Source organism: Thermobia domestica, chromosome 2, assembly GCF_964235325.1.
Source record: "Thermobia domestica chromosome 2, izTheDome1.hap1.1, whole genome shotgun sequence".
In the NCBI taxonomy this organism is placed as follows: domain Eukaryota; kingdom Metazoa; phylum Arthropoda; class Insecta; order Zygentoma; family Lepismatidae; genus Thermobia; species Thermobia domestica.
This window is the reverse complement of record NC_137455.1, coordinates 73635062-73694728: the sequence shown is the minus strand read 5'-3', so window position 1 is coordinate 73694728 and position 59667 is coordinate 73635062. Positions and strand designations below refer to the sequence as shown.

Here is a 59667-nt window from a genome sequence, read left to right as displayed (position 1 = left end):
ATTTAGCCTGCGTGTACACTGAATCAAATTTCATCATACGAATTTTTACAAATTAAACCAATTTAATTGATATTCATGGATGCAGTTATAAATTACCTTCGTCCTTTCCATATGAAAAAAACGTCTACGAATATCAATTACTTTGTTTAACCATACAAATCAGTACAAGTCCGCACGCCCAAATTTCGGAATACAGCTGTTACGATGTGCGGGTGTCTCGGTGTAAGGACGTTTAGGCGTGAGGCTGGTGCGGTGTAAAAGTTCCAATGTTTACACCGAAACGTCCACTCTTCAAAATGAAAATTATTCGTTAGGGAGAAATAAATTCATGAAATACAAAATATAATTTAATAAAATTAAATGCTGCTATAATTGGAAGGGGTTACTGCGAGAAGGTTGCAGACCGATTTGAAACCCCTTTCTGTACTTATTTTAATGGGATGCTTGATTAAAGTCTCTACCTCCCATTATTCAAGATGCTTATTTATAGTGAGTCCCCTCGTCTCACTATGTCAGAACTTCATATATCCCCAAATGTTATAATTATGAATTGATTGAGAAAACGTTTTACGCTAATGATATTCCGTAAAAAAGTGTGTGATGCATAAACAATGTTTACACCACACACACACCTTATTACGGCAATAACTGTGCACGAATCGCAAAATGCTGCACAATCATTGAAATGAAAATTTTCAAACACAGGTGGATTTTCTTCCAAATAACCGCTTTTATATCATGCATACCCAATAAGATTACAAATCTAGAAGAAGAAAACTGATTATGAATCAGTGATAGGATCTTCACATTCGCGACAAATGCATTGGGTCTGGCTTCTAAATAATTTGGCCATAGATTTACTTTAATCAAGCGTCCTATTAAAATAAGTACAGAAAGGGGTCTCAAATCAGTCTGCACCTTCTTGCAGTAGCCCCTGCCAATTATAATTGTTCTTGGCTAACTGCAGAGCATTTCAAACCAGAGGACTATTTGTAATTGTAATCATCATATTGGATCCGCCAATTTGAATTATGTAATTTTAACGTCTGGTTCTGAATCATCTGTCCTAAAACCCCCTTGGCAATAAGCTGGCCGTATCATTTAATCTTCTAATTTAATGATTATTTTCTGTTTATGCTTGGAAGTCACCCCTAACATTCAAAGGGTGGTTCCTATCCTTCAACCCGCACCATTGCCGAAATAAAAAAAAATACGTGTCGATTATTTTTTTGATATTCTACAAGTATGCAAAGTTCATTCAAATCATTAAATTGCACTTCTGTAAGTCTCCTTGTTAGTGCTGTTCAAAAGGAACAAATAATTGACGGACATAAAGTCAGAATAAAGAAAAAAATACGCCGATGTTACGAAGAGACTGAGTAACGTTTGTGAATATTACAAATCTGATGTAATTTCATTTTTAAAAGGAATTGCGTACAATTTTAGATTCTGAGTTGAGTGATTCTATGTATCTATTTTTTTCAACAAAATTCCTTTGGGGTATTATTCAGTTTGTATATATTATTACCGTATCTCAGGAACTTTGTGCAATATATTTATTTCTATTCAGAAATTACGTTGAATATTTTGCAGTAAATTTGATTTTTGAATTAGATTTGATTATTATTCTGTAAAACTCTCCTATGGATACCTCTGTATCGAAATTATTGTTACGAATGGATTGGTGTTGTATTATCATCCTGTCTCAATAACAATGAGACTTAATAACAACATTAATCAGTTTAAACTATTGCAGAGCAGCTACACTGTGACACTTCATGACTGTTCATTACAACCATATGATTAATAGAATCAAATATTAGGCTATACACCGAAACGTCCTTTACAGCTAAGCGTCCTTACACCGAAACGCCCGAACACCGTAACGTCCTACACCGAAACATCCTAGACCCCCAAATTTCATACCAATTCTGATACAGTATAAACGCTACCGTACATATAATTTTCACCAAGAAATTTAAATCCTTTCATTCTTATACTTATTTTATCTTGTTTATTATTCATTTTACAGTTTTTAACTTCTATTTTTACTAGTAACAGCAGCTCTTTTATATTAGTGACATCTGTATTACTTATTAGATTCTCTGTATTTGTTATGTGATTATCATTTTTTTTTTTATTAGTATTAGAAGTCGTTAATGATGATGATAACCCTCTAACCTTTTACAACCGATCGTAAATGCGGGTGGTAGTAAGTCGACAAACTGTAGTTTTTCTGAAGAATCAGACTATTTTATTTATTTACTTTGTATTTTACTTAATTGATTCTTTTTGAAACATTGGAAATGAAACCAGAAGAAAAAGAGGATGTCACAAATATCATTATCACAACAAAAATCTCTATATATATTTATTTCAACATGATTCCACTGAAATATTTAGACATCCATCCTCTTACAACACTTTCCAAATCACAAAATAGAAAAGCAAACTTTTAATAAAACAAAAACAATAATAAAAATGTACATATTCGTTAATATACAGGTACTTCGAACAAATTAAATTAGAAAATCGTATGTTAAAAAATTAACAATATATATACATAGATAGCAATGTATTCATTTATTGTATTAATATGTAACATCAATAGTTAAAAAAAAAACTCATTTACTCAATATCACCTGCTATAACGCAAATTATTTTATATTTTTTTCATTAATAATTACCACCAGTCTGTTTCTGTGTTATTTCTTAAGGCAAAGAATATTAATCTAGGAAGACTGAACATATATACTTATCTGACGATTTCTGATATGAATCCCGTTCAATTTTAAAAAAGAAATAAGCATTCTTTCTATGATTTTTCTTTCTTCCATTAACACGATATGTTTCCTAAATAAAATAAAACGTTAGAATTAAGTCTTATAAAGCGACTCGAAAATACGATGTAACAGAAAAGAGGAAAAATTTCCAAGGCACAAATTGTGGCGCTTAGAGATTTATAAGAAGGGGTTCCTCGGCTGCGTAAAATCAATTACTATTATTCAAACAAATAAAACATTCTAGTGTTTGATTATATATACTTAATGAAAATCTAGTGTTGTGACTTACATCTGAATTAAAACGGAATGTAGTACACTTCGTATATCAACAATACTATTTGCTTGGGAACATTTGTTCAATGAGATTACTACTATACAATTAACATTTCTTCCCTAGTGCGTATTCACCATAATGAAGAACAAATATATCATTTACGGCCTTCTTTGCGATACAACAATAAATTTGTACGTTGAACAATGTGTACATTATTACTGTAAGATAAAACACAATACTGTAAAAGTATAAGGTGTTGACGATTAAAATTATAATTTACAGCAATTAAAATGAAGGTATTTCATACTCTACACAGAGAATTATACAATTTTACAATCAGATACTACACACCTTAATATTTTTAAGTAAATTTCGATGTAAAATTCATACATATTAAAAGTTTTAATACTTCTCACTTACATAATTAATTCAAAAATACTGAATTCGTATCTAGTGCATACAATGTTCATTATATACCTGAATTAAAAGAGTTAAAATATTAGAATACTCAACAAAATAGTGGTTCACTGCAACATTCTTGAGCTTTAACTATACAGATGCGATATTGTCAAAACTCACTACATAGTATTAAGAATGAGCACGGAAAACACTGGAAATGTTACTAGCTTGGAAATTTACATGATAGAGAAAACTGTATGTTGAAAACTGACTTTTCCGTTCCAACACAGCTTAAAAATATATATTTTTCCAAATAGCTGGAATGAATCAGGCTGCGCTTTAACAGATACAGAAATGCATTAAAGCATACAACACCCTTTTCACACATATATTTCATAAAAATATAAATATATAAAAATATTACCACTATATATATTCACATATTAGGAAGTGACTAGACATAGGATTAAATATTTTCATATTTTGTTTTGTTTTGTACTACAACAATGCACGAATAACGACTATTAAAAATACATGACTTCAAAAAACTAAAGATTATAGTCTTTTATCATGCAACGAACACAAACAACAAATGCACCTTTGAATCATCATTAGGAATAGATTTCACCACTGCAAAATATCAGTATTTAGTGAAGCTAAAGAAATACGCTAGTTTCACATTCATTTTCAGTTGTTGCACTTGAAGAACGTCTTATTTTCTGTTCATTTTTCTTTTTGTTGTACTGTCCAAAATCGCCACGATTTGCATCAAGAAGTCGAACAACCTGATGGCTATTCCTCCAATGTATGAAATTCTTCCAATGATACCTGGTTTGGAACATAAAACATGGTTTAAACACAACATAATAAATAATCAACGTTATCAGATGCTCAGTTATTACAGCAGCATAAGTACTAAATAATTGTACTAAGTAATGTGGTGAACAGTGAAATTTCATATATTATTTGAAAAAAATATGCAGATTTTGTTTCTGCCTCTGTGGTCATAAAAACTATTTATCTTTTTGGTCAGGTTACTTAATAATCGACCATAGATATTCAAACTGGAAAGTGGAAGAGAAGTTAATGATTGAAAGGTAACTCATAGTACAAGGTACCTAACGTTAAGATGAGCCCAGTTCGAAAAGCATACGTATAGAGGAAAAAGAACTAGCTTACAGCAGGTCGTTTCAGGTTAATGGTAATGAATTCAATCGATGGATAGCAGCACGCGTGAACACGCTCGAGAAGTTGTCGCGGGTAATTTTAAAGTACCGTGTGTTGACTTGCAGATAGGACGGCTGTTATGCAGCTTAGTGGTCATGCCATCCAAAAAATTACGACCCCCTGAGAAGACTACAAGGACCACAATCTATCTTCTCCATGATTCCAGATGTTGTTCTGACAAGATACGTGAATGTGAGGACTTTTTTACGTCGTTTTACAGTTGTTGATGGTTTCTGCTATAACTGCAAACTTAAGCTATAAAGAGTGACAAACAGGCTAAAATCATTGGTGCTTATTATCAGATCAATATTTTAAAGCCATTTTACTTTCACTATATTTACAAACACTAATATACGATACTGTCGACAGCGGTCAGTCCACATGGTCATTGTTGTTGTACACTCTTGTCGATCAATTGCTGCCTGAAGTCCTGGTATTAGCGAACTCCTTAGCTTCTCGGCTTCGATTTTAGTATTTCGTGACACAGGGTACCGTATGGCAGAAAATCTTTAACAGGCAAGTTTTCGTAAGACGTTCTCAGTCGCACTGTAATGTGACAGAAATAAGTAAAGCCTTCATCAGCAACATGCTGAAAAGGGAAAAGGTTAGTGCAACACACATTTACAGCAGCTTGGGTAACTTTTATTTTTACCCTAGTTGGCACTTTTTTTGTGTTGTGTAATCTTGGATTGTTGTGGAAATGGATTATAGATTGCAGTGTAACGAATTAAATGGAAAGTCCTTGTTTTTAGTGGGAAAAACCTCCTGTCTCGTTAGATGTGTCTTTTTCAATTGTTATACTGAATTTTTTCCACACGTCACGCTTCCCGGGTTCTTCTATATATATATATATATATACAGGGTGGGCCATTTTAATTAATCCACGGAAATATCTGAAAAATGATAAAACATAGACGAAATGTTTCAAGTACACGTTATATATTGCTAAGGGGGAAAACCAATTCCGCCAAAAGTACCCCTCCCCGCCCCTCCTAAATGGGGGTAACGGGAGGTAACTTTGAAATGTCAAATGGGAACATGGGTCGAGTAATACCTCGTTCGAAAGGTCTTGGAAAACTAAGTAACGCTGTACCAAAAGATGTTTCATATTGTGCACCGGTTTCAAAATGGCCGCCATAATATGGTTCGGAAACTCCAGTACCCGTAGTGTGAAAACCATGGAAGGTAAATGAATGGAACAAAATTGAAATACGTAAATATCATAGGGCATATCGAACGGTGTGGTCCCTGTGATCCCAGTGGCCTCCCTAAAGGGATCTTGGGGGCTAACTTCAAAATTTCAAATAGTAATATGAGTTGAGTGGTACCTCGTTCGATAAATCTTGCAAAATCTAACATATTGCAGGAGAAAACGATTGATGGGAAATGGCAGTGTTCTCAAAAGGCCGCCGAAACATAGTATCCGTGTCAGAGAAAAGGTTTAGTACCCGTAGTATGAAAGCGATTGGAGATAAATCAACAAAAGAAAAACTGGAGTAGCTAACTGACGTAAGGCACATCGAGAGGTGTTGTCGGGGTGACTCCAAGGGCCAACTGAAAGGTATCCGGGGCCAACTTGAAAATTCCAAGTAGCAGCTTGAAGCGAGTAACATCACGTTACATAGACAAATTAATATCAAACAGCTTCTGTAAGAAAATTTTCGACATGAGACACCGTTTTCAAAATGATCGCAAAGACATGGTGACTGTGTCTAAGAAAACGTCTAGTGCCCATAGTATGAATACGGTTAGACATAAATGAAAATAACGAAAATTAAATAGGAAAACCACGGAGGCGTTCCAAGGCTCGAGAATAATACAACAGAGATAAAAATATTAGAGTAAAATTGCCATAATGTATGGAGAGAAATCCAAGTCCTGCAAAATAATCTCTCCCTGCGCTCTGTATGTGAGTGGGGTGGAAAGTACAGCGAAAGTTCAAACGAGAACTCTACTTTAATTCGTAAATTAAGGCTAACCTTACAAATAGGTATGGTGTGGTTGAAACATTTGTTTGTAAGGATGACGCTGTAGTGACTAAAGTTTTATGCAATGCGTGCTGGTTATTCAGAAAGCATTTCGGGGATATACGTACACACCGTTTCGTCCCTCAAGCTCACAATATGTCATGAATGCTAATAGTTAATCAAAATGTAACTGTGGCCATCCGCGTTAACTTAGTGCACCAATTCTCTATGCATGAAGTCTGCCTTCCAAACAGCATTGGGTAGGTCAAGCGTACGCCCGAACCGTTGTCCGGTCGGACATTGAAATTTTGAAGTTAGCCCACAAGACCCCTTCAGGGAGGCCACTGGGATCACAGGGATTACATCATTCGATATGCCCTATGATATTTACGTATTTCAATTTTGTTCCATTCATTTACCTTCCATGGTTTTCATACTACGGGTACTGGAGTTTCCGAACCATATCATGGCGGCCATTTTGAAACTGGTGCACAATATGAAACATCTTTTGGTACAGCGTTACTTAGTTTTCCAAGACCTTTCGAACGAGGTATTACTCGACCCATGTTCCCATTTGACATTTCAAAGTTACCCTCCGTTACCCCCATTTACGGGGGGCGGAGAGGGGTACTTTTGGCGGAATTGGTTTTCCCCCTTAGCAATATATAACGTGTACTTCAAAAATTTCTTCTATGTTTTATCATTTTTCAGATATTTCCGTGGATTAATTAAAATGGCCCACCCTGTATATATATATATATATATATATATATATATTGTGTACCTGGTCTGATAATAATAATAATAATAATAATAATAATAATAATAATAATAATAATGCATACAAACCAAGGTGAGTATCTGAACGAAGTGATGCACTTAGATTTGCTACTCATTTTAACTGTATTCCACTGGATTGCCTTTACAAATTATTTCTAACCCAAAAGATCAAAATAATTCTTTTCGGTGGTTTAAACAGTAGGCTTACTCGCAGATTTCTAAAATCCAGCAAGGAAGCAGTCAAAGTGTAACATTTATTTACAAAACAAATGATCGGTAATTTTACCTCATCCACAAGATCTACATCTGCACGGTATTTAATACCGTATTAGACTGCAACCCTGACTTTACCCACGATTTCTTCTTGTAGGTTGGTTGTGAAGAAGAAAAAAGAAAGAAAGAATCCAGTTTTTCATTTTTACATCAAAACGACAACTCTGACTGTTCACCCTCTGGGATGCAGTGGTGACCATATTCTGTCTGCTACTGACGCGGCTCATCAGAGGGATCTTCAATACGCACATTATCTTCTATTATGCATAAAGTCATGCAGTCAATTGTGACCGCTGACAGGGGTGAACAACTAATCCTCTATATAACGAAAGTGTAGCCGCCGCTAAGCAACACTAACTGTAAAAATTGCATCGTCTGTAATATTACCTTTCACTCCATCTGTTTGCGCACAGACTTCAACGTTTGTCTTTATTCCAATTATTGTTTAACGGAAGTCAATAATTATTAAAGAACTGCAATTAATCGGCCCAAACCCGGCCTGATCTGAAAAGAAAGCAGTGCCAACCCGCCTAAGTCCGGCCCGGGTGCGGCTGCGGGCCAAGCGGTCACTAGTAAGGAGTCTGTGGTATAAAATTAATTCCACCTGCATATATCTTTCCTGGAGTTTCAATTCTAACACAAACAGCTGTATATAATGTGTGTATGTTTCTAAGCTAACTTACACTCATGTAGTAGAATGCCCTATCAACATCGTTAGAGAAGGATTATTTGATTAGTCACCTTGCTTCATGAATCACAGGGCGTTTTCATCTGAACGGGAACGTAATATCTTAGAACACCTAATGGTTCAACAACATTTCCTGTATGAAGAACTACCGCATGATTTCAAACTTGGTATTCAATGAGCTACATCAAGTTCACTAATCGAAAGTCAAATATTCTTCAATATAACCGTCTATATGGATTTACGAAGAGTTCTGTGCATAATTAAATGCTGAAAAGTGGAAGTATCTCTTTCACAACGAACTAATATGTCGTAACTAGGCGGGTTTCTTGAGACAATTCGAGATAAAATTATTAGAGAACAATGTGCGAAGTTCTTTCCTTATCGACTGAGAATTGAGGCTTTTTTTCCCCCCTAACTCCAGGGTGTGTACCGAAAATGATATTTTGTAATTATAGACAGGGTTGATATGTTTAAAACATGTTTTAAACGAGGAGTTGTTTTATTCCGTTTGTTTTAAACGTTTTAAACAAATTGTTTTAAACGTTTTTTTTTTTTATCGATGGTGGTTGGACATGTTTAAAACAACTAAAATATCAAATTGAAGAAGCTAATTTAATTTTCTAACAAACAACCCATCCTCCGCAGGATTTGTGCATGAAGTAAATTACAAACAGAGCTATATTCTTATTATAACAGCAATTACTGAACGGAATTCTGTACATCAATGTGCTTATAACTAAACCAACAGAAATTGAAGTGAAGTATTTGAACATTTCTTAATTTCCAAGAATAACTGAGGTTAAACACACTATACACTATTCTAAGATCCAAATTCACAAATTCAAAACTTGAGTATTTTTTTATCATTATCATTTCCATAATAATGAACAGTTCTCATCTCATAAGCTAGAAGAAATACTCTGACAAATACAATACAACTCATAGAAAAGAGCAGTGACTAGCCTACAAGGAGCAAATGACATTTTTTAACTAAACAGTTTTCAAGATACATCTCTATCTGCAACATGGATAGCTAACAATGATTAGTGTCTACGGCATAACAACACAATTAACCTTTAGACGCCCGCCAGGGATTTTAACAAAATGGAAGATTCTCACGTTCGGGGCTCTAGTGACCATCCCAATTATCACAGTCATGATTTATACACAGTTGAAAAGCTTATAGACCACAGATTCCAACGAGGTAACATTCATGAAATTCCCGCCGTATTTGTAGAAACGAACAGGCATAAAAATCATTTAAAAATATGAAAATATTGACTTTGCGGGGCCCTGGCAACTTGCAGTCACCTGCGCTAACAAAATGATGCTAATGTGTAGGCCACATACTTGTGACAATAATATAAGAAATGGTAGCCATTGCTGCCATTGCATAATGAATTCGTTTTATGTAGGAAGTATTAAAAAATGCGCAGAAAAACATTCATTGAATTAGACATTCTCTCCCCTCCCCCACGACAATATCACGTCCATATGCAAATCATCTTTGCTGCACACATCATGTATACGAACAAGAATTATGCTTCTAGACCACTTCAGTAAAATATATCTTGCCTTATATGGAACCGTTCTGAAACTAAATGTAAATCAGCCAAATTTGACCCCCTCTTCCTCTATAAACACAAGTACATATACAGGTTACTATCATGTAGGGGACTACTTCATTGCTTCACATACCACAAAGAGGGAGGAATGGCCTTCAAAATCTGACGAAAAAATTGATGAAATATTTAAAAAAAGAACTTCATACCCCCTCTCTCGGCCGTACATAAATACCCCCTACATACATAAAATGTAGGGATGGGCACGAGCGAGTTTGAGTGAGTTTTCATTGAAACTCGACTCGAAACCGACATCATTGAACTCGACTAGAAAAATTTCCTCCAACTCGACTCGAGTTTCGAGTCGAGTCGAGTCGAGCCAAATCGAACCAAATGCTCTGTGTAGTTTCAAGTACTTTCTTCAAGTATCCTACATAGACAATATAATTATTATCAATGATACTTATTATTACTACAACTTATTATTATTATTATTATTATAACAACACCAGCGTGTATAAACCTGAATGATAGGCGATTTGTATCTGAATACTAAAAACTAGTTGACTGCTGACCTCGGAAAAGGTGAAGTTAAGGAGGCAAGGACATCGTTCACGAGGTTCTGGGTTCGAGTTCCGGAGGAGCAAGTAATAGGCTCGAACCAAAAATCGTTAAAAGTTAGACTGCGTCAGCCAAACATGTTCAAACCTGCTCGGCTCGGGTTCTCAACGGCTCGGCTTACAGTTCATTCGCTATCGAACCGAGCCAACAGCTCACCCAACCGAGCCGGCTCGAGCCGATGGCTTACCTGAGCCGAGTCGGTGCTTCATCTCAACCGAGCCGGCTCGAGCTGCTCCTCAGTTGAACCGAACTGAGTCAGTTAACATCACTACCTGGGTTGGGCTTCTGCTTCGGCTCAAAAGTCAGATCGTGCAGGTCTCAGCCTTGATGGTAAGGACTACAGTATATACCGGTGTTTACATTGGTGCTCACATTTGAGGCTGTCTCGTTATAAAAATCCATAGTCGTCTTGTTAATCGAGACAAGACGAGATGCGACCAGTGTCCCATCTTCTGAGCAACACAAAAAATGTTTCATATTACTGCTTACATTTCTTGAGACTTTCGCTTTCCAGTCTAATCAGGCCATGATTTCAAAACGAGTTAAAACGAGCTAAACGAGCGAGCCGTTTATCAAACTCGACTCGAAACTCGACCTCAAAACAGTGACTGGTTCGAAACTCGACTCGAGAAAATTACCTTTGACTCGACTCGAATTTGCTTCGAGTTTCGAGTCGAGTCGAGTTTTAGCTCAACTCGTGCCCATCCCTAATAAAATGCATACTAGCGGAAGGCTTCATTCCTCAGGAATACTTTGGTACCAAATCATCTTTCTAGCTTAATTAGGGGCTGAGCTATTGATGTTTGTTGTAAAAATAAATGTAATTTATGTCAAAAAAACTAAAACTCCAAAAATTGGCTAACTTTGCCCCTCCCTGCTCCCCCATATAAGCAAGAAGTACAAATACACAATATTACCATGTAGTGGCCTACTTCATTACTTCACGTACCAATTTTTATGAATTTTTTCCTCAAGAGGGGGAATGGCTCCCAAAAAACCGTTTAAAAAGAAACAAAAGATATTTACCCTGCTCCTACCGCCACGTGGTACCCCCACATAGATAAAATGCACACCAGCGGAAAGCTGCGTCCTTCAGAAATAAATTGGTTCCAAAACCATCTTCCAGCCTTAATTAGGGACTGAGCCACTGAGGTTTAAAGCCCTGATACAGCAGTTGCGTCAATGAGATTAAGAATGCAGACGACCAGTAGAACGTAACACAAAGAAACTACATATTCAGTGCACAGAAATCGGGAAAATCCCAATTTATTTCTCCGGAATTGAACATTTGGACGGATCGAGATTAGGGAAGTTCCCGAAATGTGATCTAACGGTTGAATATAGATGGCAAGCAATACCTGTGAGCGTGTAAAAATGGAATATATATGCCTATTTAGATTGCTTTCAACAAAATTAAACTTTTTTTTGTTTAAAACAAATTGTTTTAAACGTTAACGATTTAAACAAAAAAAAACGTTGTTTTTTTTTTAAACAAAGTGTTTTTTCAACCCTGATTATAGACTAAACCAGCAATTACTATAGATTGTTTTATTCTTCTACCTTCTCGGCTTCCAAAGTCTATTATTATTATTATTATTATTATTATTTACTACTTTACCGCTTTCTCAGTTGTTTACATGTCCCTTGCGCACATTCTATATGATTCACGTATCCCAACCACCTTAAACGCCTCGATCTAATTATTTTGGTTATGCTAATGTCCCGTGTTATGTAGTGTTCTCTATTTGTAAGTTTATTAATCTAATCTTGACCTGAATATCTTCCTTACGATTTTATAATCTTCTCAAGTCCCATATTTTACAATTCTCTATTTAAGAGAACAGTTCGCTGCAAAGCTGACACTTTTCCTGAAGCAGAAATGTGTTTCATACAGATATTTTTTAAGTAACTGATTAATCTACACATACTAATATAATAAAAACTAAATATACATTGCCATCTAACTTTTTCTTAAAGAGTGTTATTTCTTCTTTTGACTCGCACTATCAAAACTTCGTAACACCAGGGTTGGCAAAAAGCATGGTTTTTATTTTTAAAAAAAAGTTTTTTTTTGTTTAAACTTTTTTTTTTTTTTTGTTTAAACCAGGTTCTTTTGGTTTAAATAATTTGCTCTACGTATTTATATTACACATCGATAGAAATAAGTTTGTTTCGCCTTGGTGTTAATATGCAACAACAGGGTTATGCTGGAAGGGGTCACATAAGCTTAAAGCGGAATCAAAAACCGCTTCTCGGCTTACATCCGAGAGAAACTGTCCTCCATTTGGACTCGAAACGGGACTAATTAGCCACAAATGCGATGAGTCTGCCGACTCACTCACGAAGGACTCTTGATAAAAATACGTTGTACTGATCTTTACATACTTAATATAATTGTCAAGAGTCCTTTCAGAAGGACAAAAAAATAAAGTTACACAAGTGAAAACACTATACAGAATTATACGTAAATCGGGAAACTCCCGTCTTAGCCATTGAGAAAATACTGTTATTACTTTAAATGCAAAGCATCCCGTTATTGCTTTGCATGTAAAATTTTAAGGTTAACGTATCATAATCAATACGCTAAAACTGAGGTATTACATTACAAATTTAGTATGTAGATATCATTCAATAAAATTAAAACAAAGTCCAATCCAAGCTAATGTTGGAAGCTACATAGGCAGCAGATAAACTTTGCCAATTTCTATCAATATATTTAAGTAACCTTGGCTTCTTTATAACACAGGCATTCAGGCAAACAGAAATATACAATTGGATTGCATTTCGTATGTTTATGCTTAACATCCTTATGTAATACCGAGGTTATCTAGGAGAAGACTTTTACGTAAAGTGACATCTGAGCCGCTATTGATTTACACTTGACAGAAGAGTTGTGGTTCGACCCAGAATTGAACATGGGACCTTGATTAAAAGGTGAAAAGGAGATAAAACTAATGCAGACTGTCTGATATGTGGAGACGTCAACATGAAGTTCACACGGTTTAAGACATTTTTCGTTTGTTTTTTTTTTAACCAGTTGGTTTTCTTGAAAAAACAGCACCAAAGTTTAAACCAGCCAACCCTGCGTAACTCTATAATAGTTGTTTCTGACCTATAAATATTAATCCCGTGATTATCCTTATAGTGCACTATTTGTGACACTTGCTAATGCTGGGTAGTAATGAACAAATCATCCGCGTTGATGAAGATTAATTAAACACGGAGCAGTGTAGTGATAAAGTGAACTGTTATGAGAAATAACATTACAAATTCCTCATTACAAAATACGAGTATTTAAGGGAAATGTAGAATATCTACCATGAACATTACAAAGAATTGTCTATTTTGAGTTGTATAAAATTTTGACATATTTTGCAATATCTGAAACACGCATCTCTTATCACAGGAAGTGATATTTTTCAAATACAAAAGCTTTATGGATCCTGGCTGCTTATACCTAAACGTGAAGTCGAAGAATTTTTCTTCAAACTACGCTTCTCACAGAATACTCTTTCATGAATGCAAATATTTCTTTTTTAAACAGAAGGAATCAGCTACCTTGTGACTAATCATATGCATCTTAGGCACGGGAAACCCACTTTTGACTCTCGGTGGAAGTTTATATGGTTCAAAGAACATGTTCTCTTGTAGGCCTTCGTCTTATATTCCTGATGCTGCAGAAGAACCTTAACTTCAAATAAACCAACTCACCATCAACGTAAAGAAATTAAAAATTATACAGGGTGACAGGGTGAAAATTATAGAGTCCCGTACTGTTCAACTCATTGCTTTTTATATCATTTTTTATTGTTATCCACCAGATACACTTAGTTTCTTTATTATTTGTTCTTAATGTCTTTTACTTATACCTTAAGCTCGGAACAGCAGAAGCAAATAAACCTATAAGCTACAATGTTATATTTGATCAATGCAGGGGCGCATACCTACTTTTGGGCCACCCTGTACAGTATTTTCGGGCATTCGGCACCTATGGCCATTTAAGCCTGTCACGTATGAAAGACGATAGCAATCCCACCATCTGGGGAAGTGGGAAGAAAGCGGCGTGGGACCATACCATCCCCCATTACCTGACGTAATGAGGAAAACCTAGGAAAAACCTCACTCAGTACGGCGTATTTAAAGAAGTTTTTTCACCTTTGTAAGCAGCGTTCCCATTGAAAATCGATTCCAGGACCACTTGTATCAAAGACGAGAGCGTTCGTGACTACGCTACGTGCAGAACTACCCATGAAACTAAAGCAGAATGATACTAAATTCAATGAAATAATGAAATCATGGAAAGAATATACTGCTCATTTAATTGTAGTGTTGACACGAAAAAAAAGTCTCACATTTCAAAGTATGATATAGAAATTATAATATTTAATAGAATGACTAACATTACCATAGACTTCTTTTTGTAACTGACTTCAAAACAGGAGATTCTAAATTCAACCCATTTATACATATTTTTGGGTATGTTCAAGCGTAAGACATAGGTGCGCCGATTTTAATGATTCTTTCTTTGTTTGAAAGAGCATAACTTCCCAGTGGCCCCATGTAAATTTCTTCAGGATTTGATGATAATCCTTGGAGCAAGATCACAAAACACCTCACGGATGTTGTGTTGAAGCCTGTTAAGATTTTTGTTTAAAAAAAAAAAAAAAGTTTTATACTTATTAGCCTTCATTCCATTTCTTGTAACTGTTTTTAACACATAATTTTGAATATTTTGAATTTTAATTTTATCACCTCTTATGTACTGTACTAATCAATCACTTCAAAGGATGACACTGAAAACACGAAGATACGAGATTATTAATCGGGGCTAACCAACTGAACATAGAATCAATTACTTACCTGGTAGTAATAAAGCACCATGCTAAATATTTGATAAGAAGGAAGACACACAGCACTGCTAATCCAGTTCCTTCCCACATTCCTTGTCGCAGATAAACGACTGAGCCTACTCCACACAAGTAAACAGAAATTAGGCACAATGGAGTAAGAACAAGAAGGCATATAATATCGCCAAACAAGCCTTTCCTTCCATCATGACTGAACATCCACTGCAAAAGACAGAAATGTACATATATTCATTACTATTCTAATGTACCTTTATCAGTAATGCTTCGCAGTTGATTAAACATTCCGCATTAAATAAAAGACGCAAAAATCAGGTTGATTTTCCCATATATTTAACTGACATTTCAATATGGTAAGGAATATTTTGACAGACTACTTCTTACGCTAGTTTATTCCTTCATAGGACTAACACACAAGAGTCAACTATGAATTCCATTTATTATTTCAAAGAGGCGAAACCAATAAACAAAGACCGCTTCCAGTGGCAGCATCAGAAATATTCGAGGTGTCTTTTCCTAGTTTTTGTTTGTTTTGATACATACAAAAAGTTAGCAAATGAAATTTTCGCACAACCAGGATTAATTATATTGTGTTATATATTTAAACCTGTGTGTATTAAATTTTATAAATTTGTCATATAGACTGAAATAGTGTGACGTCACATCCTTCTCGTTGCCATGGTGATCGCCATTTTATTTTCTAAACAAGTAGCCTAAATACCTAAAGAACCTACGTGCAAAACGAAAACAGTGTTGAAATATTTCGGAACTGCAAACATTAGAGTGAAACAAATACTTATGTTTCTTTTTAAATATGTATAATGATTGAAACTGAAAAAAAGGCTAGAAAAAGTAATTAGAAAAGAAATATGTTAAATAATGTTACGTGCATGACAAGCATTGACACTGAAATTAGCGAGTTCACATGTCTTGTGAAATTTTCCCTCTGATGTATATTTTGAGAATTTCTATATTTTTAGGTTAAATTAAATCTTAAAGTGTACTCACCCTCTTCATAATCAGATATTAACTTTAAATAATTGCGGAAAATTTTTGATTCAGTAATATGAGTATGATATATTATTGCAAATTTGAAGAGGATTATTGTTTAACAGTTGTTTAAAATATATACTGAACCATTCATAATTGGATGTGTAATTATTGTTTTTTTTTTTTTTTTTTTTTTTTTTTTTTTAAAGTTGATAGAGAATATAAGAAAAGATGTTACCTATATCCACTGATGGTCTGGATTGAATATTTCTAAATCCTAGCCTTTTCTTTCTTTTGTAATGTATACTTAGAAATAATATTGTGCACTCCCATTATAAACAGTAGACATTAGAGGTATAAATGCCCCAATATAATTAACATTATTCTAAAAGACTTTTTTCTTTTTAAAAAATCATATATTTTTACATCTTTCTCTTTTCCGACAGTTTGTCAATCTACACGTTTGGGAGTTTATATTGCGTATAATTGCTTCCTATGGTGGATTACATGATAATTGTGCTTATATTAACTATTCGATTTCTACCTTATTACTTAGGGATGTGGAGCTTTAATAAGCTTTTTAGCTCCATTAGCTTTACGCGTTTGTATAGAAAAAAACATGGCGATCACCATGGTAACGGGAAGGAAATGACGACATCACTATTCCAGTCTATTTGTAGTGAAAGAAATTAACTGGTTTCTGAGAAGAAAAAATAACCAAACTCACTTCCTTAGAAAACTGAGATCAAAAAACAAACGTGAAAGTGATTAAAATAGGCAATGAAGGCAGGAAGACACACAGGTGAAAGCATAAATTGAAAACTATACAAACTGTCTTCAAAATAAACAATGGTCATTCTGGTGATTCAGGTCTCTTTGGACGCACTGGTCACTTTAGTCTCACTGAAACAATTGGCCTTGACTAAAGGACATATAGGCTGGAAGAGAAAAGCAGAATTCAGATGTCAAGGATCAACATCCTCTATATTGTACGTGTAAACCCTTAGTATTGTTCTGTTAAAACATGAAACAAGAATTTCAGAAAATGTGGAGGTCTTCCGTAGCCAGTTTCATATTCATTAATTTCAGTTTCCATAAGCTTCATGTCGAACTTTACGTTATTTATGTAAATATTAATATCTATTCAGAGTGTGTAACATTTTAATCATTTCTTTGTGCTACTTAGATTGAAGATTTTCAAAATTTTAGTATTCTCTATACTACCGATAAAACTGAAATGTAAATATTTTTATTAAAGATCAATCAAAAGTAACTTTACTTCATTTATTTCATACCAACAATTACAATCTATTTAAATGCTATTTAGTTATGTTCCAAACAGTTTATACCTTAAAGTAACGAAACAACATTTTATACATTAATGCAATGGAAGTGATAATTTATTTCCTAATACGGACGCACGTCAAACAAAACTGGCACTATTTCTACAGTCCATAAACATGTACCCTGTCAAATTCACTTGATCCTTCTACAATCATCATCTTCGTTTGGCGTCAAACTTGAGAATGCACGTCTCGAGACTGACGTACACTCAAACCTATTAACTATATGTAATATCTCCTCCACCTCATGGGATCCCACTTACGTCACATAAAATGTTCCCTACTCTATTGCCGTAACTATTCGGGAACTCCTATCTGTTTCACCACATCGTTCCTCTCTTGTACTCTTCAAACGGGGCACCTCCGAAACTTATTCGCATACAATTCAAAAATAAATAAATAAATAATAAAATCTACTCCAAACATTTTTACTCAATATCCCAGCTTCTATTCCGTATAAAAACTAACCAATTTTAATGATCCAATTCTCACCTGAAAACGATAAAACCTTTTCTATACTAAAAACTCAAGAAGTCTTATATTCGACACCAGTTTGACTTTCCAACATTCAATCATGGTAACATACTCTTGCAATTATTCCGACAGCTGTAATGCCTTCAATCTCATTCAATCCTTACATGCATCCATCATACAGTTTTCTTCGATGGTAAAACTCATCTTTCGATACACACATCACAGATGCTCCTGCCTTGCCCCAATTCCTCATTCACCTGCCTCAGAATGCACAATCCATCATAACAGTATATTGGAGTCAGAGCCCTGCAAACCCAGGCCCGAAGACGGCTCAGCCCGACCCGAATGGATCTGAATTCTGTGCCCGGCCTGGCCCGGCCCGAATCTCGAGCCGGGCTCTAACCGGGCCGGGCACATTTCGGGCCGAGCCGGGCCGGCCCGAACACTGTAAAAGACGGATCGGAAACTAATGTTGGCAGCCTGTGTTTGGGAAATTAACTCTTTATTCAAGACTGTAAAGTACTGTACTTCTACTACTCTTATTACTACTGCTACTGCTATTATTATTATTATTATTATTATTATTATTATTATTATTATTATTATTACTACTACTACTACTACTACTACTTCTACTACTACAACTGCTACGACTTCGCATCAGAGTTGACATGTCTGGTGGTACATACTTTACAATCTAAGTACAGAAAAAATCGAAGAAATACTAGTTATTATGGCCAGTCTACGTAGAACAGATGCTTGACGAGGGGCAATGGTGGCTCAGTAGGTAAAGCACTCACATCTGGTGCTAGAGGTCGTCGGATCGATCCCTCCTCGTGTTATGTGAGCTTTGTGGTGGACAAACATCGTGAGCGTGGGAGTTTTTGAATTAGCCCGTTTTCGTCCACTGTCTTCATTCCACCAATTCATCCATCATCATCCACACGTTTTGAGCCGTAATTGCCTAAAGAACATATGAGAAAGTCAAGTCCTTGACCTACTAATTAGAATTTGTTCCGCTACCATTAGACCACGGAGGCCGAAACCATGAACTGGCGTGTTCATAAGATTAGCGCAATTTGTAGTAATGTTCAATTAGCACAGCAGATTCCAAATCATATTACATGTTCCTGTATTCTTTATAATTCGATGCTACAATAATAATAACAAAAGAACAATGATGAAATAAATCACCCAGACCCCAGGATCGATGAAGTGTTCCTGGAACGGTTCGTAACAAGTAAATAACAGAGCTATATGACGGAATGCGAGGCAGTAAATCAAAACAAAATCCACACATATCATTGTTGAACAAAAATTCCTCAAAAGTCCCCTGAATGAAAAATGTATAGTTATCAGCTATCAAAAATGCCTCTTAACATCACATGTAATAGAAGGGATAGTTGATATTAAGAAAATGAGAATATAAGGTTTCCTAAGAAACCAATAGTGCAAAATGAACATCGTTTTACTGTATGTCCTTGTACGCATCGAATAGCACGGAAACAGAGTCAACAGTTTCAGGCTTTAGAGCATTTCTCCGTTCCTGAGTACTAAAAGCTCTTTCAGTAGACGCACTAGAAGCAGGGATGACGAGATACTGACGCGTTAATTTACACAATTTTGGTAATGTTTGTTCTTGTTGCTTCCACAACTGCAGTATATCTAGTTCTCTTACACATGATGACATGTTGAGGTAGATGTCTACTTCATCATCAAATTCACCAGAGACTGAATGTCTATCTTCCCAATCCATTAGTTTATTCTTCTTGGTAGGTGGTTCCAAGTTATGCTAACTAGTCTAAAGGAGACGATGGTGATGAGAAATAAATGAAATAGTGGAATAAATAAAGTGGAAGGAAACAGGAGAACGCCGCGAACCCCCCACACGGTGTTTGTCCACCACAAAGTTCACTTGGCGAGAACTCGGATCAAACCAGGGACCCCATACACCAGAGGTGAACGCTCAACCACTGAGCCACCGTTCCAGGAACACCCAATCGACCCTGACGATTTGGTGATTTATTTGATCATTATATTTTGTTATATTTGTAGCATCATACTATAAACAATACATGAACATGTAACACCATTCGATATTTCCCTTGCTAATTGAACATTACTACAAATTGAGGAGCTCAGCGCAAGAGTGGTCTAACCCACATTTTGTTAGTTTTGAGAAAATTAAACCTAAAGTTGAGAAAGTCTAGTTTTTCATGGTAAAGAGAAAACGTTTCTGTACTTGGTCGGGTTGTTAACAAGTAATCTCTTTATCATGTGAGAAACATTGTTTTGTCATTTTCGTTAGATAAGGTGCTGAAATAGATGCAGAATGATTCCTGAAACCTCTATATGTCGGGTTAGACCAGTTTTGCACCGAAGTGCTGCACTTGTCAGGTGTTTGTGTGCAAGAATGGTCTATCCCAAATTAATACCGTGAAGGCTAAAAAAAGGTATATTGCATATGTTATGAACGTAGGAGGAAATACGGCAATATCGCTGAGGAGGGTGCATTTGGGGCGGTGAACAAACTGATAACGTACTATAAAAGTATATGAAGCTATTGTACACATTTTGTATTGAAGCTTTTGGAGGTAGTGCCCCCCCCCCCCCACATCTCCGCGTATGTATATCAAAGTTGTGAATAACTTACGACCATATTATAATGAAGAGTATGAATAACATTTTTTTATAGTTGCCATTTGTCCCGTATTATACGGGATGTCCCGTTATTCACGCGAAAATACACAAGAAATACGGGACATCTACTCCTAAAGCTTATAAGAATAACTCGTTTACTGCTACTACTACTAAATTTTATTGATAACAAAGCAAACTCCGCATTATTACAGCACTTTTGTCCTATTTTTACAACAGTGTTCTAGTCATGTTATTTAATCATTGTTTTACAAGTACTTCTGTCCCAGTATAAGCAGCATTCTTAGAAACATAAGAAAAAATGCTATCTTGCAGCTAAAGGCAAACATAAAGTCATTTTTAGATTACTTTCAAGATCAATACCATTAATACACACCGGTCTGCTTGATTTTAGACTGTTACGCAATATTTAGTTTTAGACATAGTCGTGAAACGCAAATATTGCCTCTTCCTCATCGCTACAATCGTGTAAGTTGTCGGATATTAAGTTCTCATAGAAAGCGTGATGCATTGGTGGAACGTACTGCAGTAGAGCCTTGATATCATTCAATTTGCTAGCTTTTATTGGTTTTTGGTTCTCGTACTTTTGAGGCAAACCTATTGCATGCAGTTCGAGAGTGTTTCTCACGGCGAACTTTACCCTTAACAACATTTATCACACTAAAATCCTCTACATCACTATATGAATTTTTAACAAAATATTTCCATGGATGCTCGCATGTTACTTTTAACACTGCAATGCGAGAAAACCGAACTGGGTGCTTGCTCTCAGTAACTTTTCTGTTACACACTTTAGCAAACAAAGGCTTCGCTGTAACAAAATCGCTCTGCTGCATTTCCGTAACATGAAATGGTTTCCGTGATGTTTTTGATTGTTTTATAACATCAGCCCACTCACTTGGTGTAAACACGTACTTCTGTAGACGCTTTTTCTTTTCAATAAGACCAAAGTCCCTGTCACAAGGTAGGTAGCTATGGCCAGAAACAAGATATTTATGTTCAACTGTTTTGACACATTGTTTATGTATAAGCTGTAACCAAAATCCCACTAACGAAATGTTTTTATTCTGTCCAAAGCAATTGTCAGAATACACGATTAGTCTGTCCACATTATGTAGGGTTTCATTAAATTGTGTATATTTAAGTAGACATGATATCACTTTATCTGCCCCACGACCTGCGATGTTTTCTGGCCAAACAAACATATACGCATCTTCGGTAGTGCAATCATGTACACAGAAGTTATATGTCCACAACTGTCGTTTATAAAACCCTTCCCCTGTGTGAATATATGGTGTTGGCAATGCCTGTTGCATGTCAAACGCAATCACTTTAATATTACTACCATCTTTCTTTGATTCCTCAATATCGCATTTTAACTCATGGTATGCCTTTTCAGCTTTACTTTGGTGCAGGTCAAGTTGGCACTGGAGAGCTTGTTTGTCCTTATCATCAGCTGACTGTATTTTGACCTTCAGTAGGTCACAAACTTTGCATGTGTCACTCGCAGGCTTGCAAAAACTTAGGTTAAACTGTGTATTAAATATTTCCCGGTATATATACTCACTCACAACACTTTCCCCATTATGCTCCCTCTTCAACCAATCAACATAAAGTTTGTACATAGTTGCAATGTTCAGACCTTCAGATAGAAATGCTTTGTGTGGTGTTTTCTGTCGTGAGTAATGACTGGCACGTTTCGGAAAGCTACCTATATGTTCTTTCACAAAGTCTATCTGAGCCTGCGACGTTTTGTTAGGCCTCGCAGTATGTTTAGCCCTGTTATCATGCTTAGGTACACCTTCAGTTTGTTTCATTTTCACAGCACGAGAAAGTCTACCATTACTAATGCCTAACAAAGAAATAAATGCTTCCTTACACACATTTTTATCACTACCACCAACACGCACACAATACTCACGTGTATACTGACGTCTGCTCTTGTCTTTGTCCATACCATACCTTTTCTTCACAGACTTAACTTTAACACAACCATTTATGAACGCATTTTGCATACTAAAGTCAGCAAGACTCCAAAAGTTTTGAAACAATGTTTTACGAGCACTTTCACCAATACTTTCGTAACATTTTTTCACACAGCTGCATGGCGGACCAGGTTGACGGGCAGATATTTTCTTTCCTGTGCTACTTGTATATTCCTGTCCACTGTTTCTTTTGTTCTTTTTTACATTCCTTGACCATTGTTGTTCATTTCGTTTTCTCTTTTTGCCCCGATATTGTTCTTCTTTAGACATACCAACTTCAAGATTGGGACTTTCTATGTCCACAGACTGTCTATTGTCCGCCATATTGTTTGTTTTGACATGTGACCATTCTCTCTCTCCTGATTGGCTGAATTGGGTTAGACCACTGTTGCACTCAGCTATTTATACAATTTACTTAGGGCAAAAAATCACAAAACTTGTACGCATTAAAACTATCACATTTTGGTCTAACCAATATCATGCCTAGATAGTCTTTCATGTGAACAACAGATTGCACTTCAATACAGAAATTCGTGGTAGAGAGGGTTAGACCACTCTTGCGCTGAGCTCCTCAATTGCACTGATCTTATGAGCACGCCGGTTCATGGTTTTGCCCTCCGTGGTCCAATGGTAGCGTACCAAATACTACTTACTAGGTCAAGTACTTGACTTTATCATACGTTCTTTAGGTAACTACGGCTCAGGCTGTATGGATGATGATGGGATGAATTGGTGGAAAGAAAACAGTGGGAGGAAGCGGGACCACCCCAGAAACTCCCACGCACACGATGTTTGTCCACAACAAAGCTCACATAGCATGAGTAGAGATTGATCCGACGACGTCTAGCACCAGATGTGAGTGTTTTTTCTACTGAGCCACTGTTCTCCCTCGTAGATCAAGCATCGGTTCACATTCTACGCAGACCGGCCATAATAACTAGAATTTCTCCATTTTATTCTGTACTTAGAAGGTAAATTCGGTACCACCAGATATGTCAACTCTGACGCAAAGTCGTAGCACTTGTAGTAGTATTAGCAGTGATCGTAGTAGTAATAAGTAGAAGTAGTAATAGTAATAGTATTACCAGTATATCGCAGTCTTGAATAAAGAGTCAGTTTCCCAAACACATTACGATTAACATAGGCTGACAGTAAGACCGTACAAACACGGCAAAAATAGAGGTAGTGGAGGACATTAAAAAACAAATAGGCTGACAACATTAATTTCCGAACCGTTTTTCAGAGTATCCGGGCCGAGCCGGGCCGGCCCGATATGTGCCCGGCCCGGTCCAGTTTGATATTACTTGAAACGGGTCGGGCCGGGCTTCTTCTTAGGAAACACCCCCCAGAAATATGGACGAGTCTATTTAACCTAATCAAGTTGAATATAAATGAATAAAAATTGTTAAATAAAATACTTATTATGGACATGAAAAGAAAGAAGAAATAATTAATGTATGTTGTTAACAGTAATAATATTGGATTATGTGAATTAAAGTAATAACAGGTTGTAGTTATGACGATGTGTTTCTTCCCTGCCTCGTGGTTCCGTAGGTAGTGGGAGGTCAGTTGTGACCTGTCGCTGCTTCCGCTGGGTGTTGCTGCGAGTGACTGCCGTTCGTTTTTGCTTTGAGTATTTGTTGAATGGCCGAGTCCAGGAGGGATTTTGTTGAAGGAACCTGTCGTTGTTTGTTGGTTGTTGGTTCTGTATTTCTTTCCTGAATTTATTAACATTGGGCACAGACAGAGAAGGAAATAGGAGGGTGAGCAGATTGCGGATAATTAAAGGTAAGAAACCAGTTTTGTTAACTTCCTTTCCTATCCTTTCTGTGTCTTTGTGACAGTTAATGCATGTGTTCGGTTGTGTTATTTGCTCCATTTGGTTGATCAGTCTAATTTGTTAAAGGAAATCGAACTCGGATCCGTTTCTGTAAATTGAATGAAAGTAAAAATTCCAGAAATTGCAAGACAAGCTTTAAGAAAGACTAATGTATTCAACTATTTAAGTAATCATTACTTAAGTTACTAGCGTATGCGGTTTATTGCTGCCTCGTTTCTATTTAGTAATTAGTTCCGAAAATACTACCTTACGTCATTTGTTGCTACATCGTTCATAAATTAGTAAGTTGTCAAATCGTTAAAAGTCTTGATTAAATTGGACAATCGATCTATTAAAGGTGTTGTATATTGTATCTTGAATTAAATATTAATTATTGTAAGGTAAATTGCATAATTGAAGGAAATTATCACTGCATACATATTCAATTCAATCTTTAATTCTAATTATTTATTCAGCTGTTTTGATTTTTGAATTATTGTTAATAAATTGTTATCAGATAAAAATTTAGCTCTGATTTGCCATAATACTTTTAAAAACTGAATAATATTAAGTCTTGTTTTCTGGAAATTTTCACGGCTGCTTGCGGTAACCTTAGTGGATACGAGCTTCTGGTCTTGTGGGGTAGGGATTCCTTTTTTTTTTTTTTTTTTTTTTTTTTTTTTTTTTTTTTAAATTTAAAAATTCAGTGTTGAGTCCTATCGGACCGAGATTGAGGGGCATTATAATGACCACTACCGGGCAATCTGCTGACTTCTACCGGCCTGAACGAAATGCTTTGACTAATCATGCAATCGTCCGATACGGTAGCGCATCGTTGCCCCATGCTTCCTGCAACCCTTCACAATAATGATTTGCACTTTTGCCACCGATCATTGTTTAAGTTTCGTCAACATGCTTCTGAGCATCTCACACAACACTGGCTATTTTAACCACGTCATGCGTATAGTCTCCTCCTGGCAGTGTTACCAGTACTGTATTTACAACCCATGTTAAGTTTTAGAAAGTCTAACTTAAAATAAAGTGTTAAACTTTGGTTGAAGAATTTCCTTGTATTCACTTTAAAATAAACTGCGCGACAACTCACTAACAAACGTATATGCACAAACGGTTGCAAGTATTTAGGCGATACATCACTACATTAACTTAAACGAAGGACTACACCTTTACTGAGGATGAAATTTTCAATGGAAACCCCCATTTTCATCACCGAATTATTACTATTATTTACATAAATATCCACCGAAATGATGTTTATAATTATTCATTATTCAAATATGTTATCGGTAAGCTAAACACAGTGTCTGTGGATTTTCTAGCTATTCTCCCGTTCCCACCCACTTTCTCCATTCCAACATTATATGCATTATTAGCACAGTCTCCCTTAATCTCGGTGCGTAATTGTGGGACGTTAAAAAAAAAAGTTAGCGGTAAGTGGGACGTTAAAAAAAAAACAGTTACCGGTAAGTGTAACTGTATTTGAAATTGTAATATCCTACTAGATTAAGAATATAAGCGTATTTGAGGCTATTATGTTTGTTACCAACTATCCACCAGGATATGGTTTATGTATTTTGTTTTCACAACGTTACAAGTAAGATTGACTATTTCGGCAGTGTTTCTTCGTAATATAATGGAAATACGAAATGTGATTAAAACAACCGTCTGTGTGAGTATTTGTTTATGTAAAAATTACGCTGATGAAGGTGGGGTTTCCCACTGACAATTTCGGCATCAATAAATATTTAGATGCATTTCCAAGTTAATAATCATGCGTCAGTTTAGTTTCTTTACTAGTCACATCAATCCATTTACTTCTACAAGAGAAGTGATTTTTCGGTTATGTGGTACTCGAAACGTATTTTCTTTATAAATCTGGACATCAATAGTCCTCATGAGAATACAAAAGTTATTTCAGATGACGACACAAAGCCGAAATACATTTTTACGAAGCTTAATGCTCACTTAGCTGCAATAATCGTTCGTATTTAGACATGGTAATTCATTTCTATTAATCTTTACATCTAGCGTTAGGATAATCTATTTTATATATCTTACTTATAGAACCACCTTTTCTCCCAGCCATATTTTCCTCGATCTACTTCTTGGGTTTCTTACTATAACGTTTGCTTCATATATTTGTTTCAATATTCCAATTTCTTTTATTCTTAAATGTCCAGTATTGTATCTTCTGTATTTTTTCTTCTAATAGAGTAACTTTTATGATTTCTCTTATTATGATATTTCTTTCTTATCTCTTCTAGTCTTACCTTTTATTTTTGTTCAAGATCTCATCTCTGAGCCCTGTGGTTTCTTTTGTTGGTTTATATTTAAAATCCGGCAGCATTCAGAAGAATATTTTACTGGTTTATAAACAGTTTTTAAAATTCTTTTTGTTACTTATCTTTCACTCGGGAACTGTAACTTTAATCGATTACAACATATTTCTGTTGCCGCTACTCCAGTAAAAAGTTCTCTATTTTACCTTCTTTATTAACCATTTTAAAAGTTATATACTTGTTCTATTGTTTCATTATTTTAAATTCATATTTTTATCTTCAGAAATTATCATCGATTTTGTTCTGTCTATGTTTATTTTTAGACTTCCCTTTGCCAACAGCTCCTCCTGAAGCTTATTTTTTTTCTTTCTTCAGATATAGCTATTCGCATTATATTGTGTGCAAATGTTTAGCTCTGGAAACAGTTACAGATTTCATAACAGTTATTTGGCTTTCCAGACCGGAGCATATTGTTTCTTCCCAAATTCACTCATGATGAGTCAAAAGCGAAAATTATGTGCCCCATCATGCATCAAAACATGAAACAACGCATCATAGACGTCCACATTGACCACTCGGTTGAGAATGTTTACATTACAAACAAGCATTCACAAATGGAAAACTTGTTTCACCATATTCCTAATGTTATTTATGAGCTGAATATAGTTAATATTTCCATGTTCCTCTTTCAGCAGCGAAGCAGCGTGAGACACAGGGTTACTACTTATTGTATGATCCAATCGATGCGTACTCCCGCTAGGAATAAAACTAGAGGTCTCTCGCACCCACAACTCTTGGACAACTGCATGCTGATATAACTAATTTCTTAGTCCAAAATGTAACAGACTTCACTTTATGCAAACTTTCCTATAGAAATAAAATAAAGCTTTGTTACCATGTGTTTGTGTGATTACTGTAGTCCAACATTTCATGTGGTCTTCCTCAAGCCCTTATACATACAGTGCGAACTTTCTAAATCTTGATGATGTCCTTTTTTTTTTTTTTTTCCTTCTTGTTACCTAATTTATATTGCAATTTCTGGGACAACACTGAATATGCATTACTTAATCCTTCGGCATTTTTTTGATATAGGTCTTAAAATGAAAAGACTCTAAATGTATCACATCTAAATAGTGCTAATGAATAAACTACTCTTTGCTTTTATGTGACATTATCCAAATTTAATGAAAGATTTTAGATTAATGAGACACAAACCAATGTTACAACTTCGAGATTTGGCTATTATGAATTTATGTGTTCCCATTGTTTGTCAAGACATACTTTGTCCAAATTTAATCCAGGTTTATTTCTAATGCAACATGATTCAAAGACTAAGCTTTCAACGAAAGACGAAGTTTTGTGAAGAATTTTGACATCTTTACTAGTATGTTTTGAATCCTGCAAATGTTTTGATAACCTGAAACAGTTTTATCCTGTTGTTTGGACAAGTCAATCACGCAAACCCAAGATAACAAAGCTTTATTTATACAATCAGTCATTATAGAAGGAAAACGCCTAGTTGACATCTACAATTGACAACTTGGGATGAATCATGAGATATAAATTACATTATAGAACATTCTTAATATTAACCATAAAACAAACTGAATTCAATTTCAATTATCACTTCGTACATTCACTGGAACTAATGAATTTATTTTCCAGTGTGGAATTTTATAACCCACCTGAAAAACAGATCTTTGTTGGCGATGTGTAAGAAATCGAAATCCACAAATTTCGCAGACATCTGAATTCGAAGTAGAGAGCCATTTCTCAATACAGCTTACATGAACCAATCCAAGAGTACCCATACACTGACACGGTGAAACTAAGTCTTCCACAACTTCACCTAAAAAATAAAAGTATACTACTGTGAACGAAATGCGATAATTTTACAAGAACAGCAATTATTTTCAGTTTGAAAACAAACTTTGCCAGTAGCACAAAGGTTTGTCTGTGAGTGACCCAAAGATTTGCCAATGTGGTTAGTAACATTGTGAAACACGTATTCTTAAACATTCCACGCTCAACAATATCGGATATTTCCGCAACGTGGATATCACTAGTTTTATTACCAAGGGGACATTCAACTAATACTTTTTTTTTTTTTTTTTTTTTTTTAAATATGCTGGCTTTAACTCCGTAAAACAATACCACCCAATACTGAAACTTAACGACATAAACAAATAGAACTTTCCTGGTTTCATCATCTATACAGGTAAGCTTTTGCAAGCACACAATACATGTACACTCATGTCCAAAATAACTGTCGCATATCTATAACTGTCTTCTTGTAAGAATATAATTTCATAATGATTTTGCAGGGTACTTTTAATACTGATACTATGTGTATAATCGGGAAATGCATATTCGTAGTAAATTTCATAGGAAAAGAATTATAAATACGGAAATTAGAGTGAGTAAAACAAAATTTTGCTAACTGGACAAGAAAATATTATTTTCGTTTTCTTGTTCTTATTTACTGCTCTTTTAACATGAAATTTGCCACATACATGTCTTTGCCGATTATACACATACTAACATCATAAGATATACCGGGCGAATTCGTTATCAAATTATATTTCTACAACAACATATTTATAGACATGCGACAACAATTTTGGACATGAGTGTACGTAAAATCCGAAAAGCCTCTCCTCACCGAAACTAATGTTTGGACAAATTTCCTCCTTAAAGCATTTTAACTTATGCTCTACTCGAAAAGGCCTTTAATCTGAAATTCCATACACTTCCAAACCGGCTTCAAAACTAATTATTCTTTAGACACTTTTAGGTCTGAATTTCATATATTATATTGCACAAAGAATTACAAAATTTCACACACTTTAGCAATTCTCTGTGTTAATGCAACTTCAAAATGCTAATGTAAATTCCTATTAGCCAGAAATCGCAGAGTTATTTTTCTTCCATACATACTGTTTGAAAAGATACGTGTTTCATTATTTTTCTGCTATAAATTAAAACATTCCAAGCATTTTTAAAATTTGCAAAACACCGATTTTCACCTACTTTTGTCACTCAACCGTTACGTCCTCGCGCGTAGTGAGACTTCAAGGGCCATAAAGCATGTTTGACCTAATCTCTCTGACTACCAACACGCACGTCGGCAGGACGAAAAGTTATATACATATTTGTTAGACTAGCTGCATACTTTTAACAATTCTATATCACATCTTTTGCTGGAAATTAGAAAATAGCAATGGATTTTGGATAATACTACAAAATACAGGTAAAACACTTACACGTACATCATAATAATTACTGAAAATTATAACAATTTTCAAACTGCTACTTTTGTTACTTTTAGTAATTGTGTCTACAGTTTAGTATTAAAAAAATGTTAGAATTGTCATCAACTACGAGGCTTACTCTGATTGAAGTTCTAGGAGCTTACAAGGAAATCTATTGACCAAAAATGAACAATGTTTAAAATATATCTGATATTTTGACAAGATGAATTAAAGTTTTTCTTCTTACTTAATCGTTTGATAAAATACTATTTTAGATTGGTGCAACTGGAATCGTTAGAACTAAGGAATTTCCGTACTGGTAAATAAAAATCAATCATTTTAAATAAGACACACTCCAAAATCTTGAATCGTCTTACCATTACTGGATTGTCACCAAAGCACACAAAAGAAAAACGAAGAAACTCAGAAAAAAGATAAGGCACAAGTATGAATATCAGGTCGACGAAAGATAATAAATTCAATACTGGTAGAGTTTCAACACAAGGCAATACTAGGAAAGACAAATTTTTCTCTCTTTGCTCTTTCACCTTACTTCCAAGCGATTAAAAATTAAAACTGCTTTGTGACTTCTAGAATTTAGTTAACTTTGCTTGTTATGCACTTCTTTATGCAGAAAAAATATGAAAGTACGTTTACTTTTCTTCTAAATTCAATTATGTGTAATGCGATGTGTACATGTATCTATACAATTGCCTCTTGAATTTTAAAATATGCATTAATAAAATACTAAATATAAGTGAAACCTGCTTTTTAAAATTCAATTCAACCGAAGCCAAATAAAGAACATCAGAAGAAAAAGCAACTTACCTGATTAATATGACGTGGGTCCACCATTAGTCTGCAGAAAAGCTCTGATTTGTTTCGTGAATTGGAGACATATAAGTGTTTCAAGAAGAATACTGTCTCATTCCTCATGCAGGCAGCATTCAGTTCCAGAACTGATCCCAGCTGTCCAATAATGTTGAGGTATGGGGATTGTGCAGGCCAGGGAAGAAGATGTAGATCATCCCGATGTTCATTAAACCACGATTCAACAGCTTCTACGGCGTGAATTGGCGCAAAATTGAGTCATCGCCGGAAACAACATCTGAACCAAAGAATGCATGGATCACCTAAAATACCCACATAAAGTAATGGGTACTTTAAGTACAACCACAACACTCACGAAATATCAGGAAATTGTGGCCTCCAGCTTCAGAAAGCCGCCACTATGTCTCACGGTTGAGAGGGAACAATTCGGAGCATAAGCTTCTTTGGGCGTTCGTAATATAAAACATGAATTAGGTGAATAAGATGTTGGAAATAAGGTGAAAAGGGACTTACCAGACCACATTACGCGTTTCCACTCATCGGACGCATTTGTGTATACTCAGGACCAATTCTTCGCGTTACAGCATTGTCGGCAGTTTGGAAATTGCAACCCGAACGCGCAAATGTTCAAATTACGCATCGGAATGTGATTATTTCAGACTGTTCCAGGTGATAATTGAATTACGCAGTCATTTCTACCGCATCCGCTCTTTCATATTCGGTGATCGTTGCCAACCCAACATCTCTTTGATCCATTATTACTTTTCTCTATTATTGTTTCGCCATTAGTCTAGGCTGTCATCAACTTGAACGCTATTCCTTACAACACACCTAACGCACGACCTTAAATACACTTGCGCCATTTAACCCCGAATCAAAATTTGGCTTCTTTGAAACTCACACAGGTCTCCCATTATACATCATCACCGTGCTTCAACACATGACTCTGGTGTACCCCGCCTGATGCGCTACACTCACCACGGACATCATTTTACGCGATACATACCATCTCATACAGCTTACGTATTGCAAATTACATGTATTTTAATTATTTTGGTAACATGTATATATCGAATGGAATAGATGATTGCTATATATGTATCTTTAAATTTATGTTTTCAGCTCTATTTTACCTTCCTTGAGTAAATGTCTCTCACTGAATTTAGTTCCGACATTTTAGAATTCATTCCTTACCTTCGTGACATATCCTGCAAATAGATCCTGTACTTGAGATACGTTTCTCAACGATTTCATGGAAAAGCGGTGAGCGTCCATCGGAACTTGTAATGCGAGTTTTAATTACATCCTCTGGCTGTGGGAGAAAATAAATATATACATATAAATAGACAAAATATATTTCACTTACATTAACAGCAAAACACAAGCTTAGTGACCTTATCCAAGTAAATGTCATACATGAAGTATATACTAATTCCTTGTCGACTTCTGACAAATGAAAAGGTTCTACAAAAAATATCAAAATGTAAAACAAAAATCTCTACCAAATTTGAATTTCGAGCTAATGACTTACTGAAAATAAAGAAACAGCATGCTCTAAATAAATCATCTGTTTGACATTTTCTTATTTGGGTGCGAAAGTTACTCAAGAGCAGGGTTGTTAGAGTATTCCCCAGCCCAAATTCCCCCCTTTGGGGGGGGGGGGGGAAACCCACAATACTTCTCCAAAAGAAACACCTTCAAAAATATCCTACAAAACTTGGATTGAAATTGCCTTAAAATATATACTTATCAAGGGACAATCATCGAACATGAATATCATTGTAGAAAAAAATGTTTAAGAATCATGCATAACGAATTTTGTTTGTGCTCGATCAAACTCGTTACGGTGTTCAACTGTAATCTAATATAAAAAATAAAAAGGATTTTGTGATTGCATCACGGAGAAATGGGCATACCATCTGGAATGAATTCTTGCATGTAGTTATCACGAACCTCGAACTGGGCTTTTATCATGTAACTTTGATTAAAATGTGTATTCTAAGGAGAGGAAATGAAATTTTTGAGTTTTACGTCCCACGGTTGTGCCAGTTAGGCTAAAGGAGACGGTGAAGATGAGTAATGAATGAAATGGTGGAATGAAGAAAGTGGGAGGAAACGGGAGAACCCCGAGAAAACCCACGCACACGGTGTTTGTCCACCACAAAGTGAACTTTGTGGTGGACAAACACCGTGTGCGTAGTTTTCTCGGGTTCTCCCATTTCCTCCCACTTTCTAAGGAGAGGGGACAGCGGAGTGTCACAATCTATGTGAAAAATTGAGTATATCACGATCCTGTCAAGTTAGGAAGATAAAACTTGGTACATATACTCTTCAATAAAAGTAAGTGGACCAGTGTCCCAGTGTTTTTGTGAATTCCTGTTTTAAGCGGGAAAGTCCACAGCTCCAATACTATGGGACCTACCGTAGTCGGGTAAAGACTTCAATTAGGAACTAATAGGTGTGCTATCCACAAATACATGTTTCAAAATCCTAAGGCACTCACCCAACAATTTTTATAGAGGTTGTTGGTGAGAACTTCATATTATATGCCTCTAGCCAAACTGCCTCTATAAAAATTGTTCCGTGAGTACCTTAGGATTCTGAAACCTGCATTGTTAGATGGCGCACACATTAGTTCCTTAGTGAAGTCTTTACTCGACTACGGTAGGTTTCATAGTTTTGGAACCATGGACCTTTAAAGTTCATTTTTTCATGTTTTCATCAGCTTATAACTCCGAAAGGAAATATTTATGCACCCAGGTTGGTCTATACTTTCTGTTTTATTTTGGTATCAGGAATCACTTCCCAAATGATGATGATGATGTTTTGAAACAACTTATATATTTCTTTTTTAAAAAATCCATTCAATAAAGCAATTTCTTATCTCTGGTTCCTGAATTTGAAAATGAAATCTTTTAAGTCCCACGGTTATGCCGGTTAGGCAAGATGAGACGGTGAAAATGAGAAATGAGCGAAATGGTCGAATGAAGAAAGTGGGAGAACCCCGAGCACGGTGTTTGTCCACCACAAAGTCCACATGGCGCGAGCTGGGATCGAACCAGGGACCCCAAGCACCAGAGGTGAACGCTCTACCTCTGAGCCTGTCATGTTTTGAAGGAAACTGAAGGAATCTTGAGTCAGGAGGCTGGCCTAGGAATTAGAATTCAAAGTGCAATAGGATAGTTTATTCCTATTCTATATTATATAGAAGTATCTATCTTTGTTACTCTACAAAACTGTCTACTTCTTTCATTTTAGTACTCGAAATATAAGCCAATGCCAATGGTACAAAACCATTATGAGAAATTCCAGAACCAAAGTGGCGTGTTCTCCTTTTAGGGCTTGTAGAACCTTTAGAGATACAACTACTACAAAATTCTCAACTGTTTTTCTATAAAAAACACTAAACACTGCAATCAAGACATCAGCCACTAAACATTATTTTTTCAACAGTTTTGTATACACGTCAAATCTCTTCCGACTAATCTGGCTTACTAAGAGTAAAACATTAATATATATCCTTTTTCTCTTCCCCAAAACAGTCAAAATCGGGTTTTGTAAGAGATATTGCAGCCTTTTCAAATGCATATCCATTGATAACTTCAGTCAAAACTTGTGGATGAACAGGTGAAAATTTTACAATATTTGGATAAGAGGGAATTTAACGCATCACTTGAATCAAAGTTTAAAATCCCAGCTTTAGAAGGTGTTAATATTGTGTATTTCTAACATTTTACTGAGAAAGATTTAGCCAACAATTTGTACATAATTTATGTTTCTTCTCTCAACAATATTGTATTATAATAAGGATCGAAATACAAAATTTTACACTTCTGTTTTGAGAAAATGTGTGGAATTTCCCTTTATTCCCTCTAGAGAAAGTGAAAATTTCCTCAATTTTCACACAATAAGAACAACTAATTAAATATCTTTTCAACGAGGTACGGTTCATATCTCAGCTGTGTTTACAACCTGTATTATAGTCAGTTAAAGCGAATGCTAGGTCTCCTCGAAATCTTTTGGCATTGGAAATAGGTTATCCAATATGGCGGCCATAGTGATCAAACCCGACGAGGGACATTTTGGGACTTTCTCTGAGTTACTGTATGGAGTATCATGATCATTTTAGAAAAGGTTTCTGATTGTTTTTATGTTCCTTTTCCCTACATGTTGTAATAAAAATCTCAAAACTTAATTTTTCACTTCTGTTCTGAGAAATTTTGTAGAATTTCCCTTTTCTCCCTTTCGGGAGAATGTAAATCACCTTAATTTTTACACAATAAGAACATCTAATTATCTTTTCAATAAGGTATAGTTTATATCTCTGCTGTGTTTACAACCTATATTATAGTCAGTTAAAGTTAATGCTATGGTTTCCACGAAACCATTTGGCATTGGAAATAGGTTATCCAACATGGCGGCCATAGTGACCAAACCCGAATCGAGGTTCTTTGGGACTTTCTCTGAGTTACTGAAGAGAGTATCATGATCATTTTAGAAAAGGTTTCGGTTTGTGATTTTGAATGTCCGGGTTCAATCCTAATTGCACTGTACTATTTTTTGTCAGGCAAGATGTATAGTCTACCTGTTGTGGTCACCTTACACCGTACATCCTCAATACGAATCCAGAACACTTAACTTTACATAATATGCAACAGGTGGAAATGGGTCAGCTGAATAGAGAAACGTTACTTCATATCTCCTCAAAACATACGCCAGCCAGCACTTGTTATAGATTGGAGTCACGTGTCAACTTATGCCTGCCGTTGCTAACTTATCGAATTCGGTATTTGTTGCAATGAACTCCCGCAATACGAAAATATGATACATAAAAAAAAGTAAAGGCCGAAAATTTTTTAAGTGGGGTTGGCAACACTAAGGAAGTTAAGCATGCCCTAGTGTTATGTGCTTCCAACAGAGAAATAATCGTGCGAATGGAGTTGCGTACGTCCGATAGCAGTAGGGTGAAATGGCTGCCTTTATGTAAAATCCCGTCAAATGTGAAGTAAGAGGTCATGCGACTTCTGGACCCAAAGGAAAGACGCAGCTAACATCCATCGGGAATTGTGTGTCATTTACGTACCGACAGTAATGATTGAACGCAAGGTCAGGCAATGGGGCTGGGAGTTTCGGGAAGGCCGTCTAAATGTTCATGATGAGCGTAGCGAAAGGTCTAGTGTTCAGATTAACAATCTAGTGAAACGCGTTAACGAGAAAGTGAGATCCAACTGCCGGTTCACAATAACTGAACTCAACAAAAAGTATCCGAAAAAACTTCCAGAAGTATCTGTGAAAACAGTGAATCGAATTGTAGCTGACACGCTGGGTTATGACAATCTGCGTGCAAAGTGGGTACCTAAAATGCTGACAGATTTTCTCACATAGGAGATGAAACCTGGATATCGTAAGGCCACGGGGAGTCGAAGCAGCAATCAATGCAATGGAAACACTCTAATTCTCCTAAAGCGAAGAAATTCAAATAAATACAATTAGTTCACAAAATCATGGCAATTGTGTTTGGGACTAAAAGGATGTGGTTTTATGAAATTCTTGGAATTAGGACCAACAATTACAGCAGATGTATATTGTCAAACACTAAATAGTCGGCGACGTGCCATTCAAAATCAGTGGAAAGTAATGCTGTGGTCTGGAATTATTATGATCCATTAAAATACCCTCCCACATACACAGCTGCTCATACTGTCGAGATAATTCAAATATTTCGATGTGAATCATTCTATCCCTTTCCTCCCTCCCCCTACTGCCTCGACCTTGCTCCCAACAATTTCTTTCTTTTTTTCTCCACCTGAAAAAGTGTCTTGCATCAAGCGTTCCAACAACAGGGAAGTGCTACCAGTTCTGAACTGCCTGCACTCTCACGTGGCAGACTTTCACACAGAGAGTGTACGGAAGCTTGTGCCACGCTACTAGAAATATCTGAAGGTTTATGACGACTACGTCAGTTGAAAAATAGCCAAGGTATGTACTTGTATATCATTTTTTTCCCTCTCGTACCTTGACAAAACGCTTGGAAGTATCTGAAACTGCAGGCACGAACGCGTGCTCTTCTTGTGTTTCAGGAATTGTTTGTGCTTTGTTGGAGCGATCTGTGAATTATTCTTGATTGGCAAATGTAAAATACACATCAGTAAAGTTTGCCGCTGCCAAGTCAAAAAGCTTCCGGGGTGAAGAATTGTATTATCATATTGATCCTACTGATTTGCTCAGGCTCCCAACTTCTTTATTAAGCCACCAATCCCACCACAAGGCCCCTTTTCATAAGCTGCTGCAGCGAAATCAGCCTCTAGGCCAAAATCAGCTTTAAGTGGATGCACAGAGCACTAGATCCATCAGAACAGTAGTACATATATATTTTTCAGTATAAACTGGTTTCTCAGGAAGACAATACATTTCTGTTGGAAGCAGTACACAACCGTAGTGTTATGTTGAAGTGTTAGAACACAGATCTGAAAGTACTGCATAAGTAGCTTTACGATTGTAGCAACACGTCTGTGTAACAAGCGATAATCTAAAATAAATTAACAACTATTTAATCCACTCCTTAATTTATAATCTTAATTTAACGATTATTCATCGTATTTCCAAGACAAACATATGAAAATTAATTGTAACGATTGACACCATCTTAGCTGCAAACATTCTACTACAAGAAAGCACTTTTCACGACGACGAAGAAGAAGAAGAAGTAGTAGTAGTAATAATAACAACTGTTTTGATCAAGGTAACTTAAGCATAAAGCTAGTGTATCTTTCGTTTGAGAACGCTCAACAAGAGCTACTTTCACTCATTTTACGAAAGAATCAGGTTCACAGGTTAAACTAATTTCCGATTTCCCAACGCACTCAAGAAAATGCCCATTTCAGAAGCAAGAAACACACATAACTAGTCATTAGAATTAAATTATAAACTACACGAACTTGCTAATTTTACATAATTTACCCTAACAGCTTTTAAAATGCATTCGTAAATTGTCGATCTACTTTACCGACCTTACTTATGCAACAAAGTACTGAAAAAAATATAAGCGTAATTGTAAATAAATGTTAACTACAGTATAACTATAAATAAACTTACAATCTTACAGGAATTGCTGTTAGGCTGAGTTTTCAAGGCACTATGTAATGGTCCCACTCGATGAACTCTCTCGACATTCCCATTTGGCGGCGTATGTAGAATTGGCTGATCATTAAAAACGACTTTCGGCAACACATTCTTTTCCATTTCCATTATGATTCATTTATTCAGACAGTTTCTAACATGAAGTCAAAGGAATATACACTGAAAAGATAGAGAGAGAAAAGCAAAACTATCTTAAATAAAATCACTACAGAAACTTTTAATTAGTTTTAATTTTAATGTTTCTTTCAGCGTCGAGGCTACATGAGGCGTGTACTTATAGCTTAGTTACAGCTTTATTTAAGACTTTACAGGACGCACACAGAATTCCATTCTTTAGAATTCTTTTACACTCCACTTAGTTTTCATCGTATTTTAACTTAACTACGAGTAAACTTCAAAAGGCACCTAGCGTCAGTCGTGTACGAGCTTCCGTGCGGTTCGTATCGTGGTTTCAGTGGATCCCTGGTTTATAGGTTCTATCGGAAGCTTCAAAATGCAACGCTCTATCGAAGAGCGCTACGCCATCGAACTCAGTGTGGGGTTTGGAAAATCGGCTATGCAGACGTTCGCTATGATCCAGTAAGTGCTTGGGAGTGAAAGCCTGTCAAAAGTTGCTGTTTTTAGATGGCACAAGTGCTTCAAAGATAGTTGAGGGAGTGTGGAAGAGGAATACAGCGCAGGACGTCTGTCCACGAGCAGAACCGAGCACAATGTGCAATGTGTTGAACTCAGACCGGCATTGAATGATCGCAGACCGCGTAGGAATTGATAAAATGACTGTCCACATCACCAATGCCGAGGATTTGCAGATGAGAAAAATATGTGCCAAACTCGTCCTGAAAGCTTACCAGACGACCAAAGGCAAAACTGTGTTTTTGTTTGTGAAGATCTTTTGCAGCGCGTTCAAACAGACCGAGTTTTTCAACAACGTAGTTACCGGCGATGAAACGTGGGTGTTTGAGTAAAACCCAGAAACAAAACGTTGAAGTGTCGAATAGCATACAGTAGCAACCCCTCGTCAAACAGAAAGGTCGAATGAGCATGTGGAAAGCCAAAGCCATAGTCATTGTCCTCTTTGACGCCAAAGTTGTGGTCAACCACGAATCTATTACTGACAGACAGACCATCAAAGGTGCTTCCTACGTGGAAATGCTGAAAAGACTAAAGGGAAGGGTAAACCGAGTGAGGCAAGACATTGCTGCCAATTGGAAGCTACACCTGCTTCGTGGTCAGCTACTACCTGGTCCGGAACGGCATGGCAACAATTCCCCAGCCCTCCTACAGTCCCGATCTGGCCTCGGCTGACGTTTTCTGGTTCACCCGAGTGCAGACAGCCCTCAAAGAACATCGCCATGGGACCGTAGCAGAGCTCAAAGAGGCTTTAAACACTGCTTGATGGACAGTCTGAAAAAGAACTTTCAAGGTGCCTTCCAAGCGTGAAAAACTCGTTAGCAGAAATGTGTCGACACACAAGGGTCTTATCTTAATGATTTGTAGAATTTGGTCTCATTACTTTTTATACGAACCCGGTATATACGTAAAAATATATTTCGTCTTTATGAGAGAACTCGAAGTACTTGGAATTTAATATAAGAAGGAAATTAGTGAAAGAATCCTGATTTTTCAAATTATTACTACGAGTGTGCCTAAACTTCACGCACATGAGATATTATTATTTTTTTTTTATTTTTTATTAAGCTACGTGTGTCTGGTGGACACAGGAGTGGCACCAGAAACTTTGAAGGGAGAAATCTGCTTGTCATTTCATAATGCACTGTGTTATAATTTCCATTCTACAGATTGAGTAAAATGTCTGTATAATTCAATCTGATGTCGCTTGCATTTATTTTTAATATATGATTGGACAGTATGAAGTAGAAGTACACACTCTTGAAACACTGCAGTGCTCGAGTACCTTCCAGAATTCTTGTAAGGGTCGCAACACGTACACGAAAGAGAAATAACATGTAACGTACCCTTTTACCGGTACTTTACATTGTTATTGTTTTACCGGTATTTTACATTGTTATTTGTTGTGCTGTTGTTTTGTTAAATGGTCCCCATTTGGTATAGTCATGCCATTAGCTCGTATACATGTTTTATTTGTTTTTACGTGTTAGCTATTAATGTTAGTTATTCAAATGTTTCTTTACTGTTAATACAAGTCACCGGATGGTGAGGTTATTCTATGACTGTCCACTATATTTACGTATAACTAATATCAATTACAAATGATTTAATAATATATCGGATTCTTCTAAATTTGCTAGGTAGATTCTATTAACACTGCAATAGTAAAATGCTTATTTACATAACACTCACCCATGACGTAACATAATTAGTCGTGTCGATCATCGGTCCTTTGCATTCAATTGTCTTATGCGTGTAGCATGCTGTGCAGCATGCTGGGAAACAGGGCCAAGATGGCGATAATCGGGTGAGAAGACATGAAAATGCACTGGATGCCGATTGGTGTTCTTCAAGTGCATGGACAGACACGACTAGGTGAGAATTATCAATATTCTGTTCTTAGTTTGATGAATTATGTGTCTCATTAAATATATTATATATATTAATACTTCACTAAGTTCTTAAATTTCAGGGAAGTAATAACATCAAAATATTAAGTTTTACAATATAAAAAAATATGGTGTAGTTGAGTTATGTAGTCGCCAGGTATTGCATGATGCTCAGCCATTTTTACTGTGCTACAAAATAGGCGACCCCCTTCGGTCATCCATGATAATTTAAAATTTAAATACGTAAAACGTACTTTTAGGACTCAACCTCATCAAAATTTGTGTTTTGATCCAACCTAGAGATAATTGGAATAAAAGAATTGGATGCCGAAGGCTAAATTAATCTTTAACAATTTCGGTAAACGGTCGCCTGATGAAACCGCCTATGGATGCTGAAAATAGTAGGTGTCGGGTGGTTTAAAGTTGGATATATAATCGTCATTTCTTCGAAGTGTGCAGTTTCCATTCCGTAACGAAAAGGCAGAATCCGGAGAAGTGAGGAGGATACAACCAACGTGTCATAAGGTAAAAACTTTCCTTACTTATTTATCCTGAACCGGGAACCATTCAGATTGATGACAGCAAGGGTACCAGTGGTGATATAAAACCTAAACTATTTGCAACTTAATGACAGTTTGTGAAATTTTTATTCGGTACATCAATAGTACGACAAACATGTGTAAATAAAATCTCGTGTTGTGCCACGCATTTAACAGGATTATCGTAATACTTCCATTAATATAATTATTAAGACTAACATCATTATTGAATTTTTAGTATGCATTCGGTAAAATAAACTTAGCTTTCGGTACAGATTTCGAACGTGATGTCCTTATGTAGTTTCAAGGTTAGGTTAGTTATGCTCGACTTGTCGTTTTTTTTCTTCCTTTTCCTTAAATATATTGATCCATAGAATAAAATGTCATGTTCACAGTATAATCAGGAAAGGGCTAAATATTGATGTATTTTTTTTTTCTCTTCATATTCATTTGTATATATATATCATATTCATTTATATTAATAGTCAATGTAGTTTTTGTTATGTTAGAAAATGTGACCCAATGTCATAGAAACAAATTTAAGATATGCTACGAATATATGTTATGAAATGATTCCTAAGGAGGAATAATAATTGTAATAATAATGTAGTATATAGAAGTGGAGATGACATAAATGGGCACATATGCAGTGCGTGACGGAAGTGCACGGAGCATATTTTTCTTCATAATTCTTTTCTTCTTCACACTTTCCTGAGTCTTGAACGAGATCAATGAATAGTGAGAATTAATAGGATTGTTCCATTGGAACGTAATATTCTATGTAAACCTGCCTAAGGAGCTAATCATAATATATCATCTATATGTTTAGAAGTTTTCTTTCTTCTTTCTTATTTGTACCGGTAAGTTACGAACATGTAAACTACGTACAATTGCAATAATGTTTAACCGAATGTAATACTAAACCAATGTAAAGAATCAAATTTATTCTGAAACAAGATTTCAAAATTTATAACCGTTCTTCTTAAGCTGTAATTCCAGTTTTTCTTTTATTTCAATAAATGATAACTTGAACTTTAATGTATGATTCCATTTCAGTAAGTCATATTAAATACCTAGATTATAGGATAATAGTAACATAAAGTGCCAGCTGATGTCGAACATGTGCTAGATGGCACAGTCGCTAAAATCTCATTGACGGACTACCACTTGACAAGAACCTGCTATTGCGTTAGAAATTCCGTTGCGTATGTAAATTAGAAATCAATCCTCGTTCGTTGCTTTAACAGAAATTAGGTAATTACAAATTCGCTATACTCATCATAAATTTTATTTGTGTTAAATATTTTTTTTTTATCCAATCTAAGATTGTGCATGGTATCTTCTCATTTATTTTTATGACGTGAAAATTGAACGTTTCAAAATTGGCGACCTCAGCTTTAGGATTTTTGTTTATTTGATAATTTGTGTTAATATGTGAAGCTGATGTTTCAAAAATTGGCAATTTCAGCTTCAGGATTATTACTATTATTTGTTTTTAAATGTCTAGTAGGTAGGACTAAAATGAGATTTTAGAATAATTAGTGGAAGTATTGGGATAAGACTGAGAGATGCGTGACTCATATTCTGATGTAAATAGATGATGTTCAGTGATTGTGTTTATTGTCAAGAAAACTTAGATCGAAACAACGTGAAAACAATGGCATGTGCGAATTGTAGGAAAGAAGTTCACTTTGACTGTCTGAAACTATCACAGCCCGGAGTTGAACGAAGTATTAAAGTAGACTTATGCTGGGTTTGTGTTCCATGCCAACAACGCATAGTTAATACTATGGATGAGTTATTTGGGCAGATAATTTCCGACGTGAAAGCATTTAAGCACGACTTGTCATCTTGTGTGAAATCATTTAAAAATGAAATATCAAATGAAATGTCATCGATAACGTCGTCAGTATTAACTTCTGAGAACGAAGTAACTGAACTCGCTACTGAAAAACTAGAAATAAGAGCTATGGGGTCATGTGTAACTGATAGTGTTGAAGGCACAGATACACAATTGGGAAATAATAATGTCTGTGGTGTCTTAGATAAAATAAATGATAATTTGCGAAATAATATGGCTGCGATAAGAGCGCCTGAGCTTAAGTCTCATTTAAATGTTGATAATGTTAATTTAAAAGATGAGACTGATCATTATTATAATGATGTAGATGTAGTGATAGATTTAGTTTGTAGTAGTAGATGTAAGGTGATAAATGTTAATAAATATTTATTAGATGAACCCCAGATAAGGAATGATACTGTTAACAATAGCTCTTTCATGCATGTTTCATATGGAAAAGATACATATTATAGAGTAGCGAAGTCTAGTACAGTAGATACTATGAAGCTTCACGTGTTAAATGGTGATGACGTTAATATTTTCCCTTGTAGCAGTGACAAAAGAATGGGTAGATTTCGGAAAAAGAAGAAAAAGATAGGGAAGCTTAACCTAATAGTAATCATAGATGTTAAAGTAAATAGATCTAAGATATTTCTATGGTTGACAGGAAATTGCTCTAGCCAAGGTAGGAGACATATGCTGATCGAAAAATATTGTTGGAAGTGGCTAGAAGCACTTTGTAGGATTAGACAGGCTAGAATATCACCGCCTGTATTAGCTCCTCCAATAACTGAAAATTGTAACCTTGAATTTTGTTTTTGTTTCTTTCGTTGTGGTTATAATTCATTAAAGTTATGCTTTGTGACGTTTTCTAACTGACGTAGGAGGTAAAATATTATATATATAGATTTGCAATAATAGAATGGGGATTTTAGAACCTTGATTTATAAATTTCTTGCCAGTGGCCTTATTTAAGTTAAGAATAAGCTTAAAATTTAAACCTAAGAACTAAAATTCTGTAAAAGAACGACAAGTTGACTCAAGTCACTCCGAGCAGTGGTCATAAAAGAAAAAAAGTTTTAAAATTTCTTATCGTGCAACTAGGCTTACGGGAAAAGAGTTTTCCAATGAAAAGGATTGATTCTTAGAACTAACTTAGAATATTCAGGATTTTTTTTTTTTTTGCGTACCAGTATATTATGTGGTACCGGAAATGAATAATTTAACGGAATAAACCTACCTGGTAGCCAATCCTTTTCGGGTCCAATGATGATTTCTCCGTATTTCTTCAAACGCACTAATAGTGATTACGGTCACATCTTTGTTGTATTGCCGTATTCTTCTGTTGTAGCGAAGTCAGTTGTTAACAATAACAATAATCACAATAATGTTTCCCAGTTCGTTAGTAACCCAGTTCTTAATTCGGGTAAATAGATTGAGCAGTCGTCATTAAGAGAAGGCGATGGTTACTTGACTGAACTTCTCTCTTCAAAATATTATTTGAATTTAAAATAAACTCGTTCAGAGACGAAGTGAATTTGTATTACCCTCTTTGAAAAATATTGACGTACCTTGTTTTGAAGGAAGAAGAAGGAAATACAGCAATTTGAAATTTTGAGAGATTTCCTTCCCCTTTCTTTAAATTGTAATACAAATACAAATAAGATGTATCCTGAACACAGGAGTCGAGCTGAACTTTCTAAATTATATTTGGCAAACCTTACCAAAATTCTTTTCGTTTGACTAGGTTCAACCTGTGCTCAGTGTACATTTAAATGCGTTTGCGGGAGAAAAGTAGTTTCTCAGTGTGCCGGAAATTTGGAGGCTGGATTATTGTTAGGTTTACTTCTTTTTACGATTTGTTATGTTTTAGTTCAAACTTAACTAAACATTTTGAACATTTGGAAACCCTGTGAATCTCCTGCACTTAGTCAATCGAATTTCGACAAACCATTTCATATATTTTCAGATATATTCGTTAGAAAATCTGGCGGGTTATTTGGCTCAATATGACGATGATGGAGAACTTTTGGTCATCGAATACGCGAGTCGAAAATTAAAGCTTCATGAAGTGTCTTACTCGATTTTTCAATTAGAGTTACTAGCTGTTTTGTTCCTATGTGAACATTTTTCGTATTATATATTAGGCAGGAAGGTGACGGTTCACTGTGACAATAGTGCAGTGACCTATGCTTTCACTTTGCAAAACCTTGATCCTAGAACGACCAAAATTTTGTTGAAACTCCAAAGGTTTGATCTCCGATTTGAGCATATCAAGGGAGTAGATAATAAAATTGCAGATATATTGAGTAGGAATTCTCCTGAACTCCCTGCCAAATCGGAGGACTATCACGTAAATTTCATTAATTACAATGAAAATATTCTGTTTGATACCAATGAGTTGGAGCGAATGCAAGCATCGGACAAGTACTGTCGTGAGTTGAGAGCTAAAATGAATTCGGAATCTGCGAACTCTAGAATCAAGGTTATAAATAATCTAATTTATATTCAAAATTCAAAAACTAAGAATTGGCTGCTGGTGATTCCACAATCTCTGATTGAAAGAACAGTGAAACACATTCATGAGACAGGACATTTTGGCGTTGCTAAATGTGTAAAATTAGTGCAAGATTTATTTTTTTTGGAAAAGTCAAAAACAAACGTTTCGAAAACATATAAATGATTGTGAATCGTGCGCGCGAACGAAATTTTCGAACAGAGCTATCTCTCGCGAAGATTTGCATATTGAGGCAGATAAACCACATAGCAAGGTGTGTGTTGATCTCGTGGGTAAGCTCCCATGTAGCTACGGATATTATTATGTATTGTCAATTGTTGATGTTTACTCCAGATTCCTTTGTTACCTACCTTTAAGAACAGCAACTACAGCTGAGATTATTCGAACTTTAGAGAAAGATTACTTTTATATTTGTCCATACCCAAATTATATCGTCTCTGATCAGGGCCCACAGTTTATTTCTCAGAGGTGGAAGGATTACTGTAAGGAACATCAGATGCAGCATATTCTGATTTCTCCTTATAACGCACGAGCGAATGGAATTTTGGAGAGATCCCATCGTGATTTGAATAGGATCATCAGATTGCTATGTAGTAATAACCATACCAAATGGAAAAATGTCTTGAAGGTCGCACAAGACCTGTTAAACTATTCATACAATAGTTCCATCACTTGCACACCCGCTGAGGTGTTCATTTCCTTTTCGGCTGCAGATAGGTTTCGGGAGAAATTTCCTTGGCCTCCTGAACTTCAAAATGTAGAAAATTCAAAGAGGTTGATACAAGTAGAACCTCGTTTGTTGTCAAAAAGGAAGAGGAAACTGAAAAAGAATGTAGTTGAAATTAAAGAAGGGAATCTAGTCATGGTGAAAACTCATTTTCTTTCGGACGCTTTCAAAAAGGTCACGCACAAATATTTTCCTGTGTTTACAGGGCCTTATTTAGTGTCGAAGGTTCAACATAATTCCGTATTCTTAAAGGATTTAAAGGGGAGAGAAGTGCCAGTCCAAAATTTAATGAATGTTAAATTGTTTAATTGTTCGGAAGAGAAACGAAATGAGTTATTAAAAGATTTCGAACAACTTTAACTTAAAAAAAAAAAAAAAATTTTTTTTTCGAGGTCGCTGGGAAAAATGTAACGTACCCTTTTACCGGTACTTTACATTGTTATTGTTTTACCGGTATTTTACATTGTTATTTGTTGTGCTGTTGTTTTGTTAAATGGTCCCCATTTGGTATAGTCATGCCATTAGCTCGTATACATGTTTTATTTGTTTTTACGTGTTAGCTATTAATGTTAGTTATTCAAATGTTTCTTTACTGTTAATACAAGTCACCGGATGGTGAGGTTATTCTATGACTGTCCACTATATTTACGTATAACTAATATCAATTACAAATGATTTAATAATATATCGGATTCTTCTAAATTTGCTAGGTAGATTCTATTAACACTGCAATAGTAAAATGCTTATTTACATAACACTCACCCATGACGTAACATAATTAGTCGTGTCGATCATCGGTCCTTTGCATTCAATTGTCTTATGCGTGTAGCATGCTGTGCAGCATGCTGGGAAACAGGGCCAAGATGGCGATAATCGGGTGAGAAGACATGAAAATGCACTGGATGCCGATTGGTGTTCTTCAAGTGCATGGACAGACACGACTAGGTGAGAATTATCAATATTCTGTTCTTAGTTTGATGAATTATGTGTCTCATTAAATATATTATATATATTAATACTTCACTAAGTTCTTAAATTTCAGGGAAGTAATAACATCAAAATATTAAGTTTTACAATATAAAAAAATATGGTGTAGTTGAGTTATGTAGTCGCCAGGTATTGCATGATGCTCAGCCATTTTTACTGTGCTACAAAATAGGCGACCCCCTTCGGTCATCCATGATAATTTAAAATTTAAATACGTAAAACGTACTTTTAGGACTCAACCTCATCAAAATTTGTGTTTTGATCCAACCTAGAGATAATTGGAATAAAAGAATTGGATGCCGAAGGCTAAATTAATCTTTAACAATTTCGGTAAACGGTCGCCTGATGAAACCGCCTATGGATGCTGAAAATAGTAGGTGTCGGGTGGTTTAAAGTTGGATATATAATCGTCATTTCTTCGAAGTGTGCAGTTTCCATTCCGTAACGAAAAGGCAGAATCCGGAGAAGTGAGGAGGATACAACCAACGTGTCATAAGGTAAAAACTTTCCTTACTTATTTATCCTGAATCGGGAACCATTCAGATTGATGACAGCAAGGGTACCAGTGGTGATATAAAACCTAAACTATTTGCAACTTAATGACAGTTTGTGAAATTTTTATTCGGTACATCAATAGTACGACAAACATGTGTAAATAAAATCTCGTGTTGTGCCACGCATTTAACAGGATTATCGTAATACTTCCATTAATATAATTATTAAGACTAACATCATTATTGAATTTTTAGTATGCATTCGGTAAAATAAACTTAGCTTTCGGTACAGATTTCGAACGTGATGTCCTTATGTAGTTTCAAGGTTAGGTTAGTTATGCTCGACTTGTCGTTTTTTTTCTTCCTTTTCCTTAAATATATTGATCCATAGAATAAAATGTCATGTTCACAGTATAATCAGGAAAGGGCTAAATATTGATGTATTTTTTTTTTCTCTTCATATTCATTTGTATATATATATCATATTCATTTATATTAATAGTCAATGTAGTTTTTGTTATGTTAGAAAATGTGACCCAATGTCATAGAAACAAATTTAAGATATGCTACGAATATATGTTATGAAATGATTCCTAAGGAGGAATAATAATTGTAATAATAATGTAGTATATAGAAGTGGAGATGACATAAATGGGCACATATGCAGTGCGTGACGGAAGTGCACGGAGCATATTTTTCTTCATAATTCTTTTCTTCTTCACACTTTCCTGAGTCTTGAACGAGATCAATGAATAGTGAGAATTAATAGGATTGTTCCATTGGAACGTAATATTCTATGTAAACCTGCCTAAGGAGCTAATCATAATATATCATCTATATGTTTAGAAGTTTTCTTTCTTCTTTCTTATTTGTACCGGTAAGTTACGAACATGTAAACTACGTACAATTGCAATAATGTTTAACCGAATGTAATACTAAACCAATGTAAAGAATCAAATTTATTCTGAAACAAGATTTCAAAATTTATAACCGTTCTTCTTAAGCTGTAATTCCAGTTTTTCTTTTATTTCAATAAATGATAACTTGAACTTTAATGTATGATTCCATTTCAGTAAGTCATATTAAATACCTAGATTATAGGATAATAGTAACATAAAGTGCCAGCTGATGTCGAACATGTGCTAGATGGCACAGTCGCTAAAATCTCATTGACGGACTACCACTTGACAAGAACCTGCTATTGCGTTAGAAATTCCGTTGCGTATGTAAATTAGAAATCAATCCTCGTTCGTTGCTTTAACAGAAATTAGGTAATTACAAATTCGCTATACTCATCATAAATTTTATTTGTGTTAAATATTTTTTTTTTTATCCAATCTAAGATTGTGCATGGTATCTTCTCATTTATTTTTATGACGTGAAAATTGAACGTTTCAAACAGAAGAGAAAAGAAATAAGGGCGGAAATATCTAGTGAATCACCATTTTCAATGACCGCAAGGTCAATTTTTTTTATAGAGGGGGAGAAATAAGACTAATTTTTGAACTAAACAGAAGCATTTCACTTCAATTTGCTTCATTGCATACAGCCTACATTATAATTACACAAAATATATGCTTAAACTTTGCTCTAATTTAACTTAATTTACTTTCTTTATTTTTAAAGTCTGTAAATCCAAAGGTTAGCGCCCGGAGTTTTATGACAGCGGGTTAGAATTCTAGAACCTTCTTGATTATGCCGCCATACTGTGATTCAAGAACATTTTCCACTGTATTTCTTTTTTATTTTAAAAAGAAACTCAATTTTCATTCAAAAATACAGAAACTACACTTTTACGAGATTCAATTTTCAAAATCTTCCAGGCAACGATTACGAACCTGCGTCACTTTGGTGAGGGACACATCATCACAGGTGCATAGGTCGTCAAACTAAAATATACGCAAACTGATATGCTTCCTCTTACTGGTATAAATACAAGTCCGGAAGTATATAATAAGACCGACTGCGCAAAAAACACTAACCAACTTGTGCTAGGTGGTCACTAAAAAGCAAGCATGCTATCTAATCGAGTTAGGGCAGGAATGTATCATTGTGGTGGTGGAGGAGCGCATCCGTAGGGAGAATGCGCATTAGCGACTGACGTTATGCACATAAACGATTATACCAAGAGTTAGTTTATAGGTCTAATATATTGACAGAAATACACTGCTAGTGGCTCTTACACCCTTTAAGAGGGTGCACGCCCCCTTCTAGATTCGCCACTGCTGGCTACCAATAGCTTTTCGGGGTTGTAACGCAAGAGCTTTTTGTTGTTATTAAACTGACCTCATGCAAAATTCAACAACCAAATTACTAAATATTATTCAGATACTCTCGTAAATTATTTAGTAGTTCTCTGTCACTCTGTAACTCATTCACAGATATCTGTAACACTTTACTGCATTTTTTTAAAAAAGAACAATGATCAGAAAATTTAGCCACACAAGTTTAATCTAGCCTGCTTAACGAATCTGATACAAACAACATTTAGTTTTCTACTTAGTATTCGGTAGCACGAGTTAAAATCATGAGGATCGACAAGGAAAACACAGGTGAAGAAACAAGAAGGCGTGGTGAATGAAGAAAACAATTCGGAACTCTCAGTTGATCTCTAATATGCTAACATAACTATTTAACATTGTACTTACCTTCCCTAGGAAATTCATAGACCACTTATGTACTATTAGAATTTTTCAGTTGTGTTCAAAATCATCCATAAATTACATTAGTTAATACAAACACATTCAACTGTCTGTACAATTCTCCATCAGCTGACAAAGCCGCCATTCACTCAACAAGGTTCAAGGTTCAAGGTTCAAGGTATTTTCCTTCCTTTCTCCTCGGAAGTTTGGATCCTGGAAAAAAAGAAAAAAAGTAAGTACTGTTTTTTTTTTTTTTTTTCTCATTTAACGTTTTCCATTTTCTTTTTCCACCAAAATTCAAGAAGTTCTTTGGTTTTTTCCATTTCTTTCTCACTTAGTTCCCTTCCATTTACATTTACAAGATTGTCAGGGACAGAGTTGCCAGGTCGGAAAGTAAAAATATTTTCCAGACCCAGTTTAAAATATCTACAGAAATCAGTACTAAAACATCTTAAGAAAGGAAAAGAACTATATATATATATATATATATATATATATATATATATATATATATATATATATATATATATATATATATATGGGTGTGTGTGTGTGTGTATAATCTTCGTAGATATTTATTTAACTTAATAATTTTTCAGTACATTATTTTCAGAATGTTTAAATAGAATTGTACTCTCATTACTTTTGAACAAACTGGAGAACTGTGGAATACGTGGTAAAGCAAGGAACTGGTTTAGTTCGTACTTAAAAAATCGTAGGCAGGTCGTAGAAATAACGCATAAAGAATAACAACATTGTAGAAAGCTATTTATCAGATGAATTATATATAAAACACGGAATTCCACAAGGATCTATTCTAGGGCCATTGCTCTTCCTTTTATATATTAATGATTTTGAAAAAAGCATATCTTCGGCAGATGTCACCCTTTTCGCTGACGATAACACTCTGCTAGTAAGTGGAAAAAATGAAAAATTATTGGAAGAAAATGCTAGGCAAACATTAAGTGAAGTATCTCTTTGGATGAAGAACAATAATCTCTTTGTTAATGGTGAAAAATCCATTGCTATAAATTTTCATAACAAGTGCAGTAAACCAATATACCCTAACCTATATCTGAACCAAAATAAAATTAACTATACAACACACTGTTCGTTTTTAGGTCTTACTATAGATCATAACCTGACATGGGAATTTCAAATAGAGTTAGTTATTAATAAATTAAATAGAATATGTTATGCACTAAGGATTATTAGAAAGAAGGTAAATTTAAAATTAGCTAAAACCTTGTACCACTCGTGTTTTAACTCTATCTTGCAATATGGTATCATGTTCTGGGAAATTCAAGTCAGAGATTTAATGTTTTCAAAATTCAGAAGAAAGCCATAAGAATACTTTGTGATAAGAAGCCGAATTTTTCTTGTAGACATTTGTTTAAGGAGGTCAATATACTTCCTCTGGATAGTTTATATTTGTACCGTCTCTTTTTGTATTTGAAAGAACACTCATCGGCATTCGTAACAAATAAGGATGTACATAATCATAATACGCGAAATAAGAATGATTTTCATTTTGTAATCACCGGTCAGCAATGTATCAAAAAAGTGTAAGTTATGGTGGTGTTAAGTTGTAGGGGAGAGGTGCCGAATATCGCACCCATTTTATTTTTCGTACGTAGCGAAGCAGAAATAATTGAAAATGAAAACAGAACAAGGACAAGGCAAAGGATGGAGTGTTTGCCAACTCGTGTGATGCCTAGAATGCATTTCAATACATTACATACTTGTACATAACGTTTTAAACAAAAGTCTACGATTTTCCGAGTTGAAAACAAGTGTGCATAATATCGTACCCCGGTTCGATATTAAGAACACATTCTGTAAGGACATAATGTGCAAGACTTTGTTGCCGAAATAAGAACAAGAAGTTATAATGAGGCATGTAATTAAACAGAGGCTTCTTACATGTTAATATGCTACAACTATTAAGGCCTCTTACATGCTACAATTGAAAAAAAAAAAAACATGTTTGGTCTACATTCTAAAGCATACAACACATTCTTGTACAAATTATCCAGAAATGGAACATGGACATTGCAGAATAGCCTACATGTGTGCTACAAATTACAAATGAAACATCGAAATTGCATAGGGCTACACAGCTAGCAATATTCAATGAAATATGGAATGGATGCTTTGAGAAAACATTAGAAAAGATGTAGTTATAGAAGACGCGAAATAAAAAAACAATGCCGCCAATGCGGTTCAGTGTTCACGTCAAATTCAATGTGAAAGTGATTATTCTAATGTTCCAAACACAAATCACACACAAACTGTTTGTAGTCGTCAGTACTCGTGCATAGCTCATGCCACCAAGAGCTACACTGAATACAACGGATCCATTTTTCGCCTCCTTTGTTACGTGAAAATGTTCCGTTACAATAAGGACATTCTCAGTCTTCATTTTCGCTGTCTTTATCAGTTGACACTAAATGAAAAGACATATCCAAATCTTCATCACTGGTTATGCCAGGGCTTCTCTCCCGTGTTCTTTTCTTCCCCTTCTTTAACGTTTGTTTATTCTGTGTACGAACGTGTGTCCTTTCCAATTCGCTTTGCTGCTTTCTTTTCATTTTGCTTGACTGTTCCTTTTTGAGATGTGCATAGCAAATCTTCAGTGAGTTTATTTTTGTATGGTGAGCTTGTTAGAAGAGTAGCAGAACCACCTCGTCTTCCTCTAGACATACCAGGATTAGGCACATGATGAGGCACTGGACTTACATCCGATGGTAAGACGAGTGACGATGCACTGGAGGTGCATCCATTTGAAGAATGCGAAGACTGGTTGAACGTATCGGTGTTTCCTAAATAACTGCCTTCAAAAGTCGTTGAAGAGTGAGCAGCAGGTGACTCATGCAGGCCTAATGCTGTAGATGTCTTGGGGTCTTCTGTTGGTGATGTAGGCCTAAGTGTTCTCACGTGTGTGGAAGTCACAGTCCCTCCGTTTACTGCTTCCTTGCTGACTTCTTCGTTTACTTCAGCAATGTATTCATGCTCAGGAAATATATTGCGATCGCAGGGATACAGACCAGTCACTCGATATCCATTGGCAGCTACTTCAATTGTGGCAACCTTTTTGTAACCTTCTCCGAACAATGCTGCAACTTCGTAGTGGGTAACTGCTCTGTATTTGTTATGTTTGAGCCATGTCTCTATTGGTTGCGCATAATATGTCTTCAGTGGTTGCATAAAAGCTTTGTCGAGAGGTAGCAATTTATGTGTCGTGTCTGGTGGCAAAGAACAAATGTGAACACCATTCTCGCGTGCCAATTGAAGCAACCTAACATTGCTCAAATGTGAGTAATGGTCATCCAGAATAAGAATAACTGGATTATCTTTGGAGGGTCTGACGTTCGTTAAGAACTGCTTCTGGAAACATTTAAGGAAACTATCAATTTGTATGCAGCCTGAGCTGTGGCAATGAGCGATGGTGCCATAAGGGGCACCATCCAGAAGTTCCTGCTTCATATTCTTTCTAGAATATACAATAAGGGGTGGCACAAAATGCCCTGACACACCCATGCATGAAACCACTGTGGATAGGGAACCACGTTCCGCGGACGAAACTGAACCAACTTGCCTTTTTCCCTTTAAGAGCAATCACCTTTGTTGTTTTGTGCTGGACGATGGTAAGGCCTGTTTCATCAACGTTGTAAATTTTTGTTGGGTCATAATGCACAATGTCAACCAGTGCTTCGTATATATAAAAAAATGCATTAACCTTTTCTTTAGTGAACCCCTTAAGTCTAGCAAGACTTGTCAGTTGATGTTTTCCTAGAGTGAGTTTTGGATTGCGAGTCATAAAGCCACGAAACCATTTAGCACCAGCTGACTAGTCGTTCTTCGGAAATGGATGCGGAATTGATTTCAGCGAGTTGAAAAGCTAAAAGTTTGATATGCTTGGCCGTTAAACCAAAAAACACAGATTCCATATCTACACAATACTTCACTAATTCACTTTCCAGATTGTACCCAAGAGTTGGTTTTTGCCCTAACCTAATGGAAACTAGCTTATCTATATCCTGTTCGGCAAAACCCACACGGAACATGCCCTGTACAGCCTTATGTGACATCATTCCAAGGTGAAAAGTGCTATTCGTAATATCGCACCCGTGCGGTATTTGGAACATATACAGGGTGCGATATTCGGCACAAGTGGGCATGCTAACATGGCGCCTACTTCTACCAACACATTTGGTATCCACTTCGCAATATACACTTTACACTATAACTAGGTAGTTACACATACCATTTATGCACTAATTATATGATTATATCATACCTTTGACTGCAGAATATATCGTTGACGACAATCTTGCAAAATATTTTGGCCTTCACCAAAATTACAACAGCTGGTGCTTTTCTTCCACCTGCACACAGCACGGCGAAACTCTGTCTACTGGAGTAGATACCTCAACCGATTAAAGTACACATGTTAACACCAGAGTGCAGCACTCCCCGGCCGAAATCCAACGGGGTACGGAATTAGGAAGGGGTGTGATAATCGGCACTTCTCCCCTACAACATGTTGCCTATTGATATAAAGTATGAAGAAAATATGAAAAGGTTCAGACAAAAGTTAAAATTATTTCTATTAGAAAATTCTTGTTATATGATTGAGGAGTACGTAAATATCATGACAAGGTAATATTACTTTATTTTACTCATGTAAATTTTTTGTACATATGACGCATGTTACACTTACTTGAGGACATTCCTCGTACTTGTAAGTTCATACAAAAGAAATAAATACAATACAATACAATTATAATAGACACTGTTACATACAGTAATGATTTTAGACTTTCTGGGGGGGGGGAGGCAAGGGTGAAAAAGTATTATGAAAATTCTGGGAGTCAACATTGAGCACAAAAGGATATATATCAAGGACATATAAAACTTATATAGAGGGCGTTTCAAAACAACACCGACAAAGTTTGGGAGGTGTGTCCTGACACCAAGATAAGACAAAAGTATAGAACAACTTGGGTGCACAAATGCTTTCTTTCGGAGTTATAGGCTACCAAAAACATGAAAAAATGAACTTTAAGGGCGGTATTCAGAGAGAATTCGTTAATCAAGTGTTAATAATAGTAATAATAATAATAATAATAATAATAATAATAATAATAATAATAATAATAATACATTTTATTGCAGAAACATCTGAGAACTTCAGATGTATTACAATCGTCAGAAATGGAAGTTGAAATGTTTAGGGTTACATATATAACATACCATAATATACCATAATATAAACAAAAATCACTGGATAACAGACGCAAATATTTTAACTATCAATTTTGAGTTCAAAAAATTCTTCAACACTATATACCGGTATACAATTATTAAGAAGTAATTTCTGTACTTCTTTTTTAAAAGCCAGAAATGGGAGTTCTCTTAGAAATATAGGAAGAAAATTATAAAATTTAACTGACATATAGTAAAAGGTCTTTTGCGTCTTACTATATTCACATCTAAATAATCCTAAACGGTTCCTGTTTCTAGTTTGATAGTATGAGAGCAGGGCCGGCCTTAGGTGGTGTGGGGCGCGAGGATTACAACTAACTTGCACTAAGGTCTGTAGAACCATATATATATATATATATATATATATATATATATATATATATATATATATATATATATATAGATATATATATATATACTGCTTGAAAATTGCAAAGGAACAACTTATTTGTGGCACGTAGCATTCCAAGCAGCCGACAAATCACAGTCAAATGCAATGTAGAGGGCAAAGTTAAGTAGAACCTGTTATCTTTATAAAAACAGTGCACGAAAGCTTTGTATTCTGTTGAAAGTCCATGCAGTAAGGTGTTTGACTAAATAGGGCCGTAGGTGGTGGAACTCAGTTCTTTGAAATTCAGTGTGGTGGGGCAATAATTAAGTGGAAAATGGTTTCAAGACAGGATTTGAGTGCTTACGATCGTGAACGTGCAGTTGGATGGCTAGAAGCTAGTCAAAATGTCATTGATGTGTCAATAGCAATGGGAGTGTCGATAAGTGTAATCTCGCGATTGAAAAATGCCGCGGAAGGTGGAAATTCGATGCGAAAGTATGTCGATGGTTATCAAAGGAAGATCACACCTCAAGACTATCGATATGTATCGCCAGTGGCGAAAAGGAACAGTGCACTCCGCGTAAGATATCTACAGACTTTGCAACTGCTACCGGTACACATGTATCTGTCAGACCCATTTTGCGACGCTTAAATCAGGTTGGTTCATATGCACAGAAACTTGTTAAATGCATCCTACTTCAACCATGCCATTGTTGCGAACTGTTACAGTGGTGTCAGGAACATGTTGGTTGGAACCAGCAACAGTGGTCTAGAGTGATGTTCTCCGATGGATCCCGTTTCACTGTGACAAATAATTCGTTTCCGTATGGACTTTCTATTTATGGACGATAATGCGCCCCCAAAGAGGACCGCTGAACTATCTGACACAGTTGAACGTGAAGATATTACACGTATGCATTGGGCTGCTTACTCCCCGGACCTCAATCCAATTGAGCATGACTGGGATATCCGTGACAGATGTGTCTCTAAACAAACTCCCCATACCCGAACGGTGCAATAACTGACAAACGCCTTGCGAGATGAGTAAGACAATATCTACCAAGGACTCCTCCCTAGTTTAGTGGCCAGCATGAATAACAGATGCAAAATTTGCATTAGTGTGCGCGGAGGTCACACATCTTACTGAGGTATCCATATCTGTGTCCTCCTGGCAGGAAGACCTATTTTGCGTGGTTGTGTGGATATGCTCTAAAAACATTTTTTTCTTTTTCGTTTTCTTCTTTTTCCATGCGGCGCAATCTATACCATTTTCCAGTAGAATAATTGCACACTGTCTCTACTGTATATGTACTGCGTTTCATTTCTTTCCTCAATGTTTATTCTGAATTATTCCGAAAAATGTCACTGTTCCTTATTATTTCTCAAGCAATGTATATATATTGCGCTCTCCTTACTGGTCTAGTGGTCAGTGCGTGCGCCTGTAGTCTGTATAATCTTGTGCCCAAATCCCGGTGGGAGAGCACACAAAATTTAATTTTATAATCACTTTCTTTTATTAATCATTCTTCTCCTAAGAAGACATCCTCGGACGTCAATAATAATAATAATAATAAAATTATTATTTTCGTTTTATTTCAAAAGTTAAATAATAGAGAGTTTGCAATCAGAATTGACGGCAATCAAAATGTGCTATTAAATAGTGCGTGAAAGTTAATAGACTAAACATATATAAGGTACATTTTAATATAAAATTATTTATACTAAATCTACAACTAGCAATATTAGTATATCATATCTGAAAAGGACACATTCATAATAGCCTACTACTTGTTTTAGTGAGTCCCGAAATTTTGAAAAGTTGTTAAAACCTAAAATTACATTTTCAGCTCCCACATTATCAAACATTGAGGACTCCCGGAACCTCCGAAGATTTTAAAGTTGTGAAAAGAAACCTTAAAATTGCGTTTTAGTTTCACCATTTCCTTCCGAGGCAGGACCCCGGACTCATCCCGAAATGAAATCCTGCTTACGCCACTGTACATATATTAAATATACTAAATATCTATAGTACTATAGATTTTCATACTAATCTATTAAATACAATAGTGTATCAACAACTTAATCTAACAAGTTTTGACATGTATTTCGAAGAATTGAACACTTTTCGAAATTATTGCTCAAGAAACTGACCCCCCTGCCCCACCCTGCGGGTGGCCATGCATACAGCAATAATGTAATTATACTTTAAGATGTGTTTTCAAAATTTAGCAAAAGCTACCAACAATTTTCATATTATGGAAAATATAAGAGAATAACGTCTTAAATATGAAAATAAATAAGAGAAGAGAATAACAGTACCATACCACTTGGCCGGGGTCACCTCGAGCAGATGGCATGTATTTATTACATGTATTAAAAGCAAAATTTAGTCATGGGGATCACAACACACTTGTTTGGTCTAGGGCCTAATATCCTGTTAAAACGGCACTGGAGAGTAGATTAGACTGGAGAATTGAGTAGACGGCACTAGCACGGGGTCCGATTGGGAGCAATTGGTCCAATCGGCTTAAGACCGGCCGTGGATAAAAGTATTGGCCCTGGCTGTTGAAGTACTTGTCCCTCTGGAACACAACGTGGTGAATGGCTGTCTCGTAGAATTCCCTGGGGTGCCCTGCAAGCCAGTTCTGAACGTACTGCTGAACATCGTAATCCGAGGTGAATCTTTTGCACCCTCAAAACCTTTTTAAGAGGACCAAAAATGGCGTAACCGCAGGGAGAGAGGTCTGACTTCTATGGAGGGTGACCGAAAACCTCCCACTTGAATTTCTATAAATCTGCCCTGTCTGTGTTGGCCGTATGAGGTCGGCATTGTCATGGAGTAAAATGACCCCATGTGTGAGCTTACCTGGTCATTTCGATTTGATCGCTTGGCGAAGGTTGGTCAATGTTTGCGCGTAACTCTGGGCATTCACTGTTGTCCGTGCTGCAGGAAGTCTATCAAAAGGGGGCCGTCTTTGTCAAAGAAGAACATCAGTGTTACCTTTCATGCACTTCTATGGATGGCCTTGGATTTGTTTGGTGATGGTGACCCTGGATGCTTCCATTGCAGACTCATTTCGATTCTGGTTCGAAGTGATGAAACCAACAGGCCCGTATCCAAGGGGGTCTAGGGGGTCCGGGCCCCCTAAATTTTTACTGCCCCTCCTAAAATTTTCACTATAGACTTGTAAATGACCTATAATAAGGTGATGAACTATAATATGTTTGGATCGAGCCCCCCTAACTTCTACCGCCCAGCCCCTACATTTTGGGGCTGGCTACCGGCCTGGACACCAAGACTCATCTCCAGCCACCACTCGTGCCAAGAACTCATTCCCTTCTCTGGCATAGCGCTGCAGATGATCAAGACAGTGGGCAATTGGACATATTTATTGCTGTGGTTGAAGACTGGCACCCATTGCGCGTACACTTTGCGTCAGTTCAGTCTTTCCATCATGATGGTGTGATCTCGGCGGCTACGGCTTTTACTATAACTCTGCGGTCCTGGGTAGAGAGTGCACAATCAGCTGGACAATGTCATTGGTAATGCGGTGTGGGGTTCCAGACAGTGCATT

At 35.9% G+C, this 59667-nt stretch overlaps 1 protein-coding gene across 2 annotated transcripts; it reads right to left on the bottom strand.

Moving 5' to 3' along the window:
* Positions 1-2252: 2252 nt before the first annotated feature.
* Positions 2253-50854, bottom strand: LOC145672765 (E3 ubiquitin-protein ligase MARCHF3-like). 2 transcript variants are annotated; one of them, XM_081741929.1, is made up of 6 exons: positions 50500-50854; positions 38183-38386; positions 32282-32399; positions 28691-28854; positions 15435-15643; positions 2253-4284 (listed from the first exon to the last, which is right to left on the bottom strand). In XM_081741929.1, exons 2-6 carry the CDS (start codon positions 38333-38335, stop codon positions 4113-4115), a joined length of 816 nt encoding a protein of 271 aa, XP_081598055.1. In that variant the 5' UTR covers positions 38336-38386; positions 50500-50854; the 3' UTR covers positions 2253-4112. The 2 variants fall into 2 exon arrangements, with proteins under 2 accessions (XP_081598055.1, XP_081598061.1); XM_081741935.1 differs by lacking the exon at positions 50500-50854 and adding an exon at positions 49690-50388.
* Between the last annotated feature and the right edge of the window lie 8813 nt (positions 50855-59667).

Excerpts from the sequence above, each read along its gene's own strand:
- LOC145672765 (XM_081741929.1), bottom strand. The coding sequence starts at position 38,335 with ATGGAAATGGAAAAGAATGTGTTGCCGAAAGTCGTTTTTAATGATCAG. Across the intron at positions 32,400-38,182 it reads ACAGCAATTCCTGTAAGATT|CCAGAGGATGTAATTAAAAC; the intron begins GTAAGTTTATTT and ends TTTCTCCCACAG. Across the intron at positions 28,855-32,281 it reads TTGCAGGATATGTCACGAAG|GTGAAGTTGTGGAAGACTTA; the intron begins GTAAGGAATGAA and ends TTTATTTTTTAG.